Genomic DNA, 72,089 nt, shown 5'->3' on the forward strand with positions numbered 1-72,089 from the left:
TGGAGGTTCTTTTTTGACTGGTTGGACTGATAATCTATGCCGCCTCTCCTTTAGATTGAATACGACCCTCTGTGCATCTATTGGTCCCTATGAACTAAGAGAAGTTACGTACTTGTCCACCCTGAACTATGTGACCTATTGGATTATTACATAGTAAATGATGATTTGCTAGGGGATTTTTGATTGGATGAGTCTCCATATAAAGATATGCTCTTGCTGGTGTGATGTTAACCCCCGGAAGAAGGCTGAATGCCAAAACGTGCGTAGGGGCAAGATATCACCACCCACAGGAGGTAAAAGTTTGTTTGGCACTTAGGTACTTTATGTGTCTGGCATCTTTATTAGCACTATCTTGCTTTGTAGCTTTTTGATGCTTGTCACTCTATACAACTTGCTACTTAAAGCGATTAGTGGGGTGTTTTTTGGTATGTGCAACCTCCTATTAGTAGGTTTGTGGGGGGTGGTATCTTTACTTGGGTTTCCCACCTTTTAATCTTAATGTAATGTGTGTAATTTTCTTACCAAATAAAGATTGTCTATTTTTGCTAAATTGGGTTCATATGTGTTTTTTCGAATGCTTGTACATTTGTAGGCATACATTTCTAAAGCCAGTTATATTTATTCATTCAGCGCCTTTTATGTGGTTTGCCATTGCCTTTATACTGAGGTGTGGCATTTGGTCTTGAGTCTCCTTTGCACACAGATGCAATTTTAATTGTTTTTATGCTATATGTTTTTTGTTCTGTCTCTGTATGTATTTTTTGGTGAATAATAAAGATTCAAATTTTGTATTACACATATATTTGGTATATATATATTCCTTATGCAATTGAGGATATTTCTTATGCAATTGAGGTGCTCCCTTTTATGGGTTTGACTTTTTCTTGCTCTCCTAATATTTTAATTCTGTTACATAAGACATTGGCTTCAGTGGACTGGGTGACACCATGGATTTGGTTTAATTTAGATTAATTAAAGGTGTCTGTGTCAGTGTTTCAATTAAAGGTCTTTTTTCTGGGTGTGTGTGTTATTTATACAACATCACTATGGGGTTAGTAATGGGGGAATCTTATAGTTACCTCTCCATAACAAACCTCTGGGCTCGTTGTCAACTGACAATATAAAGGTGACATCAACCCCCCAACTTTCACCCCAATTGCCACTGTACCAGGGCAACTGAGAAGAGACAGGCAATGCGCCAGAATTGGCGCATCTAATAGATGCTATTTTTAGGCTGGGGGGCCAATATCCATGGCCACTTACCAGTCTGAGATTACCAGCCAAAGCTGTATGCTTTAGCTTGGCTGGTTGTCAAAAATGCGGCGGACCCCACAGAGTTTTTTTAATTATTTATTTAAAAAATTTAAAATTACAAATAATATAATTGTGCAGCTTGGATGTATGGGACAGGGCTTGAACCAGCATTTCTACCTTAAACATTGATCAGTAACATGTGGATTAGTGACAGATGTAGGCCTGGTTCTGAGAGTCCTTCCAAATTCAAGCGACACACAATAACGAGACCCTACTTAGATTCCAAACATTTCCAAAATTAGTGACAGACAACAGGAAAAGTGGCATTAATTGACCCATCCCATAGAAGAAATGTTATAATGGCATGCAGCAGTCAGCCATGGGTCATGTTTGAGGTATCAGGGTTTGGGCCTGCATTTACCGCTTTGAATTTGTTTAAAATTAAATGAGGGACACAGCACATGTGAGCCACAGGAAGACTGAGCTCCCGAGGTGCAACCTCATAATCTACTTTCATCTCGGCCAAAAATCATCTTTTATCCTAGATTCCAAAGTGATTGCATAAGGATTACAATTGTGCACATTTTGAATCTGGTTTGGACTGTTTCGGAAGCTCATGAGTGAAGATATACCACCTAAAAGCTGAAGAGGAATCTGAGCCGAGGCTTAGGCCTTCCACACTGCTACAGGCCTTAACTGGGGCCCAGCTGGACCACAGGCTCCCGTTGGCTCCACACAGCACATAAACGACTATTCAAGAAGATTTACCTTTCTGGAGCCAAATCAAGCCCCTCTCTCATATCGGAGCTATCAAAACCATGGGAAACTGTAACTGCTATAAGCGGCTGATAACAGAGAACCATGCAACAATAGCTCTCTTCTTGAGGGACTGACCCCTGACCCTCACCAAGGATAAGGACCTGGGAGACCTGAGACCTGGGACCTGGGAACAACCACTGAAAAGGTACTTTTAATATAATCTACAAAGAATGGGGGGGTGAATCCCTTTGTTACTACGGGTACCCTCTCCCCCTCTGGAGAATCTGATATGTGACTGACGCAGCCTTTAATAACTCTCCACCAGCTCATAAATTTCCTACGGACCTGTTCAGCTAAGCAAATCCTGAACTGGCCTGTCAGATCATTGCTACTCATCACTAGTAGCCGCAGGCTTAACTGGCTGCAAAGTGGCTGACATCAGCTCAAAAATCTGGCAATAGCTTTTCTTGAAAGAACTGCAAGTAGTTCCGGCCCCCACTGAATACCCACTACCCGCTCGCCTAACTTGTTGCACCCAGATATATCCCTCCGCCGGTAGTGATACAGTGACTGCTGCAGGCCAGTAACAAATCAAGCTGGGACCTAGCGATTCCATGGCTAACCACTACAATTATCACCATGACCACCGCAAAATATCAGCTGCAGCCCCTGGGGGATCTCTGGATCTGTTGCCTTTGATATATAGCCATCTCTGGGCCATATCACTCCGCCGCCGCAACTGCGGGAGACAGGACCCGGACATAAGCAGTGACACAGTTATACTGCAGCTGTCATCCCTGATCAGGCACAGCAACAGTTTCAGCACACACGCTGTGGGGAAAGCCGCATCTGGAATGGAACACCGCTGCTTCCCCTCAAATCCTCTGCTCCCCATATCCTACCCGCTGCTGGGGGACCCACATCTCATCACCTATAGACCAATAAACAGAGGTCCATACATCCTTTAATCACTCCTCCAAGAAAGGAGATACCGCAAGATAGACCCTCAAAGCTATAGTCTCAGTATCCACCTGAGAGCACCAGAACTCCCATAGAGAGCACACGGCTGTCACTGGCTCTTCAGGGACACGCATCTGCTGGGTCCAGAATACAGGCGCGGCTGATGCTTGGGTCTATATGTAAGAGGGTCAGGGCCTAGCCCTTTAAATGTTGATGCTAGTGCGCATGCGCTAGACTCGATGGTAGCAGACATGCGCCGCTAAACTCCGCTCCCCAGCTGGCTAAGAATAGCCCTTATTAGCACCAGGACCACGGCATTCTGAATGCTGGGGAGGTCCCCGCTTACCAATGACATCCGGAGTGAGATGCCGGCGAGGAGCGGCCCTACACTACCAGTGACACGTCCGATTTCTGAGCACTTCTCAGGAGGCAGAAAATCCAAAATGGCCGCCGCACCCATAGCTTCTACTTCTTCTCCTGCTTCTCAGTCGCAGGTAATTGCAGCAGCTGGTGGGGATGATCTCTCCCTCCACGAGGACACTGCAGTACACACAACAGTGCGGATTAAAGCCCAAATGAAGCCTAATTAGCCTCGACCATGCAGACTATTACTGTAAAGTTACAGAACATTGCACAAAGAACTTCTGCATTAGAGGAAAAGATGGATGCAGTAGCTGATTCTTTGGTGGAGGACCAGGGTGCCCTTAAACACTACATGGAGCGTATCACTGTACTGGAATTGAAATGTGAGGATATTGAAAACAGATCCCACAGGGGAAATCTACGCATCTGGGGCCTCCCTGAGGAAATCACAGCCCTTAAAGATACAGCCACCACACTATTTTCTGCTCTGCTCCCGCAAACAGATGCAGCTCTGCTGCACATCACTAGAATTCATAGAGCTGTGGGGAAACCACGTTAAGACAAAAACCCCAGATAGTTATCCTTAAACTGCTTCATGAAGAAGCCCGTGATTTAATACTATCGGCGAGAAAAGGCCTTCATACATTGCCTGACCTCCCGGGCTCGGTACAAGTTTTACAGACATAGCACCTGCCACTCTGACAAGGAGGAGAAATCTAAGACCGGTATCCGTCACCTTATAAGCAGCCCAGATTAAGTATCGATGGGGATTCCCTTTCACACTGTCCTTCTCAGTGCATAACAAAACCTACATGTGCAGGTTGTTGGAGGATGGTAAACTGTCACTGAATCAGGCAGGCATACCAGAAATGGATGTCCCCCCAACCACTACCACCCCAACACCCAAGGCCTGCGAGGGAGAGGGCAGAGGTCTGTAGATTGGGCCACCAGCAATCGAATGTCACTTGATTAGCTTCATTCTACACACATACCCAATTTGGAGTATGAACTCTTTCACTTTATGCCGGGGGACCTCCGGTCGGCCGAGCAGGTGTTGATGGAACTGTTGGCACCTCCCGGTTATGACTGATTCTCATCTGTTCCAGCTGTTTTGATCTATTTACAGAAGTGTTTGCTTAATGCATTTGAGACTGCCTTGATTGCATGAGATGGTCCTGACAGTTACAGAATTTTAACATAAGCAGGGGCTTTGCCTGTGGGGATATTACATGTTGCCCAAATTTGGTGATTTCTGGTCTACCCTTGATATTAAGGGACACTAGATCACTATGCAAAATTGGACTTGCAGTACGTTTGATGTTATCTGTTTACTGTTTGATTGGTGTCTATGTCTCCCTTCCCTCCTGTTTTTTTCTTTTTGTCTCCATATAGGATTGCTTATATTTGCTGTTCTTTTTGGTTCCAAGATCTCTACAGGATTACAGATTCGAATTCCTGCTCCCATGCATACGGGGTGATGGTCGGGGAATCTCATTTTTTGGCATCCCAAAATCTAGCCAAACATGTGTGGGGTCCTATCACATAATGCAAGGGGCTTCAATTCCCCTTTAAAATGCAAAAAGGCCTTCCTGGAATACCAAATGCATAGCCCATATAATAAAACTAGGAAACAGAAAAGCGCAATAGGGTCTTATCTGGTGGACAATTGAATAGATATAGTAAAAGTCTACTCACCCTTTCCAGGAAAGGTATAAGCATATAAACCCGCCGTCAGCCTGCTGCACGCCCGAAGGTCCACTGCGTGACCTCCAATACGAATCCTTATGGATAAAATGTTATTCTCGGGCTTACTGTGCGCTGCTTGACCAGGATAAAATCACCACAACATGAGAAATTTAACCATTTAATTCCCAACGCGTTTCAAAGTGTGAACCACTTCTTCCTCAAGGGATGTCATCCCTTGAGGAAGAAGTGGTTCACACTTTGAAACGCGTTGGGAATTAAATGGTTAAATTTCTCATGTTGTGGTGATTTTATCCTGGTCAAGCAGCGCACAGTAAGCCCGAGAATAACATTTTATCCATAAAAAAAAAAAAATGCATAGCCCAGATATTATTTGTCTCAAAGAACCTCATTTCTCCAGCTCTTCATGCCCAAAATACTTTGATTCTGCCTATTCTCGTTTTTTTGTGTCAGCCTGGGATCATAAGACAAGAGGTGTAGCTGTCTTCCTTAAAAATAGCTTTCCTTTATGCAGATCACGAGGGTCGATTTTTTTATTCTTCAAGGAACGTTACAGGTACAAAATATCTGTATTGTCAATGGTTATGTCCCAGCCTCGGCCCAATTCTCAGTCTTCAAGTTAATCCTACCCAAACTCAATACTTCTCATTTATCCATCTGATATGGTGTGGCGATTTTAATTTTACTATTAATCCTTCCCTAGATAGTAGCGCTGCAAAATGCTCTGATATTACTAAAATGGAGACGAAGGAAATCCTTAGACTCATGAAGGAGAATCACTTAGCAGATCTTTGGAGGGAACATATTGGGATTTCAAGGGGTTAGGCTATGTGCACACGTTGCAGAATTGCCACGGAAATTACCGCAGGAATTCTTGAATTATACTCCATGGGAAATATGCGAGCAAATCGCATTTTATTTTCCGCCTATTTCCAGAAAAACTAGCGATTTGCAAGTGTAATTAGCTTGCAGAATGCTAGCATTTTCCAAGCGATCTGGAACATCGCTTGGCAAACTGATTGACAGGTTGGTCACACTCATCAAGCATAGTGTTTGACTAGTGTGACCAACATTTTACTATTGAGGCTGCCTATGCAGCATCAGTAGTAAAAAGATCTAATGTTAAAAATAATAAAAAAATAAAAAATCGTGTTTTTCTCACCTTCCATCCCGCGCAGCGTTCCCGATCATCGCGATGCTCCCAGCAAGTCCCGTTCCCAGTGATGCATTGCAGCAATGACATTTGATGATGTCGCAATCTCGCGAGACCGCAACATCATCAAAGGTAATTATCGCAATGCATCACTGGGAACGGGACCTGCCGGGAGCATCGGTGAGGCCTGGGGACGCTGCGCGGGACATTGGAAGGTGAGAATATGACAATTTTTTTATTTTAATTCTATTTTTTACAGGGATATGGTACTGAGAGCCTGGAGGAGAGTCTCCTCTCCTCCACCCCCTGGGTACCATCCGCAAATGTTCTGCTTACTTTTCGCATGGTGGGCACAGCTACATGCGGAAAGTAAGCAGAGCAATGCATTCCTATGTGGGCAGAATCGCCATGATCCCGCAAAATTAATGAGCATGCTGCGTATTTTTTCGCGATGCGATTCTGCCTCAGAAAAATCCACAGCATTAGCACAGCATTGTGGAATCCCATAGGATTGCATGGGATGCTTTTTTTTGCGTTTTCGCGGCAAAATCGCACGTTTAAAAACGCCGCAAAAAAAAGTTACGTGTGAACACAGCCTAACACTTAGTACACTCCAGCACACAAAACGTATTCTAGAATCGACCTTCATTTGACCATAACTACCTCAATACCAACAGCTCTTTATACGCGCCACATACCCTCCTCGTGGTCGGACCATGATGCAGTTATGTCAGTTTTTAAATTTAATATAACCACGTCTAGGCTTTATAGATGGAGTCTAAATGAATCTCTCCTTGCTGACCCAGTTAATGTAACCGCTATAAAAGAAGATTTAACAGATTTCTTTGAAACTAACACAACGGAGGAGTCCTCACTTGGAGCAATTTGGCTCGCGCACAAAAAGTATATTACCGGTTCTCTGATTAAGTTAGCGGCCAACAGGATAATGAATTACAGACCAGATTGGAAAACAAACTGCTGAAGTTAGAATTGGCCAATCAATTCTCTTCATCACTATACTTATTTAAACAAATTCAAGATATGAAATTACAATTAGATGCCATTCTTATTACCAAAATGGAGAAGGCCCTAACTTGGACTAAAGCCACGTTTTATAAACATGCCAATAAGCCTAATAAGATGCTAGCTCGTAAGCTTAGATTGAAAGAGTCACTTAATATAATATCCTCTATAAAAGACCCTAAGGGTCAGATCTCAGCCTACCCCGATGTCATTTATAACACTTTTAATGAATACTACCAGAGATTGCATTCAGCTCCACAATCACCCCCCCCCTCACAACTGGAGTCATTGCTTCCTACATCTACCTAAATTGACACAACGGCACAACAGCTCCATTTAGACATCTCTGAAAAGGAAATAGTTTCAACAATCAAAAGACTAAAAAACTAAAAAAAGGAAAGGCCACGGGACCAGATGGTCTTACAGCAATATATTATAAAAAATTTAGCGATGTGCTGATACCACATATAAAAAACATCTGTAATTTGCTACTAAATGGCTCACAGTTGCCCCCTGAGTTCTTCCTAGCGCATGTAACCGTAATCCCTAAAGAAAGATCATCTCTTCACAAAAAATTATAAACCTAAAATCTTAAACATTGACTTAAAAATCTTTACATCCATTGTGACTAACAGGATCAATAAAATACTCCCTCATCGGGATCAGGTTGGTTTTATACCAATGCGACAGGTCCCAGATAATATTAGGAGAGTGTTAAATATTACGAATATAATACAACCAGTGGCGCTGCGTTTAGGGATATACAAGCTGCAAATTATCAGACAACACCACCTTTTTGTCTGACTGATAAAACAATTAAAATATTAAAAAATAATTGCGCTAATATAACCCACTAGAATACAGTTTATCACTCAATAGCGATCCATAGTAAAATTAACCAAATAATCTCAAAAGACAGAAATATCTCCCAGAAGTTTATGTGGATAGCGCAAATAATAAAGAAATCTCCTAAAAATGTTATCAAGATAATAATGATAATAATAATGCCAGCAACCGTGGGTCTCTTAACACGAGGAGACAATTTAAATGACCGTCCAGGTCACTGTTCACAACACGTGCGTTATTAAAAGTTCAACTTGCACAAATGTTTCTCCTACCTTACCACTATAGGCTGGGATGATAACACATTCCACAATGCCAATGCTGTATTTGTAGAAAATTCAATAGAGATTTCAGCTGGCGGAGAGACGCTCTCCTCCTGTGCTCCTACGTGCTGGAGTGATGGTACGTTCCCAAATGGTGACGATCACATAGATGTTTAGGAAGTAACGGATAAGAAATAAAAAGTGTCCACCTCAGATGTGAGTAGGTAACGGGCAATGCTCCGGCCGGTAGCAATAGCCCAAATCTCCAATAATAATCGCCGATAAAGAGCGGGTCCAGCGGCGGGAGATATGAAAAAAGCCGGCAAGGTGCAGGACCTTGCGTGACGTCACTATCACGTGATGAACTACGTGATCAGCTGAAATGACTGACAGGACCAAAAACCAATCCTACGCGTTTCGGAGGCTTACTGCTTCCTTCTTCCTTCCCTGAAGAAGGAAGCAGTAAGCCTCCGAAACACGTAGGATTGGTTTTTGGTCCTGTCAGTCATTTCAGCCGATCAGGTAGTTCATCACGTGATAGTGACGTCACGCAAGGTCCTGCACCTTGCCGGCTTTTTTCATATCTCCCGCCGCTGGACCCGCTCTTTATCGGCGATTACTATTGGAGATTTGGGCTATTGCTACCGGCCGGAGCATTGCCCGTTACCTACTCACATCTGAGGTGGACACTTTTTATTTCTTATCCGTTACTTCCTAAACATCTATGTGATCGTCACCATTTGGGAACGTACCATCACTCCAGCACGTAGGAGCACAGGAGGAGAGCGTCTCTCCGCCAGCTGAAATCTCTATTGAATTTTCTACAAATACAGCATTGGCATTGTGGAATGTGTTATCATCCCAGTCTATAGTGGTAAGGTAGGAGAAACATTTGTGCAAGTTGAACTTTTAATAACGCACGTGTTGTGAACAGTGACCTGGACGGTAATTTAAATTGTCTCCTCGTGTTAAGAGACCCACGGTTGCTGGCATTATTATTATCATTATTATCTTGATAACATTTTTAGGAGATTTCTTTATTATTTGCGCTATCCACATAAACTTCTGGGAGATATTTCTGTCTTTTGAGATTATTTGGTTAATTTTACTATGGATCGCTATTGAGTGATAAACTGTATTCTAGTGGGTTACATTAGCGCAATTATTTTTTAATATTTTGAGTGTTAAATATTATTCATACAACTAACCTACAACGAAAGTGACTTTTACTGTTTGCATTAGATGTTGAGAAGGCTTTCGATTTGTACTGGACATATCTTTTTCGGTTCTATCGGAATTGGGATTCTCCCCTAAACTTATAAAGTGCCTCCAATTGTTATATGATAGCCCTATTGTTTATTTAAAACTCCCGCCAACACATCCCACTCCAATTAATATTCAAAGGGGTACCAGGCACGGCTTTCCCTATCTCCGACTCTTTTTGCACTTGCAATGGAATCTATTGCGGAAGCAATAAGGAGAAATCAGAATATCCTGGGCCCTGAGAATATAGGAGACCAATATAAAGTCAGCCACTTTAACCCCTTTAACGGGGGGAGCGCAGCTGATCGTGGCCGGGTGTCAGCTGATTATCACAGCTGACACCCGGCACTCTGGCACATTAACCCCTGGCTCACTGCGATCATAGAATCATAGAATTGTAGAGTTGGAAGGGACCTCCTGGGCCATCTGGTCCAACCCCCTGCTCAAAGCAGGATTCGCTAAATCATCCCAAACATGATTGCAGTGTATTGGGGGCATAGGAGAGAAGCGCGCAGGGAGGGGCACCCTCCGTGCTTCCCTGCTACCCCCAGAGCGACGCGATGTGCTGTGTCGCTCCGAGAGTCCTCCTACCTGCAGGCCCCCGGATCCAATATGGCCGTGGGGGCCTTCGGGGTCCTGCAGGGAGGCGTCTTCCTCACTGCCTGCTGAGAGCAGGCAGGAGGAAGCCTTCAGCAGCGCCTGTCAGATCGCTGATCTGACACAGCGCTGTTCTAAGTGTCAGATCGGCGATCTGACAAAAGACAGTGATGTCCCCCCTGGGACAATATAATAAAGTAAAAAAAAAAAACACGTGTAAAAATAATTTTAAAAAATTACAAAATAAATTAAAAAAAATGTTCCCTATTAAATTCTTTTTTTCTAAATAAAAAAAACAATAAAAGTACACATATTTAGTATCACTGCATCCATAACGACATTCCCTTTAAAATTATCCCACTAGTTAACCCCTTTAGTGAACCCCTTAGAAAAAAACAAAGCAAAAAGCAATGCTTTATTATCATACTGCCGAACAAAAAGTGCAATAGCGCGCGATTAAAAAGACGGATATGAATAAATATGGTACTGCTGAAAATGTCATCTTGTCCTGCAAAAAACGAGCTGCCACACAGCGTCATCAGCAAAAATTAAAAAAGTTATAGCTCACAGAATAAAGCGATGCAAAGATAATTATTTTTTATATAAAATTGTTTTTATTGCATAAAAGCGATAAAATGTAAAAAAATGACATAAATGAGGTATCGCTGTAATCGTACTGACCCGAAGAATAAAATCCCTTTATCAATTTTACCACACACGGAATGCTGTAAACGCACCCCCCCAAAAGAAATTCATGAAATGCTTGTTTTTGTTCATTCTGCATCCCAAAAATCGGAATAAAAAGTGATCAAAAAAATGTCACATGCCCGAAAATAGTGCGAATAAAAACGTCAACTCATCCCGCAAAAAAAAAGACCTCACATGACTCAGTGGGTCAAAATACGGAAAAATGATAGCTCTCAAAATGTGATGATGCAAAAACTATTTTTACAATAAAAAGCGCCTTTTAGCATGTGACAGCTGCCAAACATAAAAACCCGCCATAAATAGTAGATTAAACCCCCCTTCATCTCCCCCTTAGTTAAGGAAAAATAATAAAATTAAGAAAAATGTATTTATTTCCATTTTTCCATTAGGGCTAGGGTTAGGGCAAGGGTTAGGGTTAGGGCTGATATTAGGGTTAGGGGTGTGTTGGGGTTAGGGTTGGATTTAGAATTGGGGGTGTCCAATGTTTGGGCTCATCAGGGGCTTTCCAAATGCAACATGGCGTTTGATCTCAATTCCAGCCAAAAAAATCAAATGGCACTGCTTCCCTTCCGAGCTCTGCCATGCGCCCAAATATTTGTTTACCCCCACATATGGGGTATCAACGTACTCAGGACAAATTGCACAATAACTTTTGGAGTCCTGTTTTCCTTGGGAAAATAAAAATTGGGGGTGAAAAGATCATTTTTTGGGAAAAAATATGATTATTTAATTGTACGGCTGTACGTTATAAAATTCTGTGAAGCCCCTGGGGGTTCAAAGTTCTCACCACACATCTAGATAAGTTCCTTAGGGGGTATATTTTCTAAAATGGGGTCACTTGCGGGGGATTTCCACTGTTTAGGCACATCAGGGGCTCTCCAAATGTAACATGGTGCCCGATCTCAATTGCATTCAATTTTGCATTGAAAAAGTCAAACAGCGCTCGTTCCCTTCTGAGCTCTGCCATGCACCAAAACAGTGGTTCCCCCCACATATCAGGTATCAGCGTATTCAGGACAAATTGCACAATAACTTTTGCAGTCTAATTTCTCCTGAAACCCTTGGTAAAATGAAAAAAATATGACCTGAAGTAATTTTTTTTGTGAAAAAAAGTTAAATGTTCATTTTTTTAAACATTCAAAAAATTCCTGTGAAGCACCGGAAGGGTTAATAAACTTCATGATTGTGGTTTTGACCACCTTGAGGGGTGCAGTTTTTAGAATGGTGTCACTTTTGGTAGTTTCTGTCATATACACTCCTCAAATTGACTTCAAATGTGATGTGGTCCCTAAAAAAAAATGGTGTTGTAAAAAGGAGAAATCGCTGGTCAAATTTTAACCCTTATAACTTCCTAATAAAAAAAATTTTGGTTCCAAAATTGTGCTGAGGTAAAGTAAACATGTGGGAAATGTTGCTTATTAAGTTTTTTGAGTGCCATATCTCTGTGATTTAAGGGCATAAAAATTCAAATTTGGAAAATTGTGAAATTTTCAAATTTTCACCAAATTTCCAGTTTTTTAAAAAATAAACACAAGTTATATCAATGAAATTTTACCACTGACATGAAGTACAATATATCACGAGAAAACGTTGTCAGAATCACCTGGATGCATGGAGGCGTTCCAGAGTTATTACCTCATAAAGGGACAGTGGTCAGAATTGTAAAAATTGGCCTGGGCATGAACGTGCAAACCACCCTTGGGAGTGAAGGGGTTAAGGATGATCCCCTGCTAACATTAATAAATCAACCACACTACACTCCCTCACTTGTTTTCCCTCCTTCACGAATGTGAGAAGATCTCAGGGTTAAAGATTAACATTGATGAATCCGAAGCATTATTTGTAAATTTTCCTAAGAAAGAGCAAACTAATATAGCATCCCATTTTGGGTTTATACACAAAGAACATTATCTAACATTTCTGGGTATCAACTTAACAGCCAACATATCAACTCTGTTTATCTGTTTAGATGGATTACACTCCACTGATCCAAAGCTTCCAGAGGGACCTGGATAGATGGGCTTCCTCAAAGTTATCCTGGCTCGGCAGAACACATGCATTAAAAATGGTATCACTACTTCGCTTCTAATATCTATTTAGGTCCCTCCCAATTATCATACCAGCCAGAACATTTACTCATTTACACTATGATGTCTAAGTTTCTTTGGCTAGGAAAACAACTCAGAAATGCGCAAAAACTTATGTTCCGTCATAGAAAACAAGGGGATTTATCCCTCCCTAATTATACACTTTATTACAAGTCGGCACAGATTGCTCAATTAATGAGTACGTGTTCATATCCCAATAGTACGAGATGGGTTATTCTGGAATAATTTCTCTCCAAACCATTCTCTTTATCAGGCCTAATGTGGACCACAGGCCAACTTCCATGGGGGATAATGAATGTGGCTCCCTTTTCAGTCCACTCGTTGCTTCTTTGGAGGAAAGTCTGGTTTAAATATAACTTACAATCAAGCCCTTCTCCCCTGACAGCAATATTACAAAACCCCATGTTCCCACCAGGCCTTGAGTCACAAATTCTTTCTTGGTGGAAGCTGAAAGGTATTCATATACTTAAACATTTGTGTTCTCCATTTAATATCTTACTTGACAGACAGGAATTTGTTAAAAAAAACCCTCCAGTTTGGGAGGTAATGTGATTGAACAAGATCTTCCACTTTGCAAAGCAGATCCTCCCGAGTGGTACTACTCTCAGGGCAATGAGTTTTGAAAATAAATGTCTAAATGACCCTTTGGGCAGTGGAACGATCTTATTGATCTACTATGCTATAAATTCTCCACAAGATGTTAAAAAATTGAAGTAAATGTTACAATGGGAGGAGGATCTGGGGTTTGAACAGCCAATTTATGAATGGTATCATAGCTGTGACACCCTATCAAAAGGTGGTCACCAGAATTCTCTTGTGTAGGCCTCCTTAAAACTATTGCACAGAGTCAATTATGTACCAGAAAAAATTCATAGCATTTTTCCTAATGTATTGGGAGACTGTTTTAGGGGCTGTGGATTATCTGATGACATGAAACATATTTGGTGATCTTGTACGGTGGTTTCTGGACTTTGGGAGAAGGTGAAGTGTCTGATAGCACAGATGCATGGTGGACCGGTTGTTCAGTAAACTTCTTCCCTTTTACTGGGAACCAGGCCTTCCTGGCATCCAAAAAGCTTTCAGAAGCTAGTAAACTACTTATATATGGCCACTAAAATCCACATTGTGGCAAAGTGGAAGTCGCCCTCACTGTCAATATCTATGGTGAAAGAGAAGATGAACGACCTTGTCATATGAAAGAATAGAAGCAACTAGAACCGACACGTGTGATTCTTTCTTCAGGGTTTGGCATCCCTGGATGGAGCTTCACTCAGATACTCGACTGGATCAGGCACTGAGGCTCTCTCTGTAGCCAGAACTGATCACGGCCTGGGACTGGATTCATAAATGATCCTACAATAGTGGGTTGCATAACCACTTTAAATGCCCTGGATTGGTTATTGATGATACCATTACAGATTATTGGATTTCGTATAATTAAATCCTTTGTGCTTTTCCCTACCCCTGTCTATGTCCTGTCTTCCCTTATATTATTTGAAGTTTATTGAATGTATGTTAAATTGTTAGTTTACACTACCTTGCGTGGGAGTTCATAACTTGGACTTGGTTTCATAAGTTTCTAAATAAAAATTTATTGAAACTAAAATAAAATGAGGTAGGGGGAGGTACCGGAGTAAGCCTGCTGTGCTGGGAGCCCTGATACCTCATTCAACAGCTCAAACTGCTTTTCTGCTCAGCCACACTCAGGTGGCACAAATATCAGCTTAGCAGACTACTGTTGTTTAAAAAATGTAAGGATAGTAACACAGGTAGTTTACTAAAAGTGAGTGCAGGCCTGCATGAAGGAGATCTAACCTGAGTCAAAATTTTCCAAAAATTAGGGTCAGACACCATTAATGTGTCATAAATTTCCCCATTACAGGCAACCCACCAGATGGAAACCAAACTTGGAGTCTCCACATTTAAAAAAAATTATTGCCACACACCACTAAAGTGGCATCAATTTCTACAGTATAGAAATAGTATAATTGTACAGCATTTTGACAACTTCTCTTAGTGGACAGGCTACTTTACTCTCTTTCTTTCACAGTGGCACACGGGTATTATTATTACTATTATTTATTGTTATAGCACCACTTATTCCATGGCGCTTTACATGTGAAAAGGGGTATAAATAATAAAAACAAGTATAATAAACAATACAGTTCAATAACTGGTACAGGAATAAAGAGGACCCTGCCCATGAGGGCTCAAAGTCTACAAGGGATGGGTGAGAATAAAAAAGGGGGGCATAGATGGTTGTGCAGCGGTATAGTGGAATGATGGTTACTGTTGGCTGCAGGCTTGTTGGAAGAGGTCGTTCTTCTGGTTCCTTTTGAAGGTTTCTATAATATGTGAGAGTATCATATGTTGGTGTAGAGCAGGGGTCTCAAACACGCGGCCTGCGGGCCACATGCGGCCCCTGAGGCAGTCATCTGCTGCCCGTGGTGCACCACATCTCACCTCCCTGAGGCAGGTAGAAGGGGGAAGGCACACAGCCATCCAGGAGCGCGGCAATGGCTGTGTGCTCTGTGTGCACAGGACCTGTGATGAGGTCACAGGAGGGGGAGGAGTCAGGGGTTCACATGATCAGGGGCCTCAGTGTATGCAGAACGCTGCAGTCTTTGTCTGTGCTGGTTATCATGGTGCTGGCTGGGTAAGTTTCTGTGTGGGGTCAGGAGGGGTTTACAGGGTGGATGTAGCAGAGCTGTGTATGTATGAGGTGTACGGAGCGGAGCCGTGTGTATATGAAGACCGAGGTATACGGAGCAGAGCCACGTGTGTACGAGGTGTACGGAGCGGAGCCGCGTGTGTACGAGGTGTACAGAGCAGAGCCGCATTTGTACGAGGTGTACGGAGCAGAGCCGCGTGTGTACGAGGTGTGCGAAGCAGAGCCGCGTGTGTACGAGGTGTAGGGACCGGAGGCATGTGTGTACGTGTGTACGAGGTGTACAGAGGGGAGCCGCGTGTGTACAAGATGTGCGGAGCAGAGCTGTGTGTGCGAGGTGTACAGAGCAGAGCTGTGTGTGTGCGAGGTGTACAGAGCGGAGGAGCGCGTGTGCGAGGTGTACGGAGCGGAGCCACGTGTGTATGAGGTGTGCTGAGTGGAGATGTGTGTGTATTTTTGCATGGGGTGTGCCCCATTTGAAAGTTTCCACCAGGGCCCATAACTTTGTAGCTACGCTACTGCTCATGCTAGAAGAGAGGAGTGCGCCACTCCGTAGTGGCTGTGGCCCTGCGTGATGACATCCATCTGGCGCTGTGTAATGACATCACGCCAGTGTGCAGAGAGCAGAGGCGTGACTTCCCCCATTGCTGGATTTTGCAGGTGACTGTGCCTGTGCGTGTACAGCGAGATGATAGTGCCGGCTCACATGCAGAGCCGACATTATCATCCGCTGAGGTAAGCTGCACATCGCAGCTGACAACCTATTTGAATGGCCATGATCGGTGTTAGCACCGATCGCGGCCGTTTAACCCCTTAGATACTGCTATCAATTGTGACTGTATTAAGTTTGAAAGGAATGCGGCCCGCCAGCTTAAATTTTTTTTTATGTGCGGCCCATTTACTGTTTTTTTATGTGCGGCCGAGTTTGAGACCCCTGGTGTTGAGAATCCCAGAGAAGGGGATGCACAGGAAAAATTTTATATGAAATTGTGGGAAGAGAAGATAAGAAGGGAGTAGAGATGGAGATTTGGTGAGGATCAGAGGTTGTGTGCAGGTAAGTATCGTGAGACTTAAGGGGGCTTCACACATAGCGGTATCGCTAGCAATATCGCTAAAGCATCACCGATTTTGTGACGCTGCAGCGATATTGCTAGCGACTTCGCTATGTGTGATACTTACCTCCGACCAGCTCCCCCGCTGGCTATCGCTGATCACGCAAGAACGTCCTGGACCGTTTCTCGGCGGCCGCTTCCTGCTGGGCTTCCTGCTGGCGCTGACGAGAGACGCGTGGATGCGGGAGGGAGGACGCATTCATCGCCACATCTGACAGGTAAGTAACGACCGCTGACCGCTGCTACGTCGCTGGTGAGATCTGCCTGTTTGGCAGCTCACTAGCGACCATTTAGTGATGCACCAGCAATCCTGACTGGGTCGCATCGTGGTCGAGATCGCTGGTGCATCGCTAAATGTGACGGTACCCTAAGTCACAAATGTATGGAGAAGACAGGTTGTGGATGGCTTTGTATGCCATGGTTTAGGTTTTGAACTGAATTATCTAGGTAATAGGGAGCCAGTGAAGGACTTAACCAAGAGGAGAGGTAGTGGAATAGCAAGAGGGTAAGTGGATTAGTCAAGCAACAGAGTTTAGGATAGATTGGAGAGGTGCGAGACTGTTAGAAAGGAGGCCACAAAGCAAGAGGTTGCAGTAGTCAATGCCGGAGATGAGGAGTACATGGACTAGAGTTTTTTTGCATATCCTTGATTAAGGAATGTATGAATCTGGGAAACATTTTTGAGTTGTAGTATACAGGAAGTGGAAATGACATGGATATGTGTTTTGAGAGATCAGAGTCCAGGGTTACTCCGAGGCAGGGAGCTTGAGAGACATCCTTATCTACACCTTGTGGATGAGGGCCAGAAAGAGCATGTACTCCACTGGATGGCAAGAGCTGCATCAAGTGGCCTTTCCTCCTCTTCCTCCACCTTAACATCACACACAGCACAGTCCACAGAGGTGACACAGCAATTGTCCTTGTTTCCCAACACATTTCCACTCTTCAACTACCCAACTGACTATGGGAAACCACAAATAGGTGAGTTTGCAGAGATGTTCACAAATTCTATTACATGGGCATCAGAGTTCTGATTCAAAGATTCATAGACTCAAGAGGAGAAAAGCATCTTCACTGATGCCCAAAATATTTTTAACAGTTGGATCCGGGGCTGGACGAAGTTCTGTCCGAGCAGAATCTAGACCCTTGTCAACAGATGTTAACTCCAGGGGGTGGAGGTGATCCTGACTAGACTCAGACACATGCATCCATGTGCATTTTTCTCCAGGAAATTTTCACCTACTGAAAGAAATTATGATGTGGGCAATCGTGAGCTGATCGCTGTCAAGTATGCTTTTGAAGAATGGAGACATTTTTTGGTGGGAGCTATTCATCCGGTTACTCTGGTGACAGATCCTAAAAATTTAGCCTATATTGAATCTGATAATTGTTTAACCACTAGGCATGCCAATTGGTCCTTATTTTTCTCTAGATTCAATTTTTTCATTACGTTCAGACCAGGGTCTAAGAATGTTAGGGCTGACGCTTCATCATGCAGCCTTGATTCCATTTCTCCTCCAGAACTCCATCCTCCATTATTCCTTTAAGAATTGTGATTTCTATGGCATCCTCATAATTGGTAGCTGAAATTCAGGAGGTACAGTCATTGGCCCCATCCGCTTCTCCTGAATTTAAATTATTTGTTCCTGTGTATCTTAGATTACGTCTATTACAGGAATTTCATGACTCCGTCTTAAGTGGTTACCCGGGAGTCACTGCTGCACAGAAAGCTGCTGCTAGACTCTTTTGGTGGCCATCCATGCTTAACAATGTTAAGGAATTTGTACACGCTTGTGAGATTTGCACACACGCTAAAGTCTATCATAACCGTCCGGCCTGGAAATTGTCTCCATTGCCTAATCCAGAAAGACCATTGACTCATTTTGTCCATGGATTTCATTACGTATTTGCCTTTATCTGGTGGAAAAATGGTCATTTGAGTGGTGGTTGATCGATTCAGTAAACAGGCTAGCTTTGTTCCATTATCAGGGTTACCTAACTCTGAAACACCTTCCAGGTTATTTATTAATCATATTGTGAACTTGCATGGCATTCCCTTAAACATTGCATCTATTAGAGGGGCAATTCTGGAGGGAATTTTGTAAGAAGTTAGAGATTGATTAGTCCTTTTCCTCTGCTTATCACTTAGAAACAAATGGTGAGACAGAGAGGATGAATCAATCACTAGATCAAATTTGATTAGATCAAAGATGTTTTGTGGTGGTCAGCAGGAGGACTGGTCCTCATTTTTGCCTCTTGATGAGTTCACCTTTAACAGCTGGGTCAATCCGTCCACTCAAACCTCTTGTTTCTTTTGTAATTATGGTTTTCATCCTCATTTTTTGAATTCTCTAGGATTAATTCTGGATGCCCTGGAGTGGAGGTGACCATTGAGAAACTTGGGGGATGTTTGGAGGGAGGTTCAGCAGAATATTGGGGTAAGGCAGATAGGAAACGTTTGGCGGGTTCCACTTTCAAAGTTGGGGATAAAGTTTGGTTATCCTCTAAGAATATAAGCTGAAAAGTACCTTCGGCAAAGTTGGGTACGAAATTCATTGGCCCGTACGAGATTCTGGAGGTACTAAATCCAGTTGCCTTGAGATTAAAGCTTCCGCAGTTCCTTTGTGTCCCCAATGTTTTTCACAAATCCCTGTTAAATAAGTTGGTTCCTTCTGTGTTGATTGACTCTTCCCCTCCTCCTCCAGTCTCTGTTGATGGCGGTTTGGGGTACAAGGTGTAGAGGAATGTGGATTTTTGGAAGGTCCGAAATTCCCTCCAATATCTCGTTCACTGGAGGAGATACGGACCAGAGTAGAAATCCTGGGTTCCAGCTCATTCAGTGAAGGCTGATCATTAAGTCAGAGCTTTTCATTGTATGTTTCCTGGGAAACCTGAGGGTCCGGTGGCCCCCCTTGAAGATAAGGTACTGTCACGACTCCTCTGCTCAGATGGTCGGGGATTCTATGATGGACAGCTCAGCCATGCTATCCTGTGCTGGGGCGTGCTGAACTGTTATGTCAACCGAGCTGTCAATTAAAGAACTATCTGACTGGGAGGTTCAGAGATTTCCACAGATGATACCTGTTCTTAGTAATTGCCCTGCTATTTAGGTGAGCTCCCTAGCCAGATCACTGCCAGAAAAAAGCTTGTTCTAAGCTTGTGCTCTCTGATGTATTTGCCTGTTCCCTGTGACCATTTCAGACTTCCCGTTTGTTATTGCCCCTTTGCATTCTGCTGCTGACCTTTGGACCGAGTTCTGACTATCTGTTTTTTATTGCCCCTTTGGCTATTTGCTATTTCTCTAGCATTCTGACCCTGGCATGTGACCCGACTTACGAATTTTTATTTTCCCTTGGTTTACTTTGTGCTTTTTTGGTATTGACCCTGGAATGTCTGACTTCACTGATTCATGGCCTGGCCATGGGTTATGACTAACATCACAGTAGGTTAATCACCTCATATTGCATTTAAACCTTTTCAACATAATACAAAAATAAAACAGTCCTGATTGAAGTGGATAATTTATTTGACAAATATTAAGAACAAATAAAATGTAGTTTTTTTGCTTTTTTCACACACAGTTAACAAATTATGATTTAATAATGATTAAAGTCAGCAGAAATGAGCAGTGCTTACATGAGGTGCTAAGAAAGGCTTTTCGGTATCAAATATTTATTTCTTTACTCCTGAACCACTGTATCCTCCTTGTGAAACTTGTCCACCGACTCCTCCAAATCCTCCTTGTGAGACTTGTCCACCAAATCCTCCCATTCCTTCATATCCTCCTTGTGAAACTTGTCCTCCGATTCCTCCTGCTCCTCCATATCCTCCCTGTGAAACTTGTCCTCCGATTCCTCCTGCTCCTCCATATCCACCCTGTGAAACTTGTCCACCCATTCCTCCGACTCCTCCCATTCCTCCCATTCCTTGACTTTGCAGCTGGCAAGGATCAGGTGCAGAACAAGGATCTAATAAAAAAAGAAGATAATAAACAATAGTAATGAAACAAATGTTTAACAAAAAAGGGGCATATTTAATATCTACTATATAATCGTCTAACTAATTCTGTCTGTCTGTCTCTCTGTTTGTAACAGAAACCCCGTGCTGCTGATTGGTCTCGCCCGGCCGCCGCGACCAATCAGTGACAGTCACAGTCCAGCCGCGAATTTACGTGGAATTCGAACGACGCACGCCACCCCTACCGTTGGTAGATCTGTGGAGCTAGCCGCAGATCTCCCGATGGTTACAGCGGGTCATCTCCTGCCGCACGGCGCTATGTGCAGTCCGCCCGTGAATTGTGGCGGGATTTGAACTTTTTGATTTGAATCTTCATAAATAAACTACATACATATTTTAGAATGCCCAATGCGTTAGAATCGGGACACCATCTAGTTTAATAATGCATATCTAATCCTTATACATCACAAACTTAGGCTAAACAGTGATAAAAAATTGCAAATTTATTAAAGTAGTTCATGATGTTTGATAAATTATAAGCTATTGGTGCCCATCTTTCCCATGAAATCACACCTTGTTCAGCGAGACTACAACTCTTAGTTGTGCAACTCGTAAAAAGTGTCTAAAGCGCATACTAAATATTGTGAAAATCATTATAGACAGCTTTTTGGTGCAAATTAAACCAGAATTTCAGTGGATGTAACTTGTACCTAACTATGTCACAGTAACTTTTAATTTAGAGGTATGGCAGATTGTACACTGCAAAAATATGTTTATTTGGCTCTATGAACTGAAGTACTTTTAGAAAACTAAGGTGTCTAAGGAACAAATATTTAAATAATAATTAATCTGCTTAAAATTGCAAAGATGATGCTAAAGCAAGTTACATCAGACATTATTATACAGAATCATACGTGGAGGGACCTCCTCCTGTCACTATATGTTCTTGGCTGGTGAATGCTTTACTATGTCAGCCGGGGACCTAACAGAGACCCCCTGGTTCCCTGTAATCATCTGTCCATTAGGTAATGCCAGAGTCTATACTGATATCTGTATTTACCCTCGCAGTGTTCACTATTCCAATCAACTTTTGCTCTACAGTAATTGAGCTTCAATTTGAGCTATTCATAAACTTTAAAATATATTTCTCAGGTGCAGCCAGTGCATGTTAGACTTCTGGTTTCTACTTTTAAACACAAACATTTGTAACTTTTTAGTCAAATCTTTATCCTTCATTCATCTACTGTATGTTTATACCTTGGCATGGGTCTGGTATACATTGTGGTACTGGAGCACATGCTGAAAAGACAGATGTAAAAGCAAAGTTGGGTACGAAATTCATTGGCCCGTACGAGATTCTGGAGGTACTAAATCCAGTTGCCTTGAGATTAAAGCTTCCGCAGTTCCTTTGTGTCCCCAATGTTTTTCACAAATCCCTGTTAAATAAGTTGGTTCCTTCTGTGTTGATTGACTCTTCCCCTCCTCCTCCAGTCTCTGTTGATGGCGGTTTGGGGTACAAGGTGTAGAGGAATGTGGATTTTTGGAAGGTCCGAAATTCCCTCCAATATCTCGTTCACTGGAGGAGATACAGACCAGAGTAGAAATCCTGGGTTCCAGCTCATTCAGTGAAGGCTGATCATTAAGTCAGAGCTTTTCATTGTATGTTTCCTGGGAAACCTGAGGGTCCGGTGGCCCCCCTTGAAGATAAGGTACTGTCACGACTCCTCTGCTCAGATGGTCGGGGATTCTATGATGGACAGCTCAGCCATGCTATCCTGTGCTGGGGCGTGCTGAACTGTTATGTCAACCGAGCTGTCAATTAAAGAACTATCTGACTGGGAGGTTCAGAGATTTCCACAGATGATACCTGTTCTTAGTAATTGCCCTGCTATTTAGGTGAGCTCCCTAGCCAGATCACTGCCAGAAAAAAGCTTGTTCTAAGCTTGTGCTCTCTGATGTATTTGCCTGTTCCCTGTGACCATTTCAGACTTCCCGTTTGTTATTGCCCCTTTGCATTCTGCTGCTGACCTTTGGACCGAGTTCTGACTATCTGTTTTTTATTGCCCCTTTGGCTATTTGCTATTTCTCTAGCATTCTGACCCTGGCATGTGACCCGACTTACGAATTTTTATTTTCCCTTGGTTTACTTTGTGCTTTTTTGGTATTGACCCTGGAATGTCTGACTTCACTGATTCATGGCCTGGCCATGGGTTATGACTAACATCACAGTAGGTTAATCACCTCATATTGCATTTAAACCTTTTCAACATAATACAAAATAAAACAGTCCTGATTGAAGTGGATAATTTATTTGACAAATATTAAGAACAAATAAATGTAGTTTTTTTGCTTTTTTCACACACAGTTAACAAATTATGATTTAATAATGATTAAAGTCAGCAGAAATGAGCAGTGCTTACATGAGGTGCTAAGGAAGGCTTTTCGGTATCAAATATTTATTTCTTTACTCCTGAACCACTGTATCCTCCTTGTGAAACTTGTCCACCGACTCCTCCAAATCCTCCTTGTGAGACTTGTCCACCAAATCCTCCCATTCCTTCATATCCTCCTTGTGAAACTTGTCCTCCGATTCCTCCTGCTCCTCCATATCCTCCCTGTGAAACTTGTCCTCCGATTCCTCCTGCTCCTCCATATCCACCCTGTGAAACTTGTCCACCCATTCCTCCGACTCCTCCCATTCCTCCCATTCCTTGACTTTGCAGCTGGCAAGGATCAGGTGCAGAACAAGGATCTAATAAAAAAAGAAGATAATAAACAATAGTAATGAAACAAATGTTTAACAAAAAAGGGGCATAATTAATATCTACTATATAATCGTCAAACTAATTCTGTCTGTCTGTCTCTCTGTTTGTAACAGAAACCCCGTGCCGCTGATTGGTCTCGCCCGGCCGCCGCGACCAATCAGTGACAGTCACAGTCCAGCCGCGAATTTACGTGGAATTCGAACGACGCACGCCACCCCTACCGTTGGTAGATCTGTGGAGCTAGCCGCAGATCTCCCGATGGTTACAGCGGGTCATCTCCTGCCGCACGGCGCTATGTGCAGTCCGCCCGTGAATTGTGGCGGGATTTGAACTTTTTGATTTGAATCTTCATAAATAAACTACATACATATTTTAGAATGCCCAATGCGTTAGAATCGGGACACCATCTAGTTTAATAATGCATATCTAATCCTTATACATCACAAACTTAGGCTAAACAGTGATAAAAAATTGCAAATTTATTAAAGTAGTTCATGATGTTTGATAAATTATAAGCTATTGGTGCCCATCTTTCCCATGAAATCACACCTTGTTCAGCGAGACTACAACTCTTAGTTGTGCAACTCGTAAAAAGTGTCTAAAGCGCATACTAAATATTGTGAAAATCATTATAGACAGCTTTTTGGTGCAAATTAAACCAGAATTTCAGTGGATGTAACTTGTACCTAACTATGTCACAGTAACTTTTAATTTAGAGGTATGGCAGATTGTACACTGCAAAAATATGTTTATTTGGCTCTATGAACTGAAGTACTTTTAGAAAACTAAGGTGTCTAAGGAACAAATATTTAAATAATAATTAATCTGCTTAAAATTGCAAAGATGATGCTAAAGCAAGTTACATCAGACATTATTATACAGAATCATACGTGGAGGGACCTCCTCCTGTCACTATATGTTCTTGGCTGGTGAATGCTTTACTATGTCAGCCGGGGACCTAACAGAGACCCCCTGGTTCCCTGTAATCATCTGTCCATTAGGTAATGCCAGAGTCTATACTGATATCTGTATTTACCCTCGCAGTGTTCACTATTCCAATCAACTTTTGCTCTACAGTAATTGAGCTTCAATTTGAGCTATTCATAAACTTTAAAATATATTTCTCAGGTGCAGCCAGTGCATGTTAGACTTCTGGTTTCTACTTTTAAACACAAACATTTGTAACTTTTTAGTCAAATCTTTATCCTTCATTCATCTACTGTATGTTTATACCTTGGCATGGGTCTGGTATACATTGTGGTACTGGAGCACATGCTGAAAAGACAGATGTAAAAGCAAAGTTGGGTACGAAATTCATTGGCCCGTACGAGATTCTGGAGGTACTAAATCCAGTTGCCTTGAGATTAAAGCTTCCGCAGTTCCTTTGTGTCCCCAATGTTTTTCACAAATCCCTGTTAAATAAGTTGGTTCCTTCTGTGTTGATTGACTCTTCCCCTCCTCCTCCAGTCTCTGTTGATGGCGGTTTGGGGTACAAGGTGTAGAGGAATGTGGATTTTTGGAAGGTCCGAAATTCCCTCCAATATCTCGTTCACTGGAGGAGATACAGACCAGAGTAGAAATCCTGGGTTCCAGCTCATTCAGTGAAGGCTGATCATTAAGTCAGAGCTTTTCATTGTATGTTTCCTGGGAAACCTGAGGGTCCGGTGGCCCCCCTTGAAGATAAGGTACTGTCACGACTCCTCTGCTCAGATGGTCGGGGATTCTATGATGGACAGCTCAGCCATGCTATCCTGTGCTGGGGCGTGCTGAACTGTTATGTCAACCGAGCTGTCAATTAAAGAACTATCTGACTGGGAGGTTCAGAGATTTCCACAGATGATACCTGTTCTTAGTAATTGCCCTGCTATTTAGGTGAGCTCCCTAGCCAGATCACTGCCAGAAAAAAGCTTGTTCTAAGCTTGTGCTCTCTGATGTATTTGCCTGTTCCCTGTGACCATTTCAGACTTCCCGTTTGTTATTGCCCCTTTGCATTCTGCTGCTGACCTTTGGACCGAGTTCTGACTATCTGTTTTTTATTGCCCCTTTGGCTATTTGCTATTTCTCTAGCATTCTGACCCTGGCATGTGACCCGACTTACGAATTTTTATTTTCCCTTGGTTTACTTTGTGCTTTTTTGGTATTGACCCTGGAATGTCTGACTTCACTGATTCATGGCCTGGCCATGGGTTATGACTAACATCACAGTAGGTTAATCACCTCATATTGCATTTAAACCTTTTCAACATAATACAAAATAAAACAGTCCTGATTGAAGTGGATAATTTATTTGACAAATATTAAGAACAAATAAATGTAGTTTTTTTGCTTTTTTCACACACAGTTAACAAATTATGATTTAATAATGATTAAAGTCAGCAGAAATGAGCAGTGCTTACATGAGGTGCTAAGGAAGGCTTTTCGGTATCAAATATTTATTTCTTTACTCCTGAACCACTGTATCCTCCTTGTGAAACTTGTCCACCGACTCCTCCAAATCCTCCTTGTGAGACTTGTCCACCAAATCCTCCCATTCCTTCATATCCTCCTTGTGAAACTTGTCCTCCGATTCCTCCTGCTCCTCCATATCCTCCCTGTGAAACTTGTCCTCCGATTCCTCCTGCTCCTCCATATCCACCCTGTGAAACTTGTCCACCCATTCCTCCGACTCCTCCCATTCCTCCCATTCCTTGACTTTGCAGCTGGCAAGGATCAGGTGCAGAACAAGGATCTAATAAAAAAAGAAGATAATAAACAATAGTAATGAAACAAATGTTTAACAAAAAAGGGGCATATTTAATATCTACTATATAATCGTCTAACTAATTCTGTCTGTCTGTCTCTCTGTTTGTAACAGAAACCCCGTGCCGCTGATTGGTCTCGCCCGGCCGCCGCGACCAATCAGTGACAGTCACAGTCCAGCCGCGAATTTACGTGGAATTCGAACGACGCACGCCACCCCTACCGTTGGTAGATCTGTGGAGCTAGCCGCAGATCTCCCGATGGTTACAGCGGGTCATCTCCTGCCGCACGGCGCTATGTGCAGTCCGCCCGTGAATTGTGGCGGGATTTGAACTTTTTGATTTGAATCTTCATAAATAAACTACATACATATTTTAGAATGCCCAATGCGTTAGAATCGGGACACCATCTAGTTTAATAATGCATATCTAATCCTTATACATCACAAACTTAGGCTAAACAGTGATAAAAAATTGCAAATTTATTAAAGTAGTTCATGATGTTTGATAAATTATAAGCTATTGGTGCCCATCTTTCCCATGAAATCACACCTTGTTCAGCGAGACTACAACTCTTAGTTGTGCAACTCGTAAAAAGTGTCTAAAGCGCATACTAAATATTGTGAAAATCATTATAGACAGCTTTTTGGTGCAAATTAAACCAGAATTTCAGTGGATGTAACTTGTACCTAACTATGTCACAGTAACTTTTAATTTAGAGGTATGGCAGATTGTACACTGCAAAAATATGTTTATTTGGCTCTATGAACTGAAGTACTTTTAGAAAACTAAGGTGTCTAAGGAACAAATATTTAAATAATAATTAATCTGCTTAAAATTGCAAAGATGATGCTAAAGCAAGTTACATCAGACATTATTATACAGAATCATACGTGGAGGGACCTCCTCCTGTCACTATATGTTCTTGGCTGGTGAATGCTTTACTATGTCAGCCGGGGACCTAACAGAGACCCCCTGGTTCCCTGTAATCATCTGTCCATTAGGTAATGCCAGAGTCTATACTGATATCTGTATTTACCCTCGCAGTGTTCACTATTCCAATCAACTTTTGCTCTACAGTAATTGAGCTTCAATTTGAGCTATTCATAAACTTTAAAATATATTTCTCAGGTGCAGCCAGTGCATGTTAGACTTCTGGTTTCTACTTTTAAACACAAACATTTGTAACTTTTTAGTCAAATCTTTATCCTTCATTCATCTACTGTATGTTTATACCTTGGCATGGGTCTGGTATACATTGTGGTACTGGAGCACATGCTGAAAAGACAGATGTAAAAGCAAAGTTGGGTACGAAATTCATTGGCCCGTACGAGATTCTGGAGGTACTAAATCCAGTTGCCTTGAGATTAAAGCTTCCGCAGTTCCTTTGTGTCCCCAATGTTTTTCACAAATCCCTGTTAAATAAGTTGGTTCCTTCTGTGTTGATTGACTCTTCCCCTCCTCCTCCAGTCTCTGTTGATGGCGGTTTGGGGTACAAGGTGTAGAGGAATGTGGATTTTTGGAAGGTCCGAAATTCCCTCCAATATCTCGTTCACTGGAGGAGATACAGACCAGAGTAGAAATCCTGGGTTCCAGCTCATTCAGTGAAGGCTGATCATTAAGTCAGAGCTTTTCATTGTATGTTTCCTGGGAAACCTGAGGGTCCGGTGGCCCCCCTTGAAGATAAGGTACTGTCACGACTCCTCTGCTCAGATGGTCGGGGATTCTATGATGGACAGCTCAGCCATGCTATCCTGTGCTGGGGCGTGCTGAACTGTTATGTCAACCGAGCTGTCAATTAAAGAACTATCTGACTGGGAGGTTCAGAGATTTCCACAGATGATACCTGTTCTTAGTAATTGCCCTGCTATTTAGGTGAGCTCCCTAGCCAGATCACTGCCAGAAAAAAGCTTGTTCTAAGCTTGTGCTCTCTGATGTATTTGCCTGTTCCCTGTGACCATTTCAGACTTCCCGTTTGTTATTGCCCCTTTGCATTCTGCTGCTGACCTTTGGACCGAGTTCTGACTATCTGTTTTTTATTGCCCCTTTGGCTATTTGCTATTTCTCTAGCATTCTGACCCTGGCATGTGACCCGACTTACGAATTTTTATTTTCCCTTGGTTTACTTTGTGCTTTTTTGGTATTGACCCTGGAATGTCTGACTTCACTGATTCATGGCCTGGCCATGGGTTATGACTAACATCACAGTAGGTTAATCACCTCATATTGCATTTAAACCTTTTCAACATAATACAAAATAAAACAGTCCTGATTGAAGTGGATAATTTATTTGACAAATATTAAGAACAAATAAATGTAGTTTTTTTGCTTTTTTCACACACAGTTAACAAATTATGATTTAATAATGATTAAAGTCAGCAGAAATGAGCAGTGCTTACATGAGGTGCTAAGGAAGGCTTTTCGGTATCAAATATTTATTTCTTTACTCCTGAACCACTGTATCCTCCTTGTGAAACTTGTCCACCGACTCCTCCAAATCCTCCTTGTGAGACTTGTCCACCAAATCCTCCCATTCCTTCATATCCTCCTTGTGAAACTTGTCCTCCGATTCCTCCTGCTCCTCCATATCCTCCCTGTGAAACTTGTCCTCTGATTCCTCCTGCTCCTCCATATCCACCCTGTGAAACTTGTCCACCCATTCCTCCGACTCCTCCCATTCCTCCCATTCCTTGACTTTGCAGCTGGCAAGGATCAGGTGCAGAACAAGGATCTAATAAAAAAAGAAGATAATAAACAATAGTAATGAAACAAATGTTTAACAAAAAAGGGGCATATTTAATATCTACTATATAATCGTCTAACTAATTCTGTCTGTCTGTCTCTCTGTTTGTAACAGAAACCCCGTGCCGCTGATTGGTCTCGCCCGGCCGCCGCGACCAATCAGTGACAGTCACAGTCCAGCCGCGAATTTACGTGGAATTCGAACGACGCACGCCACCCCTACCGTTGGTAGATCTGTGGAGCTAGCCGCAGATCTCCCGATGGTTACAGCGGGTCATCTCCTGCCGCACGGCGCTATGTGCAGTCCGCCCGTGAATTGTGGCGGGATTTGAACTTTTTGATTTGAATCTTCATAAATAAACTACATACATATTTTAGAATGCCCAATGCGTTAGAATCGGGACACCATCTAGTTTAATAATGCATATCTAATCCTTATACATCACAAACTTAGGCTAAACAGTGATAAAAAATTGCAAATTTATTAAAGTAGTTCATGATGTTTGATAAATTATAAGCTATTGGTGCCCATCTTTCCCATGAAATCACACCTTGTTCAGCGAGACTACAACTCTTAGTTGTGCAACTCGTAAAAAGTGTCTAAAGCGCATACTAAATATTGTGAAAATCATTATAGACAGCTTTTTGGTGCAAATTAAACCAGAATTTCAGTGGATGTAACTTGTACCTAACTATGTCACAGTAACTTTTAATTTAGAGGTATGGCAGATTGTACACTGCAAAAATATGTTTATTTGGCTCTATGAACTGAAGTACTTTTAGAAAACTAAGGTGTCTAAGGAACAAATATTTAAATAATAATTAATCTGCTTAAAATTGCAAAGATGATGCTAAAGCAAGTTACATCAGACATTATTATACAGAATCATACGTGGAGGGACCTCCTCCTGTCACTATATGTTCTTGGCTGGTGAATGCTTTACTATGTCAGCCGGGGACCTAACAGAGACCCCCTGGTTCCCTGTAATCATCTGTCCATTAGGCAATGCCAGAGTCTATACTGATATCTGTATTTACCCTCGCAGTGTTCACTATTCCAATCAACTTTTGCTCTACAGTAATTGAGCTTCAATTTGAGCTATTCATAAACTTTAAAATATATTTCTCAGGTGCAGCCAGTGCATGTTAGACTTCTGGTTTCTACTTTTAAACACAAACATTTGTAACTTTTTAGTCAAATCTTTATCCTTCATTCATCTACTGTATGTTTATACCTTGGCATGGGTCTGGTATACATTGTGGTACTGGAGCACATGCTGAAAAGACAGATGTAAAAGTTATAGCTTTCACTGTAGTATGAGAATTTTATTTTACTTCTTATTTGCATACATAACCTTAAGGATGATGTTCACCTATTTTTTCAGTTAAATGCAATAAAAATAGAAAATAAGCAATGTTAAAAAAGTTTTCTAATCGCTTATCTTGGCTGCACCACTGCTCTGGACGGAGCGCTCTCCATGTGACTAGCACAGGCCGCTTTGGCTCTTCAATACTGGAGAACTGGGGGACTGAAGCTGTCACATCCAATGTACTTGCCAAAGCAGGTCTTGCAGGCTTTAAAAAAAAGTCTGCAAATGGCGGGCACAACATGCCTAACTATCAGACCATTAATAGTCAGGGTGGCCTGTAACTAAGCAACGAGCTGCAAATGGTAAAAAATATAATCTCTACATTGTTGAGACTAGAGAAAATTTTAATAAGAGGTAAATTGCAAATTGCTTGTTGTCACAATTTTGACTAGTTAAGAACTAGAGTGTTCCCTTTATAAATAATAATCGTGTATTTTTGGATTTAGATTCTATGCAAAGTTACCCTTTTGAAAGGGAGTAATACATTAAGATCAAGCTATATAACATTGGCTTTTAGCTATGAACTATGTAAAAACACAGATTTGCATAGATGTTCATATAAAGACTTTAGGTGCAGTACAGAGGGAACATTTTGGCAACTGGTTTAGGGCAGGGCACATGGTCATAAATTCTCTCATGAAATGACACTCTGATCATATTCTGATCAGAGTATTAGCATAATGTGACACAATTGTTTTGAATGAGAGAAGCCAAGCACACTGTGTGGGGAAGATGAAAAACAATTTCAGTTATAATTTCAGTTTGTGACCAGCTAGTGATTGCTGAAGCAAGTCAGACGTCACTTTTCAATACGAGTCTATGACATCCTCAATTCTGGCTCTTATAGGCTTACATTGAGCGCTTGTGACCATTACATCTGAAATTGGGCCAGTCAGAATTTGTGGTCACATAATGGTTTCGAAGGGCCGGAGTGGCGCTGATGAGAAGTGAAATCGGCAATGAGTAAAAGACTTTGACCAGGGACCTTAGATTAAAAGCATCAGTACAGCACTGAAAAAAACCTAGCGCTTTAACAGCAATCTGAATGAGACATGTCAAATTTAGTTTCTAACTTCTGTTTATTACTGCTCACGCTGTCTATTGTTGTTTTCCCTGGGCTCCCAGGTTTTGGGGCGCTGCTGAATTTACTATTGCTTTTAATACAGGTCAGGATTGTACTAGTCCAAGTTGACAGCATCCCATAAGACAATATAATGTAGAATAGCGCATTTTATCATTATTGCCATACTTTGTACCTGCATACACATTAGATTAAATATCAGTGCAAAGTATATACAGTAATAATATCACATCATACAATTGTTCAGTAGTGTAGTATATATGAAGTATTTCACTCACGGTCTTTGCCTTTTCCTCCCTTGGTTGCCATGATGTTTCTTCTTCGGTTGATGATTCTTACTGAAGTACCGTACTTGGAAAGATGCTTTATGCCTTGGTAAAGATGCTGTTTATATACAAACCCTGATGCCATTCCCTGGATGGTACATCCCCTCCATAAGCTCATAGAATTTGGCTCCAACTATCCTAAATTGAGATCCAATTAAATCCTATTTGCATACCTGAAGGCATGGGAGTAGCAGAATGTTTAATGTAGATGGAATTCTATTATTCAGTCTATCTGATTGCGTTTCCAAAAGAAACAATGGGTGAGTCAATGTAATAAAATGACCTTCACATATATTTAGATTGGTAAACATTAAATATACAGGTATTATCATTATTTCAGTTTTAATTGCCTATATTTAGAAGCATTCACCGATCATTTTTAGAACGGGTAAATTGCTACAAGTGGAAACTCCTGTATCTGCTTTGATTAAGTTCTGTAGTAAAGGGACTGACATGCCAATGGCCATATGAGGAATTTTATGACCCAACACACAAGATTCTGATTGTTAAGCATTAGTGATAAGCAGCGTGCATGATAACGTCTTATCCGAGCACGCTCGGGTATTATCCGAGCAACTGTGAGTGCTCGTATATTAACCCCTTCACCCCCAAGGGTGGTTTGCACGTTCATGACCGGGCCAATTTTTACAATTCTGACCACTGTACCTTTATGAGGTCATAACTCTCGAACGCTTCCATGGATCCCGGTGATTCTGACATTGTTTTCTCGTGACATATTGTACTTCATGTTAGTGGTAAAATTTCATTCAAATAACTTGCGTTTATTTGTGAGAAAAACGGAAATTTGGCGAAAATTTCGCAATTTTCCAACTTTGAATTTTTATGCCCTTAAATCACAGAGATAAGGCACACAAAAAACTTGATAACTAACATTTCCCACATGTTTACTTTACATCAGCACAATTTTGGAACCAAAATTTTTTTTTGTTAGGAAGTTATAAGGGTTAAAAGTTGACCAGCGATTTCTCATTTTTACAACACCATTTTATTTTTAGGACCACATCACATTTGAAGCCACTTTGAGGGGTCTATATGATAGAAAATACACAAAAGTGACACCATTCTAAAAACTGCACCCCTTAAGGTGCTCAAAACCACATTCAAGAAGTTTATTAACCCTTTAGGTGCGTCACAGGAATTTTTTTGAATATTTAAAAAAAAATGAACATCTAACTTTTTTTCATAAAAAAAATACTTCAGGTTCAATTTTTTTTATTTTACCAAGGGTAACAGGAGAAATTGAACTGCAAAAGTTATTGTGCAATTTGTCCTGAGTACGCAGATACCTGATATGTGGGGGGGAACGACTGTTTCGGCGCATGGCAGAGCTCAGAATGGAAGGAGCGCCGTTTGACTTTTTCAATGCAAAATTGGCTGGAATTCAGATTGGACGCCATGTCACGTTTGGAGAGTCCCTGATGTACCTAAACAGTGGAAACCCCCTACAAGTGACCCCATTTTGGAAACTAGACCCCCCAAGGAACTTATCTAGATATGTGGTGAGAACTTTGAACCCACAAGGGCTTTACAGAAGTTTATAACGTACAGCGGTACAATTAAAAAATCATATTTTTTCCACAAAAATGATCTTTTCACCCCAATTTTTATTTTCCCAAGGGTAACAGGACCCTAAAAGTTATTGTGCAATTTGTCCTGAGTACGCTGATACCCCACATGTGGGGGTAAACCACTATTTGGGCGCATGGCAGAGCTCGGAAGGGAAGCAGCGCCATTTGACGTTTTTGGCTGGAATTGAGATCGGACACCATGTCGCGTTTGGAAAACCCCTGATGTACCAAAACAGTGGAAACCCCCCACAAATGACACCATTTTGGAAACTAGACCCCTAAGGAACTTATCTAGATGTGTGGTGAGAACTTTGAACCCCCATGGGCTTCACAGAAGTTTATAACATAAAGCCATACAATTAAAAAATCATATTTTTTAAACAAAAATGATCTTTTCACCCTCAATTCTTATTTTTCCAAGGGTAACAGGACCCTAAAAGTTATTGTGCAATTTGTCCTGAGTACGCTGATACCCCACATGTGGGGGTAAACCACTATTTGGGCGCATGGCAGAGCTCGGAAGGGAAGCAGCGCCATTTGACGTTTTTGGCTGGAATTGAGATCGGACACCATGTCGCGTTTGGAAAACCCCTGATGTACCAAAACAGTGGAAACCCCCCACAAATGACACCATTTTGGAAACTAGACACCCTAAGGAACTTATCTAGATGTGTGGTGAGAACTTTGAACCCCCATGGGCTTCACAGAAGTTTATAACATAAAGCCATACAATTAAAAAATCATATTTTTTCCACAAAAATGATCTTTTCACCCTCAATTCTTATTTTTCCAAGGGTAACAGGACCCTAAAAGTTATTGTGCAATTTGTCCTGAGTACGCTGATACCCCACATGTGGGGGTAAACCACTATTTGGGGGCATGGCAGAGCTCGGAAGGGAAGCAGCGCCATTTGACGTTTTTGGCTGGAATTGAGATCGGACACCATGTCGCGTTTGGAAAACTCCTGATGTACCAAAACAGTGGAACCCCCCACAAATGACACCATTTTGGAAACTAGACCCCCTAAGGAACTTATCTAGATGTGTGGTGAGCACTTTGACCCCCCCAGTGCTTCACAGAAGTTTACAACGCCCGGGCGTGAAAATAAAAAATTCGTATTTTTTCCACAAACATGATCTTTTAGTCACCATTTTTTTATTTTCCCAAGGGTACCAGGAGAAATTGGACCCCAAAAGTTGTTGTCCAATTTGTCCTGAGTATGCTGATACCCCATATGTGGGAGAAAACTACTGTATGGGCACACGTCGGGGCTCGGAAGGGAAGTAGTGACGTTTTGGAATGCAGACTTTGATGGAATGGTCTGCGGGTGTGATATTGCCTTTGGAGAGCCCCTAATGTACCTAAACAGTGGAAACCCCCCACAAATGACACCATTTTGTAAACTAGACCCCCCAAGGAACTTATCTAGATGTGTGGTGAGCACTTTGATCCCCCCAGTGCTTCACAGAAGTTTACAACGCCCGGGCGTGAAAATAAAAAATTCGTATTTTTTCCACAAACATGATCTTTTAGTCACCATTTTTTTATTTTCCCAAGGGTACCAGGAGAAATTGGACCCCAAAAGTTGTTTTCCAATTTGTCCTGAGTACGCTGCTACCCCATATGTGGGAGAAAACTACTGTATGGGCACACGTCAGGGCTCGGAAGGGAAGTAGTGACGTTTTGGAATGCAGACTTTGATGGAATGGTCTGCGGGTGTCATGTTGCCTTTGGAGAGCCCCTAATGTACCTAAACAGTGGAAACCCCCCACAAATGACACCATTTTGTAAACTAGACCCCCAAAGGAACTTATCTAGATGTGTGGTGAGCACTTTGACCCCCCCAGTGCTTCACAGAAGTTTACAACGCCCGGGCGTGAAAATAAAAAATTCGTATTTTTTCCACAAACATGATCTTTTAGTCACCATTTTTTTTATTTTCCCAAGGGTACCAGGAGAAATTGGACCCCAAAAGTTGTTTTCCAATTTGTCCTGAGTACGCTGCTACCCCATATGTGGGAGAAAACTACTGTATGGGCACACGTCAGGGCTCGGAAGGGAAGTAGTGACGTTTTGGAATGCAGACTTTGATGGAATGGTCTGCGGGTGTCATGTTGCCTTTGGAGAGCCCCTAATGTACCTAAACAGTGGAAACCCCCCACAAATGACACCATTTTGTAAACTAGACCCCCCAAGGAACTTATCTAGATGTGTGGTGAGCACTTTGACCCCCCCAGTGCTTCACAGAAGTTTACAACGCCCGGGCGTGAAAATAAAAAATTCGTATTTTTTCCACAAACATGATCTTTTAGTCACCATTTTTTTTATTTTCCCAAGGGTACCAGGAGAAATTGGACCCCAAAAGTTGTTGTCCAATTTGTCCTGAGTACGCTGACACCCCATATGTGGGAGAAAACTACTGTATGGACACACGTCGGGGCTCGGAAGGGAAGCAGTGACGTTTTGGAACGCAGACTTTGATGGAATGGTCTGCGGTTGTCATGTGCGTTTGGAGAGCCCCTGATGTACCTAAACTATTGAAACTCCCCACAAGTGACCCCATTTTGGACACTAGACCCCCCACGGAACTTATCTAGATGTGTGGTGAGCACTTTGAACCCCCAAGTGCTTCACAGAAGTTTATAACACTCGGACGTGAAAATAAAAAAATCATTTTTTTTCCACAAAAATGATATTTTTGCCCCCAATTTTTTATTTTCCTAAGGGTAACAGGAGAAATTGGACCCCAAAAATTGTTTTGCAATTTGTCCTGAGTAGGCTGATACCCTACATGAGGGGGTAAAACACTGTTTGGGCGCATAGCAGAGCTTGGAAGGGAAGGAGCACCATTTGACTTTTTCAACTCAGAATTGGCTGGAATTGAGATCAGACGCCATGTTGCATTTGGAGAGCCCCTGATGTGCCCAAACAGTGGAAACCCCCAATTCTAACTCCAACCCGAACCCCAACACGCCCCTAACCCTAGCCCTAACCCTAGCCCTAACCCTAGCCCTAACCCTAGCCCTAGCCCTAGCCCTAACCCTAACCCTAGCCCTAACCCTAACCCTAGCCCTAACCCTAACCTAACCCTACCCCAACACACCCCTAGCCCTAACCCTAGCCCTAACCCTAATGGAAAAATGGAAATAAATACATTTTTTTTATTTTATTATTTTTCCCTAACTAAAGGGGTGATAACGGGGGGTTTGATTTACTATTTATGGCGGTTTTTATGTTTGGCGGCTGTCGCACGCTAAAAGACGCTTTTTATTGTAAAAATAGTTTTTGCATCACCACATATTGAGAGCTATAATTTTTCCGTATTTTGACCCACCGAGTCATGTGAGGTCTTATTTTTTGCGGGACGAGTTGACGTTTTTATTGGTACCATTTTCGGGCACGTGAAATTTTTTGATCGCTTTTTATTCCGATTTTTGGGACGCAGAATGAACAAAAACCAGCGTTTCATGAATTTCTTTTGGGGGGGGTGCGTTTACACCGTTCCGCGTGCGGTAAAATTGATAAAGCGCTTTTATTCTTCGGGTCAGTACGGTTACAGCGATACCTCATTTAGGTCTTTTTTTATGTTTTTGTCGGTTTTATGCAATGAAAACTATTTTATATAAAAAATAATTATTTTTGCATCGCTTTATTCTGCGAGTTATAACTTTTTTATTTTTTTGCTGATGATGCTGTGTGGCGGCTTGTTTTTTGCGGGACAAGATGACGTTTTCAGCGGTACCATGGATATTTATATGCGTCTTTTTGATCTCGCGTTATTGCACTTTTTGTTTGGCGGTATGATAATAAATCATTATTTTTTGCTTCGTTTTTTATTTTTATTTTTTAAGGGGTTCGCTAAAGGGGTTAACTAATGGGACAGTTTTATAGGGCAGGTCGTTACGGACGCGGCGATACCTAATATGTGTACATTTATTGTTTTTTTTTTATTATTATTTTAAAAAAATGAATTTATTGGGGAATATTTTTTTTTTTTTTTACTAATTTATTTGGCGATTTTTTTTAATTTATTTTTACACTTTTTTTTAAATTTTTTTTTACTTTATTACATAGTCCCAGGTGGGACATCACTGTCCTGTGACAGATCGCTGATCTGTCACATCACAGATCACTGTGACAGATCAGCAATCTGTCACAGGCAGTGCACAAGGCTTCCTCATGCCTGCGCTTTGCAGGCACTGAGGAAGCCAGCTTCCCCAGGCCCCCGAAGGCCCCCGTCGCCATCTTGGATTCGGGGGCCTGGAGGATAGGAGTCCCCCGCAGCAGCGCTGCACATTGCGCTGCCGTGGGGGGATCAGGGAAGCACGGAGGGAGCCCCCTCCCTGCCGATGCTTCCCTTTAACTCCCGGTACACCGCGATCGCGTTTGATCGCGGTGTGCAAGGGGTTAATGTGTCGGGGGCGGTCCGTGACCGCCCCTGACACATTGTGCCGGGTGTCAGCTGTGATAATCAGCTGACACCCGGCCGCGATCAGCGGCGCTCACCACGTGGGCGCCGCTGATCGCGGTAGACGTACTATCCCGTCCCCGGTCATACGGGCCCGGGTACCGTGGACGGGATAGTACGTCTCATGTCAGGAAGGGGTTAAGCTTGTCTCCCTGTGGCAAATAATAAAAAGATGGTAATAAGGTGCGTTCGCAGCCCAGGGTCCTCCGTGTAGAGATGATAAACTGCTGCCCGGTAATGGCGGATACTATATGGCGGTATAAAGGAAGAATACACGCGAGATAACGTCACTCGGTGTGTACAGGGTGAACTCTGTTACCTCACAGAGCCGCGCTACCTCAGAATATAAATGCCGCAGCCTGTTTAAGCTCACAGAGCTCGGCAAAGGGAGCGCTCAGTAAACAGTCGCAGAACTCAGCCCCAAGGACACGGGGTCAGAGTCCCTCTAGACCTACTAAGTGTGCGGCGTCACACCTGTGGATCCCACTAATAGACGCTGGCTAACATGGAGTGCCCAGCACGAGCACCGTGGCGTACAGACAAGCCACCAGTTGGCGCTGATGCTAGTCTCTGACTCTGCCTCCTACCTGCACCTCAGCCTGGGGGTTTAACATGCTAGGCTACAGTTGTGGCCAAAAGTATTGACACCCCTGCAATTCTGTCAAATAATACTCAGTTTCTTCCTGTTCCTGAAAATGATTGCAAACACAAATCCTTTGGTATTATTATCTTCATTTAATTTGTCCTAATTGAAAAAAACACAAAAGAGATTGAAGCAAAAAGCAAAACATTGATCATTTCACACATAACTCCAAAAATGGACCAGACAAAAGTATTGGCACCCTCAGCCTAATACTTGGTTGCACAACCTTTAGCCAAAATAACTGCGACCAACCACTTCCGGTAACCATCAATGAGTTTCTTAGACCATTCTTCTTTGGCAAACTGCTCCAGGTCCCTGATATTTGAAGGGTGCCTTCTCCAAACTGTCATTTTTAGATCTCTCCACAGGTGTTCTATGGGATTCAGGTCTAGACTCACTGCTGGCCACCTTAGAAGTCTCCAGTGCTTTCTCTCAAACCATTTTCTAGTGCTTTTTGAAGTGTGTTTTGGGTCATTGTCCTGCTGGAAGACCCATGACCTCTGAGGGAGACCCAGCTTTCTCACACCGGGCCCTACATTATGCTGCAAAATTTGTTGGTAGTCTTCAGACTTCATAATGCCATATACACGGTCAAGCAGTCCAGTGCCAGACGCAGCAAAGCAACCCAAAACATCAGGGAACCTCCGCCATGTTTGACTGTAGGGACCATGTTCTTTTCTTTGAATGCCTCTTTTTTTCTCCTGTAAACTCTATGTTGATGCCTTTGCCCAAAAAGCTCTACTTTTGTCTCATCTGCCCAGAGAACATTCTTCCAAAACGTTTTAGGCTTTTTCAGGTAAGTTTTGGCAAACTCCAGCCAGGCTTTTTTATGTCTCGGGGTAAGAAGTGGGGTGTTATGATTGAGTCACCGTAGGAGGCAAAAACAAAAATGCTAGCTAAGTCCAGAAAACCAGAGATGTTGGCAGCTATCGGATTGCAGACCCCTGAACCTATCAACACAACTAGCTGTAGCCGTGGGGGGTTCCTACGGTGCCCTAGACCCCTCGATCACAGCCGGAGGACTAAATAGCCTAAGGACAGAAAGGGAAATCTAAACTGCCCCAGAGCAGACCCCAAAGCAAAAGGCAGCCCCCCACATATAATGACAGTGAAGCAAGAAGAAAGAACACAACACAGACAGAAAGATAGACTGAGCAAAGACGGGGCCCAAGCTAACTAGATAGGAAAGGACAGGAAGGCTGCTGTCTGCAATCCGTGAAAAACCCTATGAAAATAAGAGCCAACAGACTGACAGTGAAAAAGGCCCTGAAGACGCTAGGCTTCAAAAGACTATGTCAGTACTCAGGAATATTCTGAAAACAGAGCAACCGGCAAAAGGAGATTCAGCTCACCCCAGCAGGGAATGGCAGAATCCAGAAAAGCAAGGCAAACAAAAACAAAACACAAATTCTAAAAGGCAAAGCAGAAAACTTAGCTTTAGAGGAGCAGGAATCAGACTGGTCTCCTAGAAGTCCACAGAGAAATCACCCGCAGGGCAGAAGGGCGTCGGCAGCCTTATATCCAGTCCGTGACTCCACTCAGCCAGTCATCATCATTAGGCTCAGGTGCCTGATAATCAGGCTCATTACCTTCCTTTACCAGAATAGGGAGTTCACCAGACCTCAGTGACGAAGGGGAAAATGAACTCACAACAGTACCTCCCCCTTGAGGAGGGGTCACCGAACCCTCAACCACGCCACCAGGGCGATCAGGGTGAGCCCGATGAAAGGCACGCACCAATCTTTTGGCATGAATATCAGAGGCAGAGACCCAGGAATTATCCTCCTGACCATAACCCTTCTACTTAAACAAATACTGGAGTCTCCGTCTAGCCAGACGGGAATCCAGTATTTTCTCTACCTCATATTCCATGTTACCTTCAACCAATACAGGGTCCGGAGGTGCCACCCCAGGAACAACTGGTTCAACAAACCTCTTCAACAAGGACTTATGGAACACATTATGGATTTTAAATGTGACAGGAAGAGCCAAACGAAAAGAGACCGGATGAATAATCTCCAAAATCTTGTAAGGTCCAATAAATCTAGGCTTAAACTTAGGAGAAGCCACCTTCATAGCAATATTTTTTGATGATATCCACACCATATCACCAATCTTAAACTGGGGACCAATGGTCCTATGTCGATTGGAAAACCGCTGGGCCTTTTCCTGGGAGAGAGATAACTTATCCACCACTTGGTCCCAGATCTGGTGCATTCTCTCCACCACAGTGTCAACACCTGGGCAGGCAGAAGGCTCCACCTACCCTGAAGAAAATCGAGGATGAAACCCAAAGTTACAAAAAAAAGGTGACATCAAAGTGGCAGAACTAGCTCTATTATTTAAAGCAAATTCGGCCAAGGGCAAAAATGAAACCCAATCATCCTGATCAGCAGAAATAAAACATCTCAAATACGACTCCAAGGTCTGGTTTGTTCTCTCTGTCTGCCCATTGGTCTGAGGGTGAAAAGCAGAGGAGAAGGACAACTGAATTCCCAGCTTGGAACAGAAAGTCCTCCAAAATCTAGACACAAACTGAACTCCTCTGTCAGATACAATGTTCTCAGGAATCCCATGCAAGCGAACCACCTGTTGCAAAAACAGGGGCACCAACTCAGAGGAAGACGGCAACTTAGGGAGTGGTACAAGATGAACCATCTTAGAGAACCTATCACAAATCACCCAAATAACAGTCATTCTTTGAGAGACCGGCATATCAGAGATGAAATCCATTGAAATATGGGTCCATGGCCTCCTGGGGACCGGCAAAGGCATCAACAACCCACTAGAGCGAGAACAAGATTTAGACCGGGAGCAAGTCCCACAGGACTGCACAAAATTCCTGACATCATGAGACAAGGTGGGCCACCAAAAAGAGCTACTCACCAGATCTCTAGTACCAAAAATACCTGGATGACCAGCCAATGCAGAGCAATGAACTTCAGACATCACTCTCTTCTTCCACTGGTCAGGAACATACAACTTTCCACTGGGACAACGCTCAGGTTTGTCCTCCTGGAACTCTTGCAGAGCAAGTCTCAAATCGGGCGAGATGGCAGAAAGAACTACCCCTTCTCCTAAGATGGTAGCAGGCTTGGTCACCACAGGAGAATCAGCAAAGAAGCTCCTGGAGAGGGCGTCTGCCTTGACATTCTTAGTTCCAGGAAGGAAAGAGACCACAAAATCAAAACGTGTAAAAAACAAGGCCCACCTAGCCTGTCTAGGGTTCAAGCGTTTAGCCGACTCTAGGTAAATCAAATTCTTGTGGTCAGTGAGGACCACAACTTGATGTTTAGCTCCCTCCAACCAATGTCTCCACTCCTCAAAAGCCCATTTCATGGCCAACAGTTCCTGATTCCCCACATCATAGTTACGTTCAGATGGAGAGAACTTTCGGGAACAGAAAGCACAGGGACTGTTGTGAGTTCATTTTCCCCTTCATCACTGAGGTCTGGTGAACTCCCTATTCTGGTAAAGGAAGGTAATGAGCCTGATTATCAGGCACCTTAGCCTAATGATGATGACTGGCTGAGTGGAGTCACAGACTGGATATAAGGCTGCCGACGCCCTTCTGCCCGGCGGGTGATTCTGTTATGATTGAGTCACCGTAGGAGGCAAAAACAAAAATGCTAGCTAAGTCCAGAAAACCAGAGAGGTTGGCAGCTATCGGATTGCAGACTCCTGAACCTATCAACACAACTAGCAGTAGCCGTGGGGGGTTCCTACGATGCCCTAGACCCCTCGATCGCAGCCGGAGGACTAAATAGCCTAAAAACAGAAAGGGAAATCTAAACTGCCCCAGAGCAGACCCCAAAGCAAAAGGCAGCCCCCCACATATAATGACGGTGAAGCAAGAAGAAAGAACACAACACAGACAGAAAGATAGACTGAGCAAAGACGGGGCCCAAGCTAACTAGATAGGAAAGGACAGTAAGGCTGCTGTCTGCAATCCGTGAAAAACCCTATGAAAATAAGAGCCAACAGACTGACAGTGAAAAAGGCCCTGAAGACGCTAGGCTTCAAAAGACTATGCCAGTACTCAGGAATATTCTGAAGACAGAGCAACTGGCAAAAGGAGATTCAGCTCAACTCAGCAGGGAATGGCAGAATCCAGAAAAGCAAGGCAAACAAAAACAAAACACAAATGCTAAAAGGCAAAGCAGAAAACTTAGCTTTAGAGGAGCAGGAATCAGACTGGTCTCCTAGAAGTCCACAGAGAAATCACCCGCAGGGCAGAAGGGCGTCGGCAGCCTTATATCCACTCCGTGACTCCACTCAGTCAGTCATCATCATTAGGCTCAGGTGCCTGATAATCAGGCTCATTACCTTCCTTTACCAGAATAGGAAGTTCACCAGACCTCAGTGACGAAGGGAAAAATGAACTCACAACAGTGGGGTCTTCCTGGGTCTGCTGGTCCATACAGTCCCTTTTCATTCAGACGCCGATGGATAGTACGGGTTGACACTGTGGTACCCTCGGACTGCAGGGCAGCTTGAACTTGTTTGGATGTTAGTCGAGGTTCTTTATCCAACATCCGCACAATCTTGCGTTGAAATCTCTTGTCAATTTTTCTTTTCCGTCCACATCTAGGGAGGATAGCCACAGTGCCATGGGCTTTAAACTTCTTGATGACACAGGAACATTCAGGTCTTTGGAGATGGACTTGTAGCCTTGAGATTGCTCATGCTTCCTCACAATTTGGTTTCTCAAATCCTCAGACAGTTCTTTGGTCTTCTTTCTTTTCTCCATGCTCAATGTGGTACACACAAGGACACAGGACAGAGGTTGAGTCAACTTTAATCCATGTCAACTGGCTGCAAGTGTGATTTAGTTATCAGAGGTAAATTACAGGTGCTGTTAATTACACAAATTAGAGAAGCATCACATGATTTTTCGAACAGTGCTAATACTTTTGTCCACCCTCTCTTTTATGTTTGGTGTGGAATTTTATCCAATTTGGCTTTAGGACAATTCTTTTTGAGTTTTTTCATTTAAGACAAATTAAATGAAGATAATAATACCAAAGAATTTGTGTTTGCAATCATTTTCATGAAGAAACTGAGTATTATCTGACAGAATTGCAGGGGTGTCAATACTTTTGGCCACAACTGTACATAACACATGCGTACCAAGGGTAGGGGTTTCATAATGAGTAATTCACCTGAGACATACATACGTACATACAACACTCACTCCACATAGTCTGATAATGCAGTCTATATTAGCGCACGGGCGTGCAATCCTTTTATAGACACGGCCTTCCGGGACCTTCCTGATAACACAATCTGAGCTGCAATAGGACCTGAGCATGTGACCTCTGACCTCCTATAGAGGTCGTCCCACCGGCATGCTCAGTGGGAGAAAAGCAGGACTTAGTCCCAGGAGCGTCTGCTCGATGCTGACTAATGTCTGATGCTATAGCTGAACCTGGATCAGCAGTAGCAACCAGATGCTTAGCATTAGCCTGGGCAAGACGCCGGGCCCGACAGCCACAGAAGAATGGGAGACCACAGAGGGAGGAGCACAAATGTGTTCAACAGGTTCAACAGGTTCCCAGGACCTGTCCTCTGGGCCAGAACCCTTCCAGTCTACCAGATAGAACTTTTTACCTCATACCACCTTGCACTCAACAATGGCATTCACCTCATAATCGTTTGTAGACGAGCCCAATGTCCCGTCAGATGACTCGGAAAACCGGGACATATGAATGGGTTTTAGGAGGGACACATGAAAGGAATCGGCGATACCGAGGCATGGTGGAAGAGCCAGACAGTATACCAGAGGGTTAACCAGTTCCAGGACCTTGAAGGGACCTATAAAGCGAGGCGCAAATTTAGTGGACTCGACGCGCAGCCTGATATTACGTGCAGAGAGCCCCCCTAGGTCGCCAGGAGCAAAGGACGAAGAGGGGTGCCGGTGAGCATCGGTGGAAACCCTCATTCTCTCCGTGGAGGCCAGGATGGCATCCTGTGTGCGGTCCCAAATGTCACGTGCCTCCACCACCCAGTCTGACACCATAGAGTTGGTGGAAGACACGGGCACAGGAACCCGCGGATGCTGGCCTTAGTTAAAAAGGAATGGGGTTTGTCCAGTGGAATCAGTTACGAAACAAAGTGTCGCAGATACATGACCAGGATCTGGTTGGCCCTCTCTACCAACCCATTTGTCTCGGGATGGTAAGCTGAAGAGAGAGTCAGCTCAATTCTGAGCAGACAACAAAGCTCTCTCCAGAACCAAGACGCAAACTGGAGACCTCGGTCACTGACAATTTTGTCAGGCATGCCGTGTAGGCGGAAAACGTGCCTGATTAACAATGCCGCCAAGGCCGGTGCAGAAGGCAACCGCGGAAAAGCCACCAAGTGCACCATTTTGGAGAAATGGTCAGTGACTACCCAAATAACGAGACTTGGGTAAGCCCACCACAAAGTCCATCCCGACCATCTCCCAGGGCCTGTCTGCCACCGGCAGAGGGTAAAGTAACCCAGCAGCTCGTTACCGAGGAGACCAATTCTTGGTGCAGGAGACACACGGCCAAATATAGTCTCCGACGTTACGGGCCATTTGCGGCTACCAGTAGGTCCTCTCCAGGAGCTCAGATGTCCTCTTGGTCCCAAAATTTCCACCCACCCTGGACGAGTGAGCCCAAGAGAGAACCTCCGGTCACAAATTAGGTGGAACGAAAGTCTTGCCCAGGGCCACAGTTCTCAGGCTCTCTGAAGGGACAATTAACCAAGGCTCCTCCTCCTCTGATGACACTACAGAGCAGGAGAGAGCATCGGCACGAATGTTCTTCTCCCCGGAAAGAAAGTGGAGGGTGAAGTGGAAATGGGAGAAGAACAAGGACCATCTAGCCTGGTGTGAATTTAACCGCTGGGCGGTTTGTAGGTACACCAGATTTTTGTGGTTGGTGTAGACTTGGAAGGGATAGCGAGCCCCCTCCAGGCGGTGTCTCCATTCTGAAAAGGCCAGCTTCATGGCTAGCAACTCCCTGTCTCCGATGGAATAGTTCCTCTCCGCTGGTGAGAAGGTCTTAGCAAAGAAGAAGCAAGGATGTTTCTGACCTTGAGCATCCTTTTGGAACAGGATTTTTCCAGCACCGATGGATGAGGCATCCACCTCCATAATAAATGGTTTATCCACATCGGGGCGATGTAAAATGGGAGCAATAGCGAAGTGGGACTTAATAGAGAGGAAGGCCTCTGACCACAATTTAGGATTTGCTCCCTTCTTGGTGAGGCCAACCAAGGGAGCTATCAAAGTTGAGAAGTGGGGAATGAATTGGTGGTAGTAGTTCATAAATCCCATAAAACGCTGCACCGCTTTAAGGGAATGAGGCTCCTGCCAATCCATCACCACCTGTAGCTTGGCAGGATCCATGGCCAATCCCTGGGTGGAGATGATATAGCCAAGGAAAGGCAAGGACTCCTGCTCAAACACACACTTCTCCAACTTGGTGTAGAAGGAGTTTGCCCGTAGGAGGTTGAAGACTTTGCAAACATTTTTCCGGTTGGAGTCTATATCTGGAGAGTAGATGAGAATATTGTCCAGATAGACTATAACTGAGGTGGTGAGCATATCCCGGAAGATGTCATTCACAAAGTCTTGGAAGATGGCCGGAGCATTACAAAGCCCAAAGGGCATCACCAGGTATTCATAGTGCCCATCCCTGGTGTTAAATGCTGTCTTCCATTCGTCCCCCTCACAGATGCGAATCAGGTTGTAAGCACCCGGCAAATCCAGCTTAGTAAATACCCTCGCTACCCGCAACCTATCAAAGAACTCAGATATCAGGGGCAGAGGATATTTGTTTTTAACGGTGATGGCGTTAAAACCCCTGTAGTCTATGCATTGAGGTAGCTCCCCCTTATTCTTCTGTACGAAGAAGAACGCCGCCCCTGCAGGTGACACTGACTTCCTAATAAATCCTCTTGCCAGATTCTCCTAGATGTATTGGGTCATTACCTTAGTCTCTGGGAAAGACAAGGGATAGACTTGACCCCGGGGAGGCTCTGGACCAGGCAAGAGGTCAATAGGACAGTCATAGGGGCAATGATGTGGAAGGGTCTCAGCAGCCTTCTTGGAAAATACGTCTGCATAGGGCCAATAGTGCTTGGGGAGAGAGGAAAGATCTGTGGGTACCTCTGTAGTGGCAACCTGAATGCACTTCCTCAGACATCTACCCTCACAAGATTCACTCCATCCCAAAATTCTCCCTGTGGGCCACAACATATGTGGGAAGTGGTACCGTAGCCAAGGTATGCCTAACAGGACCTCATCAATTCCCTCGGAATGACAAGAAGAGAGATCATATCCTGATGGGATGGTGACATGGAAAGAGTAAATGGGATGTTTTGATGTGTTATTTGTGAGGGCAGTGTAGCCCCATTCACCACTCGTAAGGTCACTGGTTTGGGGAGCCTCAGCAAGAGTATTGCGTGCCGTTGAGCAAAGGCCGAAGACATGAAGTTGCCCTCCGCCCCAGAGTCCACGTAAAGCTCAACCGTGTGAGTGGATGGGCCTATGGTAATTGTCCCCTTGAGGAACAATTTAGGAGAAAATGTCGCCATGTCCAGTGTACCTCCTCCTACAACCACTAGATGCTGACGTTTCCCTGATCCCTAGGGACTAGAGATGAGCGACTCTGCCTTTTTTAGGGTCGAGTCGGGTTTCATGAAACAGGGAGGGAGTGAAGGACAGTAAACACAGCTACAGTGCCCATTTCAATGCCAACAACATCAATTCTTATTACTTAAGCTTGGCAACCTTAATTTACTTTATAATTATAGTTACGCATTGAAAACTGGGGGTTATTTTGCTAAAGTTGTGTGGGGGTAGGGCTGGCTCCTGGTTTTTGTGTGCCCCGGGCCAAAGAGTGTCAGTGGGCCCTTTTAACACATAACACAATTAATGATGCTCCGATACGGCAGAGAAATAGTGGTATGGCACAATGAAAAATACTTCACTTCCTACATGACTGATATCTATTTTAAATTTAACAATAGCTAAAAAAATGGGCTGTACATTACTCCATACAGTATTATGGCCACCACATAGTGCGCCATACAGAATAATGTGCCCCATATATTTCTACATACAGAATAATTGGTCCCATATTATGTTCCATACAGTATATGATGAGCTCCACATAATGCTACGGTATATGTTGGTCCCCATGGATGATGCTCCACTGTCTTATGGGCCCAAATAATGCTCCATATATAATGGGCCCCATTTCTAATGCTCCAGTGTATAATGGGCCCCATAGATGCTGCTCCAGTGTCTGATCTGCCCCATTTAGAATTTTCCAGTATATGATGGGCCCCATGGATGATGCTCCAGTGTTTTATGGGCCCAAATAATGCTCCATATATAATGGGCACCATTTCTAATGCTCCAGTGTATAATGGGCCCCAAAAATGCTACTGCAGTGTGTCTGATGACCCCATTTGGAATGCTCCAGTATATGATGGTCCCCATGGATGATGCTCCAGTGTCTTATGGGCCCAAATAATGCTTCATATGTAATGGGCCCCATTTATAATGCTCCAGTGTATAATGGGCCCCGTAAATGCTGCTGCAGTGTCTGATGTCCCCCATTTGGAATGCTCCAGTATATCATGGGCCCCATGGATGATGCTCCAATGTCTTATGGGCACAAATAATGCTCCATATATAGTGGGCCCCATTTATAATGCTCCAGTTCATAATGGGACTCATAAATGCTGCTGCAGTGTCTGATGTCCCCCATTTGGAATGCTCCAGTATATGATGGGCCTCATGGATGATGATCCAGTGTATGATGGGCCCAAATAAGGCTCCATATATAATCTGCCCCATTTAGAATGCTCCAGTATATCATGGGCCCCATGGATGATGATCCAGTGTCTTATGGGCCCAAATAATGCTCCATATATAATGGGCCCCATTTATAATGCTCCAGTGTATAATGGGACCCGTAAATGCTGCTGCAGTGTCTGATGTCCCCCATTTGGAAAGCTCCAGTATATGATGGGCCTCATGGATGATGCTCCAGTATATGATGGGCCCAAATAAGGCTCCATATATAATCTGCCCCATTTAGAATGCTCCAGTATATCATGGGCCCCATGGATGATGCTCCAGTGTATGATGGGCCCCATATCTATTTCTCCAGTGTATAGTGCTCTCCAAAAATTGATCCCAACCTTTAAAAAAATTAAATACCTATCCTCACTGAGCACTGCTCTGCTCTGGACTCCTCAGCATCAACATCTTCCAGTTCTCTGCACTTGAACTGTTTAGGCAGAGGGCATACAGACGTGATGTCATCACGCTCTCTGACCTGAATGTCACTGTCATTAATCGCGGAAGACGTCACGGCAGTGGAGCAGGGAGAGGTAAGTATTACAAGTGATGTGGCCCTGAGCAAGCAGGGTGGGCCCACTCATGGGCGACGGCACTGGCACAGAGCCCCTCGTTGTACGCCAGTGTGTCTGATGGTGAGTGGGCCCTCCCACCGGCAGAGACACTTTTGCATACTGTGAGGGGCCCTGTGCCAGTGCCGTTGCCCACGAGTATGTCCCCCCACCTGCTCAGGGAGCCGGCACTTTCATCAGCACCTTCCTCTGTTTCACTGTGTAAGGTGCTATAGTATGCGGGAAGGGTCACCTGAGTTTCATCAGAGTCAGATTCTAGCTCTGTAGAGTGCGAGGGAAATGTAGTGCTGTTGGTGAATGTACCAGCAGAATCAACTAGCAGTGGCTGTGCATCAGTGCACTCCATCTCTGATTCATGTTGAAGTGGGGAATTCAGGCTTTCACTTGATAACCCAGGCATGGTATGTGAAAACAGCTCCATGGAGTAATCTGAAGTGTGGCCTGAATCATCCTTCACTTTTGGTGGGGGTGAAGGACACAAGGAACGGGGTTGTTCCTGACCAGAAGCCTGCACTGATGACTAAGTGCTTGCATTTTTTGCAACTTCAGAAGATGAGGCGATAGAGCTGGAGGCTGTTTCGTCAATCTAAGCCAAAACCAGTTCCTGATGCTCCGGCTTTAAAAGCATTTTACCTACTCCAAGAAAAGGGAGCCTTCCAGGCCTTCAGGAGCACAACCCTGCCGCAGTCTCAACCCCTCCTGCCTTACCTGGTATTGTACTTTTGGCACTACCAGCAGATGCACCACCACCATCAGTACCAGCTAGCCACCCACACCCACGTCCGCAGCCTCTTACACCATACTTCCTATTTTTTGTGAAAATGGACCCAAATTACCAGCAGATATATGGTACTGTATCAGAAGCGTACAGCTTTATACAGTGTAGGGGTCATTGTAAATCTTCATATATATTTCCGTAGTCCCCCTCAGACAGTCACCCAGTAAGGATTTGACCGTAAAACAACATGTCTAACAAAGGTACTGTATCACAAGATAGGAGGTGTAAAGAGTATAGGGTAAAATGTTTTCTCAGTATATATTGAATGAGTAAAGCACACACGCTCACTGAGTATGGATTATACTGTAAGAAAAAATTTAGAACTAAGGTACTGTTTCATCAAATACCAGGTGTATATAATGTGATAAAAAATGTAATCTCCCTGTATATTTCCGTAGTCTCATACAGATAGTCAGCATGTATTTCTCCTTGATACCATCCGGTACACGGTAGTGTGTGAGGAGCGTACAGCTCTATATGGTGTGTGAAATAACGAACGTTCGTTCACTGCAGAAAAACAGAATAAGGCTGAGTTCACACGTGGCGTTCTTTTCACGTTTCCGCGGCGGTTTTAACCGCGTGATTTTGCCGCGAAAACGCGAAAAATAAGCATCCCATGCATTCCTATGGGATTCCGCAATGCTGTGCTAATGCTGCGGTTTTTACCGCGGCGGAATCGCTTCGCGGTAAAAACCGCAGCATGCTCATTAATTTGCGGAATCGCGGCGATCCCGCACCCATAGGAATGCATTGTTCCGCTTACTTCCCGCATGTGGCTGTGCACACCATGCGAAAAGTTAGCAGAACAATTGCGGATGGTACCCACGGTCCGGAGGAGAGGAGACTGTCCTCCGGGCTGTGGGTACCATATCCCTGTAAAAAATAGAATTTAAAAATAAAAAATATTGTATTCTCACCCTCCGACGTCCCGCGCAGTCTTCCCGCTTCTCTTCACGCTTTCGTTACCAGTAAGCCTTTGCGAAAATGCCCGCGATGGCATCCGTTCTCGCGGGATCGCGAAGTCTCGCGGACATTCGCGCGATGTCATCGCGAATTACCGCGAGACGTCGCGATCCCGCGAGAACTGACGTCATCGCGGGCATTTTCGCAAAGGATTACTGGGAACGCCTGCGCGGGACGTCGGAAGGTAAGAATAACACCGTTTTTTATTTTTTTTTACATTTTATCTTTTACTACTGATGCTGCATAGGCGGCCTCAGTAGTAAAAAGTTGGTCACACTTGTCAAACACTGTGTTTGACGAGTGTGACCAACCTGTCAATCAGTTCTCCAAGCGATGCTAAAGATCGCTTGGAAAACGCTAGCATTTTGCAAGCTAAATACGCTTGCAAAATGCTAGTTTTTCCGCGGGAAAATCGCGGGAATTTAAAATGCGATTTTCCCTCGGACTGGAATTCCGGAATTCTCGTGGTAATTTCCGCGAGAGTTCCGGTACGTATGCACTTAGCCTAAAAGTAGGAGTGCTGTGTAAAAGCAGTCTGCACAGCTGTGTCAACAGAGCAATACTGCAATAAGGCAGGCTAATAATCAGTGCTGCTGCACACAAGAAAATTGTACCTGTCACTGGCAGGCAGCCTAATAACTAGCGCTGCTGCACACAAGAAAATCCTCCCCTGTCACTGCACACTAACAGAACACAACAATTGCGTTCAGCGCAAGCACATAGCAACTTCTGTTTACAGGCCTAAGTGTCTCCCAAATCATAAACAGCGTCAGCAACCTCTCCCAACTGTAAAGATGAATATGCAAATTAAGTCCGTGGAGCCTCATTTAAGAGTCTCAAACATGGGACTAGCCAGATCGTCCTCCAGGGAAGGACCCAGCCAAGGAGTGGCTCCTTTCGGAAACCAACATTACCACCATATTAAGTGGCCCTTTAAGTCAATATCCAGCTCTTTACGAGTTTACAGATATGACAAGGGAAATACCAAGGCCAGGTATCCATCCACAGAGAGCTGTTTTGGGGTGTTGCCCCTCATCAGTGTGGAGTTGGATTCTGGCTAGGTGGGAGCAATGCCTAGTAGACCAACATCACAAAACAATCACTGACCTCAGGGAGACCAGTCAAAGAAAACACTGCGGCAGCTGGCAAAGGCGCTCAATCAGTGAAATCCTAGGTGCATTACTCCCTGGGAAATATGAATATGCAAACTGTAAAGATGGGCTGAAGAAAAATGGTGGTCGGCAGGGAGGGCTTTTATACACACTCCGTATATACAGGTGTTGGACAAAATAATGCAAGCAAACACCTAACGTGTTGTCATCATTATCTTCAAACATGTTCTAAACATGCAAACTGTGACATATGTTAATGTTTTGGAGTTGATTATTTGTGTCATGTGATATATGTATGTAAATTAACTGTTTTTTTTGCATAATTCTAAGAACATTGAGAAAAACCTGCTACCAATGGCAGACCTCTCTGATTTTCAAAGAGCCCAAATTGATGCTGGTATGGCAGCAGCTAGTGTAACAGAAAGTGACCGTATGCTTGGCGTGTCAAGCGGTACTGTCTCCAAGGCAATGACTGCGCTTGAAAGAGAAGGAAAAACGTACGCAGCAAAGCACAGGTCTGGCCAAAAGTCGAAGTTGACTGAGAGAGTTAATGTCGGACTGTAAAGCAAATTTGGAAAGAGGTTCGCAAGGCCACTGCTTGGAAAATCAATGCAGAGCTCAATGAACACCTACAGAACACAATTTCCACGAAAAAAGTTTGTCGCGAGCTGCACAAATATGGATTCCACGGAAGAGCTGGAATTGTATAAACGCTTCTCTCAATGACAAATGTTTCCATGCATTTAGAGTGGAGTAGAAACCTCCAGAATAGGTGTGTCGAGCTGTGAAAACATTTTATATTCTCAGACGAATCATCGTTTACCCTATTTCCGACCTCCGATCAACTGTACGTTTGGAGACAGCCTAAAGAAGCATTCCATCCAGACGGCCTTCTCCCAACCGTAAAACATGGCGGATGTTCTGTGATGATCTGGGGTGCTATTTCGTTGAGATACACCGGGCCAATGATATCACTTCATTGAAGAAGTAACAGCCGCGATTATTTAGGCATTTTGGGCAACCAAGTGCATCCTATGGATCAAGCACTGTTCCCGGAGGGGAATGCCATCTTTCAGGATGATAATGCACCAATTCATACAGCTCGAATCGTTAAAGTATGGCACGAGTAACATTGTAATGGAGTTGAGCATCTTATCTGTCCCCCACAATCCCCAGACCTCTTCATTAGTCATCATTTATGGCAGATTTTATTGATTCAAGTTAGACGTCGATTTCTGCCACCATTGTCGCTCAAAGAACTGGAGGGTGTTTTAACTGAAGAATGGGCTACAATTCCTTTGGAAATAAATCACAACTTGTATGAATCCATACCTCGGCTAATCGAGGCTGTATTCGCCGCAAACGAGGAACCTATACCATATTAACCAAAGTTTTTTTGATTTTTCCATGTCTTTCCATTATGTTTTCCAACCACCAGATTTCATGAGTCAACCACTCGCTCACTCAGTCAGTACGGATTTAACTGTACTCAAACATGTTGAAAAAAGGTACTGTATCAGAAGATACAAGGTGTATCCAGTCCAGGGGTAATTGGAAATATCCGTCTATATATCCGGAGTCAGGAAAATAGACTGGAAAAGTGGAGCCATGTGGTGAAAAGAAGCAAACGGATCAAGTGGTCATCACCACCCACACAGCTTAGCAACCAATATGAAGCCCTCATGCTGGAGAACAAAAATGGCACAGCTCAGGATGATACCGTATCTACAAGAGAAGACACAATATCAACAAAAGTTACTCTGTCAACAAAAGCGGAAGCAAATGACACTCAAAGACACTCATGAGCAACAAGCAGTGCATCCGGAAAGAAAAGAAGAGTGGTAGTTGTGGGCGACTCACTTCTAAGAGGCACGGAGGCAACTATCTGCAGGCCGGACATAACCGCACGAGAAGTATGGTGCCTCCCAGGAGCAAAAATCAAGGATGTTGCCAACAGGATACCAACTATCCTCAAATCCAAGGACGACTACCCTTTCCTACTGATACATGTAGGCACAAACGACACGGCAAGAAAGGACCTACCGACTATCTGCGAAGACTTTGATATTCTGGGGAAAAAAATAAAGGAACGGAACGGACAGGTTGTTTTCTCATCAATCCTCCCAGTCGATGGCCATGGCATCAGAAGATGGAATAGGATACTAGAGGTGAACAACTGGCTACGACGGTGGTGCAGGCAGCAAGGATTTGGATTCTTGGACCATGGTGTGAATTACCTCTACGATGGACTTCTCGCAAGAGATGAGATACACCTCACAAAACCTGGTAAACAAACATTCGCCAGAAGACTTGCCACACTCATCAGGAGGGCTTTAAACTAGAAGAAGAGGGGATGGGAGGAAAAACAGCAGACAAGAACATGCAGCAGAAGGACAAACTAATCAAGGATACTAGATGTGGTAAAGAGGACCCAAGATAGGGTACTCAGAAGGAAGCTAGGAAAAATGAAGCAAAACTTCTTTCCTGCATGCTGACCACCGCAAGAAGCCTGACCAATAAGATTGAAGATCTGGAGTTGGTAATGTATGAGGAAAAATACGACATAGTAGTAATAACTGAGACATGGTTAGACGACGGCTATGACTTGGCGGCTAACTTGCAAGGATATGATTTGTTTTGAACGGATCGCAAAAAAAGGAAAGGGGGTGGAGTCTGTCTATATATAAAGTCCACTTTAAAGCCCACACTAAGAGAAGATTTACAAGAGGGAAATGAAGAGGTGGAGTCTCTATGGGAGGAGATACAAGGAGAGAAAAGTTATAATATCCTCATAGAGGTTTGTTATAAGCCACCAAATATAACAGAAACTACTGAAAATGTATTATTGAAACAAATAGACAAAGCAGAAAATCACAATGAGGTGATTATTATGGGGGACTTCAACTACCCCGACATAGACTGGGAAACTGAAACCTGCGTATCTCAGAAAGGAAACCAATTTCTGTCGGTAACCAAGGATAATTATCTGTCACAACTTGTGCAGGGCTCAACTAGAGGAACAGCCCTTCTGGACTTAATTTTAAGCAACAGGCCAGATAGAATAACAGAAGTACGAGTCGATGGGCACCTAGGGAACAGTGACCACAATATAATACAATTCCACTTGTCCTTCAGTAAGGTGCCCTGGGAGGGGGTTACGAAAACGCTGAATTTCAGGAAAGCAAAGTTTGATCAGCTTAGAGAGGACCTTCGCTGAATTGATTGGGACAATGTCCTCAAAAATAGGAGCACTGAAAATAAATGGGAAATATTTAAATCAGTTTTACACACCCACTGTGAGCTAGCCATACCGTACAGAAATAAAAGGGCTAGGAACAGGAGAACACCAATGTGGCTAAATAAGGATGTAAAAAGGGCAATAAATAACAAGAACAAGGCATTTAGGAAGCTAAAACAAGAAGGCAATGAAGAAGCATTAAAAAGTTATAGAGAAAAAAATAAAATGTGTAAAAAACAAATACATTTAGCAAAACTGGAAACTGAGAGACTCATTGCTAAGGAAATTAAAACAAACCCCAAACTATTTTTTAATTACATAAACAGTAAAAAGATTAAAATTGATGGTGTCGGCCCTTTAAAGAACAATGAGGGATAAATCATAGAGAGCGATGTGGGAAAAGCAAATGTTTTAAATACTTTTTCTCAACAGTGTTTTTCCCCTGGAAAGGATTTGCCAGGGGAAATGCAGAGTGATAATGTAAACTCCCCATTAAGTATTACCTTCCTAACCCAGGAAGAAGTGCAGAACCGCCTTAGTAAGACTAAAATTGACAAATCACCAGGCCCTGATGGCATTCACCCTCGGGTATTAAGGGAGTTAAGTAATGTGATAGACAGGCCTCTATTCCTTATATTTAAAGACTCTATAGAAACAGGGTCTGTTCCTTTTGATTGGCGGCAAGCAAATGTGGTACCAATATTCAAAAACGGGTGTAAAAGAGAACCTGGAAACTATAGGCCGGTAAGCTTAACATATGGTGTGGGTAAAATTTTTGAAGGGTTTCTAAGGGATACCATTATGGAATACCTGAATGTTAATAAATGTTTAACTCGATATCAACATGGATTTATGAAGGATCGCTCCTGTCAAACTAACCTGATCAGCTTCTATGAGGATGTAAGCTCTCAAATGGACCAAGGAAAATCATTGGATGTCATTTATCTCGACTTCTCTAAAGCATTTGACACTGTCCCACATAAAAGATTGGTAAGTAAGATGAGAAAGCTTGGGCTAGGGGAAAATGTGTGTAGATGGGTAGGTAGCTGGCTTAGTGATAGAAATCAAAGAGTGGTTATTAATGGTGCATACTCAGATTGGGCCAGGGTTACTAGTGGGGTACCACAGGGTTCTGTATTGTGCCCTCTACTATTTAATATATTTATTAATGATCTAGTGGATGGCTTACACAGTAAAATATCAGTATTTGCAGATGATACAAAACTATGTAAGGTAGTTAACACAAAGGAGAACAGTTTGCAATTACAGACAGATTTGAGTAAATTGGAGAATTGGGCTGAAAAATGGCAAATGAGGTTTAACACAGATAAGTGTAAGGTTATGCACATGGGAAGGAGAAACAGATGCTATAATTTCTTACTAAATGGGAAACTGCTGGGGAAATCAGACATGGAAAAAGACTTACGCATCTTAGTCAATAAGAAGCTAAATTGGAGTGGCCTATGTCAGGCAGCTGCCACCAAAGCAAATAGGGTCATGGGATGCATTAGAAGAGGTCTGGGGACACGAGATGAAAACATAATTCTCCCTCTGTACAAATCACACGTCAGACTACACTTGGAGTATTGTGAGCAATTTTGGACGCCGGTGCTCAAGAAAGACATTACTGAACTTGAAAGGGTTCAAAGGCGGGCGGCTAAAATGATAAATGGAGTTGGTTCACTACAATACCCAGAAAGGTTATCAAAATTAGGTCTATTTACTCTAGAAAAGAGAAGACTTAGGGGAGACTTAATATATATGTATGTACAAGTATATCAGAGGGCAATACAGAGATCTCTCCAATGAACTGTTTGTACCAAGGACTGTGACAAGAACAAGGGGGCATTCTCTTCGTTTGGAGGAAAGACAATTTCTGCAACAGCATAGAAGAGGGTTATTCACGGTAAGAGCAGTGGGGCTCTGGAATCCTCTTCCTGAGGAAGTGGTGATGGCCAACTCACTGAATGAATTTAAGAAAGGAATGTATGCTTTTCTTGTGAGTAACAGTATAGAAGGTTACAAATAACAGAATATTAATATTATAGGTAGATGGTTGACCCAGCTTAGGCTGGTTTCACATTTGCGTTTTTTTTCACGGTATTTTAGCGCTAAATAGCGCATGCGTTTTTTTTCCCTATACTTTGCATGGGATGCGCTTATGTGCGCATACACATGCGTTTGTACGCGTTTTTCCGCGCATGCGTTTTTTTGCGGTATGCGCTCGGGCGCACAAAATGCAACCTGTTGCATTTTTTGGGCGTCCGACTTGCCTCAAAAAAACGCATGCGCGCGCAATGCGTTTTTTTACAGCAAGACACCCATTATAAGTCTATGGTGAGCATATGTGCGCATTGGCATGCTTATGTATGCGTTTTTTTGCACATGCGTTTTTTTTTTTACCATTAGTTTAGACAATGGAATTTAGGGGTTTGGGTTAGAGTTAGGGTTAGTTAAGGGGGGTTAGGGTTAGGGTTAGGGTTAGGGTCAGGGTCAGGGTTAGGGTTAGGATCAGGGTAGGGTTTGGTTAAGGGTTAGGGTTAGGGTCAGGGTCAGGGTTAGGGTTAGGATCAAGGTATGGTTTGGTTAAGGGTTAGGGTTAGGGTTAGGGTCAGGGTTAGGGTTAGGGTTAGGGTCAGGGTTAGGGTTAGGGTTAGGGTCAGGGTCAAGGTTAGGGTTAGGATCAGGGTATGGTTTGGTTAAGGGTTAGGGTCAGGGTTAGGGTTAGGGTTAGGGTCAGGGTCAGGGTTAGGGTTAGGGTTAGGGTCAGGGTTAGGGTTAGGGTTAGGGTCAGGGTCAAGGTTAGGATCAGGGTATGGTTTGGTTAAGGGTTAGGGTTAGGATTAGGGTCAGGGTTAGGGTTAGGGTTAGGGTCAGGGTTAGGGTTAGGGTTAGGGTTAGGGTCAGGGTCAAGGTTAGGGTTAGGATCAGGGTATGGTTTGGTTAAGGGTTAGGGTTAGGGTCAGGGTTAGGGTTAGGGTTAGGGTCAGGGTTAGGGTTAGGGTTAGGGTTAGGGTTTGGTTTGGTTAAGGGTTAGGGTTAGGGTCAGGGTTAGGGTTAGGGTTAGTAAAGTCATGGTTTGGGTTAGTGTGAGGGGCCACCTAATGTTTGGAAAAAACGCAAACGCGGTAAAAACGCACTAAAAACGCATACAAACGCATAAAAACGCGTTTTTTTCATGCATGCTCATAAAAATGCTTGAAAAAAACGCAGCAGTTGTATGCTTTTGTATGCGTTTTTTCAATGCGTTTTTTTGCGGGAAAAACGCGCTGCAAAAAAAAGCAAGTGTGAAACTAGCCTTAGGGGAAGGAATTTTTTTCCCTATGGAGAAAATTGGCTTCTACTCTGTGGGTTTTTTGCCTTCCCCAGGATCAACAATGCAGAACAGCTGCACTAAAAATAGGCTGAGCTAGATGGACATAAGGTCTTCCTTCAGCCTTCAAAACTATGTTACTATGACTCACAGGCTCAGTAGGTATTAGGCAAGAATATAAAAAGTACAAAAAGGGTAATATATTACAAGCGTACAGCTGCATACAGTGTTGGTGTGATTTTAAATCTCCCAGTCCCTATAGTTTGAAAGAGTCAGACACAAACTCTCACAGGCTCAGTAAGGATTACACCAGAATATAAAAATTAGAAAAAGGGAAATGGATTCGAAGTGTACAACAGTATACAGTGTTGGGGTACTTTTAAATATCTGTATATATTTCAGTGTCAGTAAGCCAGTCCAGACTGTCCACTACAGGAAACAAGATGGATACAACTCCAGACGGAAAGTGTAGTGATTGCAGAAATTTTATAAATTACTAATCACGGGAAAACCTCCAAGGGAGGATTCGCAGAGGCAATGCTAACCCTCAATTAATTTGTCTGTGGAGACTGTGAAACCGGTTGTTTGTGAATAAAGGGTTGCTGTCTAGCAGTAGCATGGATCCCATCACCGTTACTCGTCTCCATCAAATTTTGATCACAGGGAGAGATGTACACATGGTCCTCACTGCCTATCATGATCTGTCTGTTCACTTTGGAGTGCAAAAGACAGAAGCAACAGGCCGTAGGCGATTCTATTGGATTGCCATGAGAGACGACATTGCAAAATTGTGACAGGAATGTCACACGTCTGTGACTAGGAAAACTGTGAAAGCTGATCATAAAGCACCCCTGCATCTGATTGTGAGTCGACGTCCATTACAAATGGTAGCCATTGATCAACTGAAGTTGGAGCCCAGCAGGACTGGCCATAGCTAAGTTTTAACCATCATCGATCAGTTCTGCAAAGTTGTATTGTAAAGGATTTAACTGGCCAGACTACACAGCGGTGGAGCAGGGAGAGGTAAGTCTTGCAAGTGCTTGGGCCCTGAGCAAGCAGGGGGGGCACACTCATGGGCGGCGGTACTGGCACAGGGACCCTCATAGTACGCCGGTGTGTCTGATGGCGAGTGGGCCCACCCACCTGTTCAGGGCAACGACATTTGCCCGGGTGCGCCAGGTGGTGACCACGGCCATGGGGGGGGCAGCTCAGTTAAGGAGGTTGAAAAAATGCCATATGTTGATGTCTAGGCTGTGCATTCAGCAGCTGCAATTGGAGGAGGTGGAGAAGTACGAGGAAGAGGAGGACAAAAGCGAGCGATTTTTATTGCCAGCTATGTGTCATCAGGGGAAGGTGGGAAAAATTCCTTGGAAACCAATGCATGGTTCATTTTAATGAAGGTTAGATCATCAACATTTTGGGTCAACATATGGGTCCTTTGTTCTGTCAGGATTGATCCAGCAGCACTGACGACTCTTTTAGATAACACACTAGCAGCAGGGCAAGCGAGCTCCTGTAAGGCATATTGTGCCAATTCAGGCCAGGTGTCCAGTTTACAGGCCCAATAGTCAAAGGGGAATGACCTGTGAGGGAGAACATCGATATGGGAGGAGACGTAGTTTGTAACCATAGTTGACAACTGCTGTCTCCTGTCACTTGCAATCTATTCAGTATTAACAGTCATGTGAGCGGTACTTGAAAAATCATTCCACAACATGGTCATGAAACCCCTGTCTCCAACGCCACTTCGGCTGTGCGCACCACGAACACCTCTTCCAATTTGGCCTCTATGGCTCGTGGGAGAACCAGCATCGGTGCTGTTTGCTGGGAATGCCTCCAGCAAATGGTTTACCAGAGTTGCTTGTTTGTTCGCCAATATTATCTCCAGGTTCTCCTGTGGCATGATGTTTTATAATTTGCCTTTATAGCGTGGATCCAGGATGCTGGCCAACCAGTAGTCATCATCCTTCCTCATTTTGGCAATGCGGGGGTCCCTTTTTAGGATCCGCAAGGCATAATCACACATGTGGGCCAATGTTCCAGGTGTGAATGATGCACTGCCAGTGGTGAGTGGAGGAGCACTTTCATGGAAATCAACATCCCTCCAGTCACGCACAAACCCTGTACCTGACCTTGGCACACCAACATTATCTCTTGGCCCCTGAGATACATCCTCCTCCCCAAAATAATCATCCCCCTCATCCTCCTCCTCCTCTTCCTCTTCTTCCTCCACCTTGTCCAGGTCAGTTGCCCTTGCTGACAATGGCTGACTGTCATCAAGGCTTCCTTCCTCCTCTTCCTCCTCCTGCTCTGCTGCAGATGCCTGATCCTTAATGTGCATCAAAGTTTGCATGAGCAGACGCATAAGTGGTATGCTCATGCTTATGATGGCATTGTCTGCACTTACTAGCCGTGTGCATTCCTCAAAACACTGATGGACGTTACAGAGGTCTTTCAGCTTTGACCACTGCACACCCGACAATTCCATGTCTTCCCTCAAACTGCCTGCCTGTGTATCTTCCCACAAATGCATTACAGCCTGCCTCTGTTCGCACAGCCTCTCAACCATGTGCAGGGTGGAGTTCCACCTTGTTGCAACATCTATGATTAGGCGGTGCTTTGGGAGTTGGAATGATCGCTGCAGTTTCTGCATACGACTGGAGTGTACGGGCGAGCGACGGATGTGCGAGCACAGTCTTCGCACCTTATTGAGCAGGACTGTTAACTCTGGATAATTATGTAGGAAGCACTGCACCACCAGGTTCAAGGTGTGAGCCAGGCAAGGTATGTGTCTCAGTTTTGCAAGGGCTATGGCTGCCACAAAATTCCGACCATTATCACTGACTACCTTGCCTGGCTCAAGATGTAGACTGCCCAGCCATGACTCAGTTTGTCCATGCAAGTAGTCGGCCAGTACCTCCGCGGTGTGTCTTTTGTCGATAGTGGGACCCCTCGTGTGCAACACTGGCAGCTGTGGATGGAGTGCTCGTGCGACAGCGCTCTGTGGATAAGATTTTGCTTCTGGAGGAGGTGGAGGAGGGTGGAACACCTACAGCCAACTGTTTTCTATACCGTGGGCTAGGCAGCACAGTTCCACTGCCGCTGTCCTCTGTGGAGCCAGCATCCACCACATTAACCCAGTGCGCAGTGATGGACATGTAACGGCCCTGGCCATGCCTACTGGCCCATGCATCTGTTGTGAGGTGCACCTTTCCACTCACAGATTGTTTGAGTGCATGGACAATGCGGTCTTTCACATGCAGGTGGAGGGCAGGGATGGCTTTTCGAGAAAAAAAGTGCCGACTGGGTAGGTCATAGCGTGGGACAGCATAGGCCATGAGATCTCTGAATGCTACGCTTTCAACCAAATGGAAGGGCATCATCTCTAATGAGATCAGTTTGGCAATGTAGCCATTCAAAGCCAGTGTTCGCGGATGAGATGATGAGTACTTTCATGTCCTACTCAGAGTGTCTGGTAGGGTGAGCTGGACTTAAGAGCTGCATAGGGGGGAACTAGCAGTGGACATTAAGGACTGAGAGTGGGTTGGTGATGGTGATGGTGGTGTTGGTGATGGCCTTGATTCAGTCTTTTTTTCCAAAAACATTGTGATTCCCTGACTGCTTTGGCCTTGCGACGACATGTCAACATTTCTTGCTGGTGGTGTGCTTATCGGTGGCCTTTCAGTGGGGGAAGCAATGTAGCGTTACTGACTACCTTCAGTCAGAGCAGTTGCACATGTGCTATCTGAGGTTTTGTAGCCCGTCCACGCTTGCAAGTGCATGGTGGTTAAATGTCTAAGCATGCAACTGATGTTTAAATTTCAGAGATTTTTACCTCGGCTAAAGGTCCTTCCGCACTTCTTACAGATAACCTTTGCCTTATCAGTAGGATTTTGGTCAAAAAAAGTGTCACACCACACTCTTCCTACTATGGTATACATTTTCAGGGCTTGCACGGTGTGCAAATTTGACCATCCAGCCATGCTGTCCTGCAACTCTTTTTGATTTTTTAACAAGTTTTGGTACAGCTACGGGCCTGCCAGATAACTGCTGCTGCGATGTCGATGCCTGCTGCGAATCCTTCTCCTCTTCTGAGCTATTGCCAGCGGCACCCTCTTCCCCCAATGGATGCTAATCCAGGTCAACAACTGGGTCATCCATCACCTCCTCTTCAATGTCATCTGCACCTTCCTCTGTGTCACCGTGTAAGGTGGTATAGTATGCGGGTAGGGGCACCTGAGTTTCATCAGGGTCTGATTCTGGCTCACTCTACTGCAAGGTAAATGTATTGCTCTGGGTCAATGTACCAGTAGAATCATCTAGCAGTGGCTGTGCATCAGTGCACTCCATGTCAGATTCATGTTGGACTGGGGAATTCAGGATTTGACTTGATAACCCAGGCATGGTATGTGAAAACAGCTCCATGGAGTATTCTGAAGTGTCTCCTGCCGCATCCTTCACTTTTGGTGTGGGTGAAGGACACAAGGAAAGGTGTTGTTCCTGACCAGAAGCCTGTACTGGCAACTCAGTGCTTGCAGCTTTTGAAACTTCAGAAGAGGAGGCAATAGAGCTGGAGGCTGTTTCAGCAATGTAAGCCAAAACCTGTTCCTGATGCTCCGGCTTTAAAAGCGGTTTACCTACTCCCAGAAAAGGGAACCTTAAAGGTGCTTCTTGTGCCAGATGATGATGCAGGCTCAACACCTCCTGCCTTAGTTGTTATTGTGCTTTTGACATAACCAGCAGATGCCCCACTACCACCATCACTGCGAGCTGCACCCCCCCGCCCACGTATGTGGCCTCTTCCACCAGACTTCCTCATGTTTGGAAAAATGTACCAAGAATAACAGCAGAGATATCGTACTGTATGAGAAGCGGACAGCTTTATACGGTGTATGTATGGAAAATTTTAATTATCCGTATATTTTTTAACAAAGTCACACAGAGATGCTGTCTCTGTATCGATTTGACCGTAAATCAAACTGCAGATATGGGATACTGTTTGACAAGTGGACAGCTCTATATGGTGCATGGATGGAAAATTTTAATTATCCGTCTATTTTTTAATGGCGTAACACACAGACGCTATCTCTGTATCGATTTGACCGTAATCAAACAACAGATATGGGATACTGTTTAACAAGCGGACAGCTCTATATGGTGCATGGATGGAAAATTTTAATTATCCTTCAATTTTTTAACCGAGTCACACACAGACGCTGTCTCTGTATCGATTAGACCGTAATCAAACAGCAGACATGAGATACTGTTTGTCAAGCGGACAGCTCTGTATGGTGTATGAATGGAAAATTTTAATTATCTGTCTATTTTTTAACGGAGTCACATACAGATGCTGTCTCTGTATCGATTTGACCGTTATTAAACAGCAGATATGGGATACTGTTTGACAAACGGACAGCTCTATACGGTGTATGGATGGAAAATTTTAATTATCCGTCTATTTTTTAATGGAAACACAGACAGACGCTGTCTCTGTATCGATTTGACCATAATCAAACAGCAGATATGGGATACTGTTTGACAAGCGGACAGCTCTATATGGTGTATGGATGGAAAAATGAAAATCTCCATCTATCTTTGTACAGAGTCACACACAGATAGCATGTACTTGCCCGTGATACCAGCCGGTACACGGTAGTTTGTGTGGAGCGTACACCTCGGTGTGTGAAAAAATGAACGCTCGCTAACTGTGCAGAAAAAAGGAATAAAATTATTTTTGCTTTGAAAAAAGCAGTCTGCAAAGCAGTGTGCAAATAGCAATGCAGCTATCAGGTAGCCTTATAAGGCAGCCTAATAACCACCAGAGCTGCTGCACACAAAAGTGTGAAAAAATGAACGCTCTTTAACTGTGCAGACAAAAGGAATAAAAGTATTTTTGCTTTGAAAAAAGCAATCTGCACAGCAGTGTGCAAACAGCAATGCAGCTATCAGGTAGCCTTATAAGGCAGCCTGTCAGTGAAAATCGCTATCAGCAGAAGCAGCATTTTTTTTTGTTTCCTGCCTAAACACTCTCCCTATTGAGAAAGAGCAGCAGCAACCTCTCCCTATGCTACGATTGGCAGAAGTAAGATGGCGGTCAGCGTTCAGGGCTTTTATAACCACTGTGATGCCACACAAAGCCAGCCAATCACTGCAATGCACATATACTGTATAAGATGGTGGTGGCCGCTGCCTATGTCATTGCATTGCCCACAGTATGCGTCATTGATCATTGGCTGAGAAAAGGCGCTGGAAGCATAATGGGAAACAGGACTTTGGCGCGCGGGTTGGCGACCTCATGGCCGACCTTACGCTATGGTCGGGTTTCGATCGGCGAAACCCGACTTCACCAAAAGTCGGCGACTTTTGAATTTGACCATCCCGTTTCACTCAGCTCTACTGGGGACATCTCCTGGCAGAATGTCCTGACTGATAGTAAACAGGGCAGACCATGGGTACTCGAGCAACTTGGGACTTAGACCTCGCTCGAGAAAGCTCCATGGGCTCCTGTGGCTCGGTCGCCTGAACAAGAGATTCCAGAGGTCTGGCAATGGTGGGAGCCAGCCGAAACCTCTGCCTACACTGGGCTCGCTCCAACCCTCGCTCGTGAAAACGTAGGTCGATGCGAGTGGAGACCGGTATTAGCTCCTCCAGTGTGGCGGGAATCTCCCTAGTGGCCAAAGGGTTCTTCACATGGTCAGCCAGCCCCCTCCAAAATACAGGGATAAGGGCTTTATCCTGCCACTCCAGCTCAGATGCTAACATCCGGAAGTAGACAGAAAAATTGCTGACCATGGAATAACTCTGTGACAGTGCCAGCAGCTGGAGCACCGTATCATGGGTGACTTGAGGTCCCAAAAAGACCTGTTTCAGAGTGCTCAGGAACCGCGAACCATTCTGCACCACACGATTGTCGCAGTCCCACAGCGGCGTAGCCTACTCCATCGCTCTGTCTGACAAAAGAGATACAATAACTTCTACTTTAGCCCGCTCTGAGGGAGAACGTGCAGCCAGGAGCTCCAGGTGTATCGCACACTGGCTCACAAATCCCCTATATGACTTGCTATCACCAGAGTACTTATCTGGCAGCAGGAGGTGGGATAAAGCTGCGGTTGTAGGCTAGAGAGCCACCAACCTGCCCTCCAGCTGCTGGATGTACTGCCGCAGTCACTGTTCGTCCGCCATTACTAGCCAGACCCTGGCGATAATATAATGTTAGGGCTAGCGGAATGCACCAAATCATAAAAATATGGTAATAAGGTGCGTTCGCAGCCCGTGGTCCACCGTGCAGAGATGGTAAACTGCTGCCCGGTAAGGGTGGATGCTGTATGGCAGTATAAAGGAAGAACACACGTGGGTTAACATCACCCTTTGTGTACAGGGCGAACTCTGTTACCTCACAGAGCAGCGCTACTGCAGAGCATAAATGCCGGAGCCTGTTTAAGCTCACAGAGCTCGGCAAAGGGAGCACTCAGTAATCAGTTACAGAACTCAGCCCCAAGAACACGGGGGCAGAGTCCCACTAGACCTACTAAGCATGCGGCGTTGCACCTGCGGATGCCACTAATATATGCTGGCTAACGTGGAGGGCTGAGCATGAGCACCGTGGCGTACGTACAAGCCACCATTTGACGCTGATGCTAGTCTCTGACTCTGCCTCCTACCTGCACCTCAGCCTGGGCGCTAAACATGCTAGGCTACGCAACACATGCGTACCAAGGGTAGGGGTTTCATAATGAGTCATTCACCTGAGACATACATGCATACAACACTCACTCCATATAGTCTGATAATGCAGTCTATATTAGCGCACCATGCGGTCGTGCGATCCTTTTATAGATGCAGCCTTCAGGGACTTTCCTGATGACCCAATCAGAGCTGCAATAGGACTTGAGCATGTGACCTCCGACCTCCAATAAGAGGTCGTCCCACGGGCATGCTCAGTAGGAGAAAAGCAGGACTCCCAGGAGCGTCTGCTCACCGCTGACTAATGTCTGATGCCATAGCTGAGCCTGGAGCAGCAGTAGCAACCAGATGCATAGCATTAGCCTGGGCAAGATGCTGCGCCCGACGTCTCTGCTGAGCAGGATCCTCTGCAACCGCAGAAGAATGGGAGACCGCAGAGGACATGGCTTGAGATTCCCCCTGTGCAGTGGGAGAACCTTGGTGCCTAACACGCTGGACCTCGAACATAATATACGAGCATGCACCAGATACTTGGATAACAACCGAGCATGCTGGGATAAAATGCTTTCCAAGCACATTGGCTCCATACTGTTAAGCATCAGTAAGTTTTGCCTTGAAGTTTAGTTTTTACAAGGCCTTGATGCTAATCAATGTCAGAGTACTGTGTTTTTGTTCCTATAATGTCCATAGACTTATCCAACAGACTGAACACAGCTGTCAGCAGAAAACTCAGGGAAATAAACAAGAATACAGCCTGGCACATGCTTATGGCTGCCACTCTTTATACACTGAGTGGTGACTGAAACCTTAAAGCTGCTGTGAGGAATAAAGATAATTTACTCCTGGCAGTGGGGCTCTAAGTTCAGGCTCCAGACAGGTTCAGAATGTTATTAACCTGCAGATTAACCCCATATCTGCAGGTTAATAGTATTTTTCACATGACAAGTTCCCTTTAAAAGAAGTTAATAAATAGATTTTTATTTTTCATTAAAAAATGATTAAACTTATTTAAATACAGACTTGTGTGTGTAGAAGGCAGGACAACCAGTTTTCGACTGTAGTAAGGTACTGATGTATTTTATTGAATTTGTCAGAGAAGGCTGAAATTAAAACCTAACAATTGTTTGTTCACTTGACGTTAGGCTAAGTGCACTATGTGTAGGTGCATTTAGCCTATATTATATAGTATGTCAGGAGCTTTTCCTTCCATAATCTTTATCACTGCAATAGCCTCCAACACACCAGAATTGTGCCAAAGGTGAGTTCTTTTGTCCTTCTATCTGGTTTGCATCTGCATACTGTTTTTTGTGCAGTGCACGAGAGCAATTTAGAGTATGAACTGTGCCTTGGTGCCTGCACCACAGTTTTAGCACAAACGATATAGATTATGAAATGTGGCCTGGTGCCTGCATGACAGTATTAGCATAAACGATTTAGATGATCAAATGTGACCTGGTGCCTGAAACACAGTATTAGCATAAACGATTTAGATTATGAATTGTGGACTGGTGCCTGCACCACAGTATTACCACAAACAATTTAGATTATGAAATTTCGCCTGCTGCCTGCACCACAATATTATCACAGTTGATATATCAACAATTGCCAATTGTGGCAAATTGCCACTAGACAAGAAGAGATTCCAACAAAAGTGAGATAAAAAATATTCAATATTTTTTTTAACCTGTTATTAATACTCAATGTGATTGAATGCTAAAATATAGACAGGGCCAAAGCCTCAAAAAGCAAGGAGGGAAGAATACAGCCCAAAAGGCACAGCACGGTAATATCAATCAATATCAGAACTGTACATATAAATTAACATAAGGACACAAAGGCAGCCAATATATTGCATCTATTAGTGCTGTCAATTAATTATATATTGGTATAATCCATACAAAGCTTCATAAATGACATACAGTAAATCATATAGTAGAAAACCAATGTGGCCAAAAAGACTGTTTAAAAGGTAAGGGTTAACCCAGTACAGGAATACAAATGTGCAAATATATTGTATCCTATTCTAGTTAGCAGTGGTATCTGATAAATCCAAGGACTTATTTTTCCATAATATCCACGTAGATTAGACTAGGATAATTCCCCCTATAATACAATTATTACATGAGCAACGCTGATGGATAAACGTGTAACTAATGGTGATGGCCTAGCAGAGCTGTGTTATCCTCCCGCCCGACGGGTGCCTTTTCGCTACTTGCTTCTTCCGGGGGCGTGAAATTAAATTATGAAATGTGGCATGGTAACTGCACCACATTATTAGCACAAAAGATTTCGATTATGAAATGTGGCATTGTGCTGGCACCACAGTATTAGCACAAACAATTTAGACTAGGAAATCTGGCCGGGTGTCGGCACCACAGTATTAGCCCAGATTATTTAGATTATGAAAAATGGCCTGGTGCCTGCAGCACATTATTGGCCTTGTGTCTGCACCACAGTATTAGCACAAACAATTTAGATTATGAAATTTGGCTTGCTGCCTGCACCACAATAATTTAGATTATGAAATTTAGCCTGCTGGCTGTGCTACAGTATTATCACAAATGATTTAGATTATGAAATGTGGCTTGGTTCGTGCACTACAGCATTAGCACAAACAATTTAGATTAGGAAATGAGGCTAGGTGCCTGCACCACAGTATTAGCACAAAAGATTAATATTATGAAATGTGTCTTGATGCCTGCACCACAATATTAACACAAATGATTTAGATTAGGAAATGTGGCCTCCTGCCTCAAGACAGTATTAATACAATAAAGTTAGATGCTGGAAAGTTGATTTCACACAAGATCTTAAAGGGGATCTGTCACCCCATTTTTGGCCTATAAGCTGCGGCCACCGCCATCTGTAATGCTGTAGATAAGCCCCCAATGTAACCTGAAAGATAAGAAAGACGAGTTAGATTATACTCACCCTGGTGTTCGGTCTGGTCCGATGGGTGTCGCCGTCTGGTCCTGTGCCTCCCATCTTCATACGATGATGTCCTCCTCCTTTCTTCTCCCTCGGCTCCTGCGCAGGCGTACTTTATCCGCCCTGTTGAGGGCAGAGTAAAGTACTGCAGTGCGCAGGCACCAGACCTCTCTGATCCTTCCCGGCACCTGCGCACTGCAGTACTTTACTCTGTCCTCAACAGGATGGACAGGACCACGACAACCAATGCCCCCGCCCCCCGGTGAGTATAATCTAACGTGTTTTTCTTATCTTTCAGATTTCATCGGGGGCTTATCTACAGCATTACAGAATGCTGTAGATAAGCCCCTGATGGCGGTGGCTGCAGCTTATAGGGCTAAAATGGGGTGACAGATTCCCTTTAACTAGCTGAAATAGTTGACAATAAACCACCTATCTAACTATCTGACTACTTGCAGCAGTGCACTTGGATGACAGGGCTCATGGAGAGGTCTACGTATGCTTTGAAGGCCCACTGGTGGCTCATTTAAAGAAGTAAGTAAAGGAGCGCATTTGGAAAGACGAATACGTGGAGATACTTTCGTTGTTGCCTCTCGAAAAATTTAACTTGGATGAGAGCAAGAAGGAGGATAGAAAAAAGGAGAAGGAGGAGAAATGTAGGTGGCGCTTAATCCCTCAGACGTTTGTGAATTGGCAGCAAGCGTTTGCCATTTTGGCAAGGGTCATTGGGGAAAGGGCCCCGGACAATTACTCTGCTTTATTTTGTTACCTGGACGCGATAGGTGAAGCTTACAGAGTTTATGGGGGTCAGGCGTGGCTGACGTACGACGAACAATTCCGGCAGAGGAAGGCCGTTCGCCCAGCCATCCATTGGGATCAGAAGGATATTGGGTTGTGGATGCGCGTCATTGCACAAAACAAGTTTGGGAGCTCCTTTCATGGGGGGGCTGGTAGCACCAGCCAGAGCATCGGTAACTCCAGCGCCACGAGCAGAAGTGGGCAGGGGCAGGCAGGAAGCCACAAGTTGGGGGTTTGCTGGCAGTTTAACGACGGGCAGTATAAGTTTGGGGCGAATTGCAAATTCAAACACCTCTGCTCCACCTGCAACGGCGCTTTCCACGGAGCATCCAAGTGTTTCAAAAAAGGGAAGCCTAGAGCCAGGGGCGGTAATTCTCAAGGGGGGAGACTCCAGTGAATCTGGAAAGGATGGTCCCTTATCTAAATAAATACGCGAACAGGGAAAAAGTGGCATTGTTGTACACGAGCTTTAGAGATGGTTTTGTGATTCCTCACCCACCTTTTGTCATTCCGCTCGTTTTAAAAAGTTTGCATTCGGCGCTGCTTCATGACGCTGTGGTTTCAGAAAAAATTTTGTGTCCCCACCGTTTCCGGATTTGGTGGTCTCCCCCTTGGGTGTGGTTCCGAAAAAGGAGCCAAATAAGTTTTTGCTTATTCAACACTTTTCCACGGGGTAGGTCAGTCAATGATGGTAGTGATCCAGAGATATGTTCTGTGATCTACTGCTCGTTCGATGAGGCCGCACGGTGGGTGCGGAGGTGTGGTTAGGGGGTACTTATGGCTAAGACCGACGTTAAAGATGCATTTCGCCTTTTACCGGTCCATCCGGACAGCATGAGGCTCCTAGGTTGCTTTTGGGACGGCAAGTTTTTTGTGGACAGGTGTTTACCCATGGGTTGCTCATTGTCCTGTGCATATTTTGAGGCCTTTAGTTCCTTTCTTGACTGGGTGGTGCATGACATTTCTAGTTTTGAATCAGTCATCCACTATTTGGATGATTTTTTGTGCGTCGGTCCTGCGGATTCGTTGTGTTGTCACAGAGCAAACCACTGAGTGGGTGGCTGAGTGTTTCGGAGTCCCGCTGGCACCCGGTAAAACAGAGGGCCCAAGTACGTGCCTGCATTTTTTAGGGATTGTCATTGACACTGTTGAGTGGGAGTTCAGGCTGCCTGAGGACAAGTTAGTAGATCTGTGGGCTGAGGTGGTCCGAGCACGCCGTTTGAAGAAAATATCATTGCGTGATCTCCAGTCATTGTTGGGGAAGTTGAATTTTGCGTGTCGTGTGATGCCAATGGGGCGAGCTTTTTCACGTAGGCTAGCAAGCGCTACGGCTGGGATTTGAGCCCCCATCATTTCATCAGATTGTTGTCAGAGCTCAGGGCGGACTTGGCGGTTTGGGAGTCTTTTTTGGTCGGGTACAATGGCCGCTCTTTGGTAATGTCTGATGTTGTTGGTAACGACGCTCTACTGCTGTTTACGGATGCGGCCGGGGGTTTTGGCTTTGGTGCTTACTTCAGAGGACAGTGGTGCGCGTCTCATTTGCCCGACAAGTGGATTGCATCTTGTCTGGTGCATAACATTACGTTGTTGGAGATTTTTCTGATCCTTGTGGCCGTGCATTTGTGGGGGTGGAGTTTCGGGATCAGCGCGTGCGGTTAAATTGTGACAACATGGGCATAGTGTGCGTGATCAACGGGCTTACCGCATCGTCTCCTCCAGTCGTTCGAGTGTTGCAGCAATTGGTTTTGCTATGCTTGTCTTTGAATGCACATGTGACTGCATCTCACATTCCTGGAGTTAAGAATGAGATAACTGACCCTCTTTCTCGTTTGCAGTGGGATCGTTTTCGCTCTTTGGCGCCAGAAGCAGAGGTTGAGGGTTTAGCTTGCCCAGAGGAACTGTGGAGATTGGCTTACGGGCCGCAGAGTCGCTGATTGAGTCTTCCTTGGCTCCAAAAACTTGGGAGGTCTACCGGGCAGTATGGCGGATGTGGGAGGAAGTTGTTGCAGCCGGCCCAGTCATTGGTTTCGGGCAGGATCAAGAGGGGATGCTGTTGGCTTGGTTGGGGCGCGGCTCTATCGAGGGCTGGTCTTGCGCAAAAGTTTCACGGGTTTTGTCTGGATTGTCCTTTGGCTTTCGCTTACGCAATAGTCGGGATCTGACGAAGATATTTTTGGTCAAACAAGCGGCAAAGGGTTTTCGCCGCTGCAAAAGCAGGGGGGATTTGAGGAGGCCGGTATCTTTCAATCTATTGGAACGGTTGGGCCTTGTTTTGGAGTTGGTTTGTTCTTCAAGTTGTGAGTTTTTATTGTTTCGTTTAGCTTTCTCGTTCGCCTTTTTTGGGGCTTTACGGGCAGGCGAGCTCATATCTACCAGCAAAGGATCGGTAGGTGGGTTATTGTC

General features: G+C 44.0%; 4 long non-coding RNA genes across 4 annotated transcripts; all 4 read right to left on the reverse strand.

The window, feature by feature from the left end:
- Positions 1-20,280: 20,280 nt before the first annotated feature.
- Positions 20,281-22,494, reverse strand: LOC141088692 (uncharacterized). The gene is made up of 2 exons (XR_012232025.1): positions 21,993-22,494; positions 20,281-20,746 (listed from the first exon to the last, which is right to left on the reverse strand). It is a non-coding gene; the product is annotated as an uncharacterized lncRNA (long non-coding RNA).
- Positions 22,495-23,022: 528 nt separating this feature from the next.
- On the reverse strand, positions 23,023-25,235 carry LOC141088693 (uncharacterized). The gene is made up of 2 exons (XR_012232026.1): positions 24,734-25,235; positions 23,023-23,487 (listed from the first exon to the last, which is right to left on the reverse strand). It is a non-coding gene; the product is annotated as an uncharacterized lncRNA (long non-coding RNA).
- Positions 25,236-25,763: 528 nt separating this feature from the next.
- LOC141088694 (uncharacterized) lies at positions 25,764-27,976 on the reverse strand. The gene is made up of 2 exons (XR_012232028.1): positions 27,475-27,976; positions 25,764-26,228 (listed from the first exon to the last, which is right to left on the reverse strand). It is a non-coding gene; the product is annotated as an uncharacterized lncRNA (long non-coding RNA).
- A 534-nt stretch (positions 27,977-28,510) lies between these two features.
- Positions 28,511-31,867, reverse strand: LOC141088691 (uncharacterized). The gene is made up of 3 exons (XR_012232024.1): positions 31,710-31,867; positions 30,216-30,257; positions 28,511-28,969 (listed from the first exon to the last, which is right to left on the reverse strand). It is a non-coding gene; the product is annotated as an uncharacterized lncRNA (long non-coding RNA).
- Between the last annotated feature and the right edge of the window lie 40,222 nt (positions 31,868-72,089).

Source organism: Dendrobates tinctorius, unplaced genomic scaffold (assembly GCF_039654945.1).
Source record: "Dendrobates tinctorius isolate UK_male_01 unplaced genomic scaffold, ASM3965494v1 ptg000040l, whole genome shotgun sequence".
Taxonomy (NCBI): domain Eukaryota; kingdom Metazoa; phylum Chordata; class Amphibia; order Anura; family Dendrobatidae; genus Dendrobates; species Dendrobates tinctorius.